This window comes from Abramis brama, assembly GCF_963993115.1.
Source record: "Abramis brama genome assembly, chromosome: 25".
Classification (NCBI taxonomy): Eukaryota; Metazoa; Chordata; class Actinopteri; order Cypriniformes; family Leuciscidae; genus Abramis; species Abramis brama.
In genome coordinates this window covers 27,098,921-27,171,009 of record NC_139987.1, presented here as the reverse complement: position 1 = coordinate 27,171,009, position 72,089 = coordinate 27,098,921, and the positions used below count along the sequence as shown (strand labels likewise).

General features: G+C 36.1%; 3 protein-coding genes across 6 annotated transcripts in view; 1 reads left to right on the top strand and 2 right to left on the bottom strand.

Annotated features, from left to right (window-relative positions):
- cplane1 (ciliogenesis and planar polarity effector 1) overlaps positions 1-16,619 on the bottom strand; it is a gene marked incomplete at its 3' end in the record, with an annotated part of 63,439 nt that extends 46,820 nt beyond the window's left edge. Inside the window, exons 1-15 of the mRNA XM_084105443.1 lie at positions 16,467-16,619; positions 15,651-15,789; positions 14,805-14,940; positions 14,605-14,724; positions 11,884-12,122; positions 9,945-10,051; positions 9,164-9,320; positions 8,974-9,077; positions 6,367-6,549; positions 5,400-5,649; positions 4,360-4,509; positions 2,698-3,368; positions 1,300-1,490; positions 1,145-1,225; positions 898-1,062 (exon numbers count right to left, since the gene is read on the bottom strand). Coding sequence (XP_083961569.1) covers positions 898-1,062; positions 1,145-1,225; positions 1,300-1,490; positions 2,698-3,368; positions 4,360-4,509; positions 5,400-5,649; positions 6,367-6,549; positions 8,974-9,077; positions 9,164-9,320; positions 9,945-10,051; positions 11,884-12,122; positions 14,605-14,724; positions 14,805-14,940; positions 15,651-15,731 — 2,635 coding nt within the window. The 5' untranslated portion in view covers positions 15,732-15,789; positions 16,467-16,619. The remainder of the gene's footprint in view (positions 1-897; positions 1,063-1,144; positions 1,226-1,299; positions 1,491-2,697; positions 3,369-4,359; positions 4,510-5,399; positions 5,650-6,366; positions 6,550-8,973; positions 9,078-9,163; positions 9,321-9,944; positions 10,052-11,883; positions 12,123-14,604; positions 14,725-14,804; positions 14,941-15,650; positions 15,790-16,466) is intronic.
- An 8,060-nt stretch (positions 16,620-24,679) lies between these two features.
- Positions 24,680-25,588, top strand: ora5 (olfactory receptor class A related 5; the record flags this gene model as incomplete). Its single annotated transcript, XM_084105442.1, has 1 exon — positions 24,680-25,588. The coding sequence occupies one exon, from the start codon at positions 24,680-24,682 to the stop codon at positions 25,586-25,588; it is 909 nt and encodes a 302-aa protein (XP_083961568.1).
- Positions 25,589-27,665: 2,077 nt separating this feature from the next.
- Positions 27,666-71,303, bottom strand: nup155 (nucleoporin 155). Of its 4 annotated transcripts, none has more exons than XM_084104033.1 (34): positions 71,163-71,303; positions 70,279-70,447; positions 67,907-68,044; positions 66,802-66,898; positions 66,658-66,728; positions 66,371-66,463; positions 64,397-64,663; positions 62,891-62,964; positions 62,719-62,810; positions 58,858-58,955; positions 58,063-58,331; positions 55,807-55,977; positions 55,616-55,726; positions 54,559-54,653; positions 52,936-53,021; positions 52,757-52,819; positions 50,704-50,854; positions 50,524-50,590; positions 49,436-49,551; positions 49,247-49,350; positions 44,279-44,412; positions 43,453-43,644; positions 42,551-42,689; positions 39,114-39,249; positions 38,065-38,218; positions 37,185-37,289; positions 36,944-37,098; positions 36,101-36,230; positions 34,093-34,206; positions 32,354-32,474; positions 31,568-31,678; positions 29,773-29,909; positions 28,484-28,590; positions 27,666-28,412 (listed from the first exon to the last, which is right to left on the bottom strand). In XM_084104033.1, the coding sequence occupies exons 2-34, from the start codon at positions 70,418-70,420 to the stop codon at positions 28,274-28,276; spliced, it is 4,179 nt and encodes a 1,392-aa protein (XP_083960159.1). In that variant the 5' UTR covers positions 70,421-70,447; positions 71,163-71,303; the 3' UTR covers positions 27,666-28,273. The 4 variants fall into 4 exon arrangements, with proteins under 4 accessions (XP_083960159.1, XP_083960160.1, XP_083960161.1 ...); XM_084104034.1 differs by having other exon boundaries at positions 64,397-64,660; positions 71,163-71,301; XM_084104035.1 differs by lacking the exon at positions 52,757-52,819.
- Between the last annotated feature and the right edge of the window lie 786 nt (positions 71,304-72,089).

The window sequence follows — 72,089 nt, the reverse complement described above, 5'->3', positions numbered from 1 at the left end:
TATTTTCCTTTTTGAAGTGATTCCAATCATATTTCAATCAATTCAAAACCATCATGTCAAACAGTGAAGTGAAGTGCATCTGAAGAGTCTCAGCTGAAGGAAATAATCAATTATTTATCGGCTTTAATATATCGGCCAAAATTTCTTATCGGGCCGATAACAATAACATTAAAAATGAACATACAGTATATTGGCTGATACCGATATGGTGGCCGATATATTGTGCATCCCTAATTATACTGATTTCTGAAGGATCATGTGACACTGAAGACTGGAGTAATGATGCTGAAAATTCAGCTTTGATCACAGGAATAAATTACACTTTACTGTATATTCACATAGAAAACAGCGGTTTAAAATTATAATATTTCACTATTTTTACATGATTTACAAAGATCTGTACCAAAAACAATATACATAATACATATACATATACATACAATATAATTAATAAAAAACAACAAGTAAAAAAACAGCAAGTAAGCAAATTGATAGGAAGAGAAGAGTAATGAATAAAAGTGTGTCTTGAGGCTAGATTGATCGGGATGTAATAAAAGCATAGATAATTTTCCAGATCATGGAAAGACAGAATTGATTTAAGTTTGGTGATAATTCTCAAGTGGTAGTAACTACTTTAAACAACTTCAAACTGATTTGGTTATCCAGATGGAGCTCAGAGTCAAGAATAACACCCAGAGTTAAGTGGGAGTTATTTTACATCTTGTGAAAAGGGCATTATACCACCCCTTTAAATCTAGTGAAAAGGGGCATAATAGGTCACCTTTAAGTGAAGATGTCAAGAACAAACTTTGTTTTGATGATGATGAACGGATAGCTTAGCTATTTGAAAAATATTTGAGCATTCTGAAATTGTGTCTGCAGAAGTAATAAGCTTACCAGCCCCTCCTGGCATGTCCTCTTCCTCTCGTCCTGCACGCGACTGTAGTTGATGTGCCAGACGGTCACAGAGACCTTGAGCCTCTCGCAGTTGATACTGAAACAGCTGCGCGTAGAGAAGAGCCAGACAGTAGCGTGTCTCCAGGTAACACGTCATTGGACCTGCTGTGGGATGCAGGACGGATGTAGTGAGTGACATGTGACATTTAACATGACCATGTGAGCTGAAATAAAAACAGTGACTGACCTTTCTCTCTCTCTGCCAACAATTCAGCCCTCCAAACCTGAACACTCTCCGCATATTCACCTAAAATAAAGTGCTGTTCACCTGAGAATGGAGAAACATTATTATGATATGATGGTGTAACATAAGTCGCTTCTGTTATGGTCACACATGCTCACCGGTGAAACTACGCAATGTGTGGCTCTCCTCAAGACGATCTCCGGCAGACTGTAAAGCTTGCTGGACTTGAGCTATAATAACTGACATCTTCTCCAACTCATTTTTTACGACCCCTTGACCTCTTTGGTGGCGTAACTCCTCCTGGTACCGCAAAGCCAATCTGTACAGCTCACGCCAAATAACCACCAATCTGAAACACACAACAGGGAACTCAGGCCAAACGACAATGCTGTCGACATTCTCTCACATCTGTCATAAAAAAATAAAAAAATTGTGAGTAGTGCTTGCTATGATACTAGTGTGGTGGTTGCTAGGGTGTTGCTATGTGTTTTTAAGACATGCTGAGTGTTTTTATATGTTGCTATGAAGTTACTATGGTGTTCTGGGTAGTTCCTAAGACTATATGAGTTTTTTTTTTTTTATATCTGAGTGTTTTTATTAGTTGCTATGAAGTTACTAGGTTGTTCTGGGTGGTTGCTAGGGTGTTGCTATGTGATTTCTTATATGTTCTGAGTGTTTTTTTATATGTTGCTATGAAGTTACTGGGGTGGTTGGTTGCTAAGACAGTGTTTTTTCCTCAAGTTCACAAAAAATAGTAAGTAGTGCCTGCCATGATGCTAGTGTGACGTGGTTGGTTGCTAGGGTATTGCTAAATGGTTTTAATATGTTGCTATGAAGTTACTAGATTGTTCGGGGTGGTTTCTTTGGTGTTGCAATGTGGTTGCTAATATGCTCTGATTGTTTTTATGTGTTGCTACAAAGTTACTAGGGTGTTCTGGATGGATGCTAAGACTTTCTGAGTGTTTTTATATGTTGCTATGAAGTTACTAGGTTGATCGGGGTGGTTGCTAGGGAATTGCTATGTGGGTGCTAATATGTTCTGAATGTTATTATATGTTGCTATGAAGATACTAGGTGATTCTGGTTGGTTGCTAAAGTTAAGACTATCTTAGTGTTTTTTTATATGTTGCTATGAAGTTTCTAAGGTGTTCTGGGTGGTTGCTAGGGTGTTGCTATGTGGCTGCTAATATGTTCTGAGTGTTTTTATATGTTCCTATGAAGCTACTAGGGTCTTCTGGGTGGTTGCTAGGGTGTTGCTATGTGGCTGCTAATATGTTCTGAGTGTTTTTATATGTTGGTATAAAGTTACTAGGGTATTCGCTAAGACTATCTGAGTGTTTTTATATATCTTGCTATGATGTTACAGTGTTGTTCTGAATGGTTGCTAGGGTGTTGCTATGTAGTTGCTAAGACGGTCTGAGTGTTTTTTATATGTTGCTATGAAGTTACTAGGGTGTTCTGGGTGGTAACTATGAACCTTAATAGATGATGACTGGAAAAAAAATAGCTATAGAAATTTAGGAAAAACCCTACTTCTCAAGAACACCAAAAAGTACCTATTTGAAGGTTGTTGTCGTGCAGTCTGTGTTACGGTCTCAGTGTCTTCTTGTAATATCGGAACGGAAAACATGTCAGAGGAATATGTTTGCTGGCCATCCTTCCCATGATGCAATGCTCTCGACGGGAGGCTGTAGGCCCGATCCACACTCCGAGACGCTTGCTGAAGGATGAAGAGCGCCGCGCTGAAGTTCTGTGAGGAAAGTGCTACACCCGATGATGAAAGTGGGGCGAAAATGTCTACGAAACATCTAGTGAGCTCCACTGTGACGCCCAGACAGCCCGTGCCTGAGGAGTGTGTGGCGTCCCACGGCAGAAACGATAGGAGAGTCCTGAGTGTGTGAAGGGCGTGTGTGAGCCATGTGCCCGTACTCTTCGAGTCGCTGACCCTGAGAAGCTTTACGAGTCGAACGATGCACAGGATTGTGTATTTGAGGAGACGCTCTCTCTGCTCCATGGACCCACCCAGAGAAACGGCCAGAGCCCAGGCTCTCAGAAGGTTCTTGTGAACCCGGTTCAGATCCTCCTGCAGATCTGAGGACGTGGACTCTGGATCTGTCTGTGCCTGAGCATGAAGAGTGTCAAACATCGACGCAAACTCAAGCTTGCCTCCATCTTCCATGCGTGAGCAGGCGTACGGGTCTTCATCAGAGTCATGATCTTCCTCATCCTAAAGAGATAATATTATTCATTATTTGGATGAGTAATTTATATATTTAATCACTATTAAATGTTTTAATAATTTTATTAAATGTGTTATTTTGTTTAATAGGTATTTCACAAATAATAGAAGTAAAACTTAAAATTAATTATACATTTTTTAATTCATACAATTATAAAAAATATTCTAATTTAAAAAAACTATTTGTGATAGTGTTATTGTAAAAAAAAAATTTTTTTAAAAATGGAATTGTTATTTATAAACAGGTAAAAGTATGAGTGCTATTTTGTCTGTCATAAAACAGTATTATATATTTTTTCTTGGTTTGCTTTTTTTTTTGCTATGCATGAGGAACCGTGAACTCTAAACAAGGACATCCGACAATCCATTAAAACATTATATAGATGAACGGATGTTAACTGTCGTAATGTTCTACAAATATAATTTACCTTTTATTTCTTATATATTTTAGAATTTTAGTAAAACATAATAAATATATAAAGCACACACACATATATATACTGTATATATATATGTGTGTGTGTGTGTGCTTTATATATTTATTATGTTTTACTAAAATTCTAAAATACATTTTAATAAAACTTTGAAAAAGTTTAAGTTTTTTTTATTAAATAAAAAATTATTTATAATATTGAGCTACTGTAAAACAAATTTTATTTTATTTTTTTCACATTTTGCTTTTTGCATCATTGTACCATAGAATGATGTATAACTATTCGTCAATGTCTTGCTCTGGAGGAATCATATGCAAATGTATTTGCCCGTGTGACGTCATAGGTCACCCAATATCAAAACGAGCTGTTTTTGGAGCTTGAATAAATAAATGCTTTGTTTATAATGAGGAGGACATTTGAAACTTTAATGGTTTTAATGGTATAAATACCTCTTATATGTCAAAAGATCAAGGAAAATTTGACTTCTCATGTCATGAACCCTTTAATGACCATTTATATGCAAAAAGCGTTTGAGATGAGCTTACCTGAGCTGTCTCAGTGCACTGTGTGAGGTCTCCTGTAGCTCGCAGGTAGAGAGGTAGTGTGGGCAGAGGGCTTTCTTTCTCTTTAAGAGCCAGAAGACTTCCAGTGAATGTCAGCGTGGACATGGACTCCAGCCTAGACCTGACCTGAGGCTGAAACACCCAGAACACCCAGTGAACAGTGTTGGGGAACGTTTCTTATAAAAGTAATGCATTACAATATTGCTTTACTTAACTAATTGCATTACTTAGTTGCTTTTTAAGAAAAGTAATGCGTTGTGTTACTTTTTCTCACCTGGGCTGGGCTTGTTTGGTTTTTTTTATATAACAAAAAAGTTATATTTTTGGGCAAATGTAAAGGCCCTTTCAGACCAAAATTTTAATAATAAGGCTGAAGGAAATGCAAATTCACACGTGTACAGTAGAGGGCGCCGCTCAACCAAACCTTTCAGCTGCTGTTCTGGATAACGGAAGAATAGGATGCAGGAGAAAAACGTTTAACACTTATTTACCAATAAAGACAAAAAAAATCTATAGTCATTTTTGCCATATGGTTTAACTGAATCATTGAAGATCAGCAGCAAGTACACTGGTCAATAAAGTGAGATTAAATGCATAAAAATATTTGTTTTATTTAACATATTTAATTATTAGAGGTTTGCGTATTATTCTGATTTTGCATTTTACTTATTTTATTCATTTTGAGGAATATTGAATCTTTTTTGTGCAAGTGAGACGTGTAAATGCACGCTCACATTTAGTCTAAAATGACAATAACCATCATGTTTACACACAGCACACACACACGCACACAACGTCTCTGCACTTAAAATTTTTCTCAACATGGGGACAAGAGAGTTGTCAGTCAATAAATGTGAAAAAGTAACTTGCGTTACTTATTTGAAAAAGTAACTCAGATATTTTGCTGTAAATGTAAAAGTAATGCATTACGTAACTCGAGTTACCCACAACACTGGTAGTGAACCATCAAAACAGCCATAAAACATGATGAACAAACATGATTTCCCATCCCCTGCGCTGACCTGAGATGAACCCAGGACCTCGCGTATGTTCTCCAGTCCTTGAGCAGAGTCCAGCAGGAGGGCGCTCATGATGCCGACAGCAGACGGGCGTTTGGTCATCCTGAGCACAGTTATCATGTACCCGTCGGACACGATGAGGAACGGCTGGCGAGGGTGACAGGTCACGGAGAACCGCTGTCTCATGGAGTCACGGAGCGACACGCTCGAGCTGGACAGGCCGCCATCTTGTGTCTGCAAAGGCACTGGAGGTCTACGGATGACATTGAAAACAGTGTTGCCAGATTGAAAATGTCCAAGTATCGTACCAGCAGCTCAAAATGATCGCATTTGGAATAAAATTATCATACAGGATAGGGCTGCACAATATATCGAAATTATCGAAATATCGTGATATGCATATCGCAACGGCTTGCAATAACTGGGTCATGAACAAAAGACAAAGAGAAAATCACTCACTGCTCTCGGCTGAATAACTTTTGTAGCTTTAATAAGAATCAGGATATATATTTAATTCATACAGTGAAAACTAAGCAGTTTTATTTTTGCATTTGATTATTCAGTTTCTGTTGTTAAATAACCCTAATGTAGGATAACCTGAACCCCGTGGTTTACACTGATGTTAAAATAACTCTTCTTATGCTACAGTAAAACACTGATGTTCACTCTCAGAAGGTGTAGAGATGTTTTATTGTCACAAAAAGAAACACGTATGTAGGTTATATCATTTTAAATCATTTGACCATTTTTACTTACTATTTAATGCACATCTCATTTGATATTTTTTACTTAATATTTATATTTAATGCACATCTCATTTTACCAACTATTTATTTATATTTAATGCACATCTTATATTTAATGCTTATCTCCTCCATTTGTGTTTCTAAAACCGCGTGAGAAAAACAACCAATATCTGATAAAGTACAATATCAACTTCAACGTCAACCAGAGGAACCAATCAGATCACCTGTAGGTGACGAGTGGGTGAAGAGGCAGGAAGTGGGCGGCACCGAACTCAACACTACATCCTGTGGTGGACAGAGACACGAGTCCCCCCAGACGAGCCAGCATGAGCAGAGAGCCTCTCTTGAGCACACAGGCCAGATAAAGCCCTTCTGGTGTCCAGCTGACACAACACACCCAGTACGACCTGCAGGAAAACACTGCGTTGATCATTCTCAAAATTATAAGTCTCTGTTATACTTTACTATACTTGTTTTGTTACTCCCTCGCAACTTACTCTGCATTTTTGTACCTCCTATTCTTGCACATTCTCTGTACATTGGACTACTCATTGCCTTATTGCTATTTTGTTTAATATTATTATTATTATTATTATTATTATTAGTACTACTACTACTCATTATTATTTCTTATTTATATATTATTAAACCATTTTAACTACTATTTATTTATATTTAATGCACTGGACATCATATTTTTTACTATCTGTTTATTTATATTTAATTCACATCTTAACTTATAAATTTTATCTATTTAATGCACATCTTATTGTACCATTTTTACGTACTATTTATTTATATTTAATGCACATCTTATTTTACCATTTTTTCTTACTATTTTTATTTAATGCACATCTTATTTTACCTACTATTTATTTTTATTTAATGCACATCTTATTTTACCTACTATTTATTTTTATTTAATGCACATCTTATTTTAATAATCTTCACCTATTTAAAGCACATTATGATTATATTACCATTTTAGCAACTATTTGTATTTAATGCACATCTTATTTTATATTTTTTACATACTATTTATATTTAACAAACATCTCATTTGACCAACTATTTATTTATATTTAATGCACATCTTATTTTAATAATCTTCACCTATTTAAAGGTGCCATTGCATGGATTATTTTATTATTTTAGAATGTTTCCTGGGGTGCCCTTATAATGTTAGTATGTTTTTTAGATCAAAATTTGTTATAATTTAGAAATAAAAGGCATTTTTCCTAGCCTGATTTTAGCCTCTGATTTGAACACTCTGTTTGAAGGGGCGTGTCTGTGTGAGACTTCAGTGTAAATGCCCACTGCTGTGATTGGCTGCTGTGAGACTTCAGTGTAAACGCCCACTGCTGTGACTGGCTGCTGTGAGACTTCAGTGTAAACGCCCACTGCTGTGATTGGCTGCTGTGAGACTTCAGTGTAAACGCCCACTGCTGTGATTGGCTGCTGTGAGACTTCAGTGTAAACGCCCACTGCTGTGATTGGCTGCTGTGAGACTTCAGTGTAAACGCTCACTGCTGTGATTGGCTGCTGTGAGACTTCAGTGTAAACGCCCACTGCTGTGATTGGCTGCTGTGACACTTCAGTGTAAACGCCCACTGCTGTGATTGGCTGCTGTGAGACTTCAGTGTAAGCCTGTTGATCACGTGAATGAAGATCTTATCATTGCAACGCAGTTTCTGCACTCTCACTAATGATTTCACCAATGCAAACATGATGTACGTACAGTAAGAGCTTCGTTGTGCAGTGTAACAGCGTCATTGATTTCATAACGAGTTTTGGCAAGTGTCCAGATAAACTCGCGCTGTGTGATTGACAGCTTGGGCGATTGGAAAGGGATTGTTCTTTGATCGCTATCTGTATATTAATCACAGTTTAAGTAAGATTATTTTCATCCTACTAAGAGAAACGACGTGAAGTTGATCGTTCAGTCACTGGCTTGATTTACTGATGCATAAACAGTATTGAACGACTTTGAGAGAAAGATTATCTGTCTGAACTTGAACAATTACACATCAGACATTCACATAACCCACTGGTTCTTCAGAGGCTCGGATGAAGGAACTAAAAAAATACCTTGTGTTCATTTGTACATCCAAACACTGAGCAACTGCTATGCTTCGCTCGTTTGCAAGCCATGATGTCTCTCGAAGAAAAATGATTCGGACGATGATTCGGCTGCGCAGTTCCGCCTGGCCTTGAACATGGGCTGGCATATGAAAATTTTTGGAAGCGTACATATTAATGATCCTGACTGTTGCGTGTGGAGATGTGGAGATTCGCCTGTTTTTCAGGGGTGTTTTTCAAAAACAATATTTAAATAAGGAGAAAACAATGGTGTTTGAGACTCACTGTATGTCATGTCCATGTACTGAACTCTTGTTATTTAACTATGCCAAGATAAATTCAATTTCAAATTCTAGGGCACCTTTAAAACACATTATGATTATATTACCATTTTACCAACTATTTATATTTAATGCACATCCTATTTTACCATTTTTACCAACTATTTATTCATATTTAATGCATATCTAATTTCACCATTTTTACCTACTATATTTAATGCACATCTTATTTTATAATTTTTACCTACCATTTATTTATGCATCTAAGCAGCTGACCAGGTTTATAGGTTTATTTAACTGTGCATGTGACAAATAAAACTGGTGAATCTTGAAGATGGGGAGGGAAACAACCTCACAAACTCCATCAATATCAGATATGTCATTGTAGCAGTCTGGCATACAAGCTAATATAAACCTGTTCATACAACCAGCCAATCAGAAACCATCCAACTGAGACTTTAAAACACTCACCTCACATATTTAGCTGGAATAATGAGCGTCTTCATGCCACATCCTCCTAACAGGCTGGAAACCGTCACAAAGTTCTGAGTGCTGATGAACAACACCTGCGTGGCCTTTCAGATCACAGAGAACAAGGCTTTTTAACACTGCACAAATGTCATCCCTGTGCCTGCAGGTCTGAATGTAGCGGTGAGCTTACCCTCGGGTCTCTCTGGTTCAGGACCACTGCTAATAGTTGAGCGTCTGGAGAGAACGATGGAACCAGAGCACCTCTGGACTTCACTGGTTTGCATGGAGGCAGGAGCTGGTTGAACGGGAAACACTTCGAGGACCAGTTAACACTGAAACCTACTGAACTGCCAAACAAAACAGAATAAAGTAATGAAGATCGAGAGGCAGGGAATGATTCCAGGAAATGCATGAACTGAACAAACACTATACGTATCTTGAATGCAATGCAAGTTGCTTTGGATAAAAGCAGCTTGTTATTATTATATATAAATGCATATATTATTACTGATTATTTCTGATATATAAATTACTGTCCTCTCTGCAGGCACTAACATGTATATATGTGTAGTTATTTTTCATAGATAGACATATGTATGCACATTCACACAATCATGTACATATGCATGCTTACATATTATTACAAATATATACATATACATGCTATTTGCCTATCTGTGGTTTTTAATATTAGTTGTTGTTATGATTATATTGACTGTTTTTATTAGTTTGATGTAGATGGAGACTTTAAATAATTTCTTCCTGCCCTGTATTTGAATTGTTTTTTCTTGCATATATTTAATAGCGTGCAAAATATCTATAATAAAAATAATAAAAACGGCCAATTTAAAATAAATAATTACATTTATTAATAATAATAATTACAAATCACTATAAACAATACTTCCAAGTGAAATGAACAAATTACGCCGGAATTCTAATAAATAAAAGCACATTTAACATCATCTGACCTGAGTTTGTTTTCCCATGTGGAGTCCCACTGGATTTTCAGCAAGGTGACGGTGAGCTTCCCATCAGCAGTGAACACAAACGCGCTCAGACACGCGTCACCCACTGCCTAAAAACACCACAGCGAAATATAACACATATGCAAAAACACTAAGCAACATGAAGGGTGCTTTGCTTCAGAACGAAGTGCGTTTTCTCCCTAGGTTCGGTTCGTTTAGGCATGTGTGAACACGGCAATCAGACCCAACAGACCAAATGGTATTAAAATTCATAACTGAAAATGTGCCATATAAATAGCAGTAGTGTCTGATTCTGTGAGTGAGCACATTAGTTATCACAGCTGAAAACCAAAAGAGCACCTCTTCATCTTATAATGTTATATACATATATATATGCACTCATTTGAATATGTCCAAACAGTAGAGCTCAAACAGTAGAGCGTTGGTGTTTGCAACGCCAAGGTAATGGGTTCGATTCCCAGGGAAAGCAAGAACTGATAAGAATGTAAATGTATACCTTGAAATGCAATGTAAGTCGCTTTGGATAAAAGCCTCTTCTAAATGTAAATACAGTACAGGTCAAAAGTTTGAAAATATAACTATTTTTAATGTTTTTGAAATAAGTTTCTTCTGCTCATCAAGCCTGCATTTATTTGATCAAAAATACAGAAAAAAAACAGTAATATTGTGAAATATTATTACAACTTAAAATAATAGTTTTCTATTTGAATATACTTTAAAAAATAATTTATTTCTGAGATGCAAAGCTGAATTTTCAGGATCATTACACCAGTCTTCAGTGTCACATGTGACATCCAGTCTATCACATGATCCTTTAGAAATCATTCTAATATTCTGATTTATTATGAGTGTTGGAAACAGTTCTGCTGCCTAATATATTTGATGAATAAAAGGTTAAAAAGAACTACATTTATTCAAAATAAAAAAATATTTTCTAATAATATAAATCTTCTTTACTATCACTTTTTATCAATTTAACACATCCTTGCTGAATAAAAGTATTGATTTATTTCAAAAAAAGAAAGAAAAAAAATTACTGACCCCAAATTACTGACCAGTAGTGTATATTGCTGTTACAAAAGATTTCTATTTTTAAAACATTTGCTTCTTTTTTTTTCTGTATTTTTGATCAAATAAATGCAGGCTTGATGAGCAGAAGAAACTTCTTTCAAAAACATTAAAAATAGTAATATTTCCAAACTTTTGAAAATTCCTGAAAAACTCCTGAAAATTCAGCTTTGCATCACAGAAATAAATGATAATTTAAAGTATAATAAATTGAAAACCAATTATTTTAAATTGTAATAATATTTCACAATATTATTATTTTTTTTCTGTATTTTTGATCAAATAAATGCAGGCTTGATGAGCAGTAAAAAACTTATTTCAAAAACATTAAAAACAGTAATCTTTCCAAACTTTTGACCTGTACTGTATGTAGCTTATTTGCGCTTCTCCGTGCGAGAACACTGTCCCGATGAAGCCTTGATTCCTGCTCCAGCTGCATTATAACATTCGCACAGTGTTTGCGTGGGTCTTGACACAGTAAACCTCTAGGCAGCGCTGGGAGATCCAGAGAGAGTGTGAATTTGCTGCAGTATTAATAATAATGTAGTTTATAATTTAACAGCGGCAATGACGGCTACATTCGTATAGTGTTTGCGTGTCTCGACAGTTACAAATAAAGCCACAATAAGCTCATGGAGCGAACCTGTCAATCATCTTGATGGATGACGCAGACTTAACTCTAACCAATAAGAGGAGAGTTACTCGCATGTGACTTGCATAAACACATTTGCCTTGTGAAAGCGACCCGAACCAAGGAGAAAAAGCAACATTGTAACAAATTAAGTCCGTTTCGGAACAAAACACACAATCTATAGGTGTGATAACGCCCTAAGACTCTTTTCACTGTTTTTACCTGGTTCTTCACAAACACACTATGAACGGAAGCCTCTTTGTCCTTTACGGAGGGCAGTTGAGTGTTTTCATGGCATGATATGTGACTCCAGCGTCCCGTGATGGTGGCGTCCCGTGGGCCGCTTAGATCCTGAGGTGTCGTACACTCCCAGAGGAATACCTGTCCTGTAAGAGCGGCCAGGAAAACTCTCTGCGCATTCTCCGAAACCAGCAGAGAAAGTCCTAGTGTAGTCGCAGAACCTGCGTAAGACAAGCCGTGTTAGTTTGAGGATGATTACTGGATGTGCATCAGGAGAAGTTGAACTCTTAAGGTCCTTGCACACCGAGTCCGAAATTTTCATATGCGTTTTTTAGTATTCTTCATTCGGTGGCTCTGAATTGTCAAAACACCTCTTGAAATGCTCGCTACGGATGTGTAAAACGCAGAAAATCCTGATCCGAATTTTTTTTATGACGGACCAAAGTTTCGGAGGCAGTGTGTAAACGTGATTAAAGGGGTGGTATAATGCCCTTTTCACAAAAATAATTCTCTGATGTCCCCAGAGTGTGTGTGTGAAATTTTAGCTCAAAATACCCCACAGATATTTTAATATAGCATGTTAAAATTGTCACTTTTTGAGGGTGAGCAAAAACACACTGTTCTGTGTCTGTCCCTTTAAATGCAAATGAGCTGCTGCTCCCGGCACAGGGGGCAGAGCTTCAACAGCTCGTGTCCTTTTACCTCACACACACATGCTCTGAAAATTTCAAAAACCTTTAGCCTTTTATGTTCAAACCGGAGTCAGACAATGATGGAGAGACTCAAGAAGAAGTGACAACATGTAGAAGCAACAGGACATTTCTGAATGGTTAGTTGATGAATTTATGCAGCTTATGTGTAGTTATCTTCTAGTCATTGATTAGCATATTCTGTCTTGATAATCTATAAATCTCGTTCTGGGGGCGGGGTTTATGTAAATTCTAGGGTTGGTGATGTCACTAACCCGGGAGGAATGTGGTGTAGTCTCTACCAGCCGTTTGTTGTAGTCCTTAAAAAGCGATTTCTTTAAAAGCAAATATCTCCCTTTGCTTTGAACTTTGAGCGTTGTAACTTTGCAAATGTTGTTTATGCTCAAACAGCAACATTACACACTAACTAAAGTTAGAAAAGTGAAATCATAATCAACCACCCCTTTAACAAAACATGAGGTCGTATTTATTTTTTTAACGACGCGAATTTCAGACTCAATGTGCAAGGACCTTTAGGCTGGACATAAACTGCGATTTTTTTTGTCCGATTTTGAGGATGTGCGACTCTTTTTTGAGCGAAGAATGAGAGGCGATTAACCTCTCCCGACCGGCAATCGGATGGTCAGGTGAATTTCTGGAATGTCAAAAAATGACTATATCACACAGTTGAAGCAGAGCTACGAGCCGATTGTTCCCTCACTGCGCCTGCGCGAAAACAGAAGTTAAACCATTTCATCTTTAATGCAGCAAGAAAGAAAATGAAAAGAGGGAGATGTTTAAGTTCTGTAGAAATCAAACTACTGCAAATTACTGTTGCTTACCTCCAGTTCGTGTTGCAATTACCCACGTCTTCCAAGCCACCTGCTGTTTTTAATTTTCATTAATGACTGATTATTGCAGTGTTCGGACATATTAATATAGACTGATAATAATTTTAATAATAGGCCTATAATTCAGTCGACCTGAATGTTTTTAGACAATTTTCATTGAGGAGGAGTAAGCGTCTATGCAATCTCTTATTATCCTCGCAGCGTGTCGGTGATGCGCTATGAAATGATTGCATGGTAAGTGAATTATAATAGCCCATTTAATAATAAAAGTAGGCCTTCCTTAATAATAATAAATTAATACTAATAATAATTTAATACATACATCGGAAATGCTGAATCCTCTTGATATAGATAGATAGATAGATAGATAGATAGATAGATAGATAGATAGATAGATAGATTATTTAATGCCATGTCAGCATCTAAGTCTATTTTTTGACAAAAATTTAATTACAAAAATACAAATATCATATAAATACAATAAAACAAAGCAAACAAACAAGTTATATTATACAACTTTTTTTTAAATGAACATATGATAAAAAATCCAAAACCTTTTCAGGCATAATCTTACTAAATAAGTCCTTCAGTGAAATAACTTCTCTTGATATTGATAGCTGATGCTTGTTTTGACAGTATCTCTGGATACACAATATCATGTTCTATTGGTTTATATTGCGTGTAGAAGCCATTTGTTGTATGGTAAAGTTGTTGTTGTCCACTGGGTGGCGCTGTGACTGTGTATAATTAGAGCACCTGAGCAACAAGTGTGTGTGTTGGTAATTGGGAAGCACACAGTTTTTGACCGAGTAGCTCGCAAGGTGGATTTTAGTCTCATGCGATCTACAAGGTATGGCTTTGTGTGTACGTGTGACCAAGCAAAGGCCTCAAGAAGTTTTGAGACCATGTTTAATGGAGCACAAGTAATAAAGAAAGACATTTGTTTGCATCTATATCCGTCTGCATGGACTCTGTTTGTTTGCGTTCTAAACTTGCTTACTCTTATTATCAACAGCAAAGGCTTTGGAAAGCCATTACATCGCGCATATTTCACACATATAGTGTGAACACATAAAAAGCAAGCTTTAGTTTTACATCGCATGTGATCTACTCGAACAGTGCAAGAAGGTAACCTTGCTGAAATCACATGGTGTTTGCCCGACCTTTGCTGGAAGAAACCAGCTGATGAACCGCAGGAACTGCTGAGACCGTTTTGAGCGAATCCTTGTCTTTGTTCCACAGGAAGAGTTCTCCGGAGACCAGCAGACCCACCAGCCACACGCCTGCGAATAACACGGATGAACACACGTGTGATCCCATCACAACACACACACACACACACTGATGAGTGACGATCGCTCACCGTTCTGAGACGCTGACATGGACACCACCCTCTGCAACAGCGGCTGAAGTTTGGGGATCTTCTTTTTGGTCCGTCCCGAAGGCAAATGTACTTCACTAATCCGACTGTCATCTAACAGAAAAACACCCTCTTTTTCCTGAAAGAAAACAGTGTTGACATGCACTTCTGTTCAAAACTTCTAGATCTGCTCACCAAGGCTGCATTTATTTGATCCAAAACACATTAAAAACAGAGAAATATTATTATAATGTAAAATAGCTGTGTTCTATGTGAATATCTAGTAAAGTGTAATTTATTCCTGTGATCAAAGCTGAATGTTCAGCATCATTACTCCAGTCTTCAGTGTCACATGATCCTTCAGAAATCATTCTAATATGATGATTTGATGCTCAAGAAACATTTATGATTATTATCAGTGTAGAAAACTATTAAATAATAATATATCACGGTTTTAATGCATTTTTGATCAAATAAATGCAGAATTGGTGAGCAGAAGAGACTTCAACAACAAACATTCAACAATCTTACAGCTAAAAAAAAAATGGTTGTGTCAAAAAAAGTCACTTTATTGTCTTATGTCAGTCATTTTATTTATTTTGCCACTGATCTTGTTGCTTAGCACTTATTTAGTCATTTCTGTATATTAAATGCATATTTTGTGTTTATATAGCAGTGAGGTTTATTGTGTTTTGTCTGTCTGTAGTCTGTGGAGTAGCGTTCAGGTATTTTATTGTACTTGGTAACATGACAATAAATGACTTTTGACTTTGATATTGGTGTTTGTTTGAACTTTACATTAGCTTCAAAGCATTAAAAAAGTAAAAATGTGTAAAAGTATGATCTCACCCGGCCAAGCCAGCAGAATCTGGGCCACGGCTTCCGGCGCTTGATGCTGGACGACAACAAAACCTCGAACTTCACATCCATTCTCGGCACTGACGGGGCGTTTCAGAGGACCAGAAGATCTGCTTCCTACAACATCCAGCTTCATGTGGATCATCAACAGAGCTTCGTGAGCATCAAAAACAGCATGAGTGAAATCTACTCATATTTACAGCCACATAACATGTTAAACAAGATATTAAAGTGGAGTATAATACAACTTTTGAACCATATGCAGTATTTAGCTGGGGGGGGGGGGGGGGGGGGGGGGGGTTAACCTGGTTTTACAGCTAAATTATCAGTTCAAGTACAAATAAACATACTTATTTTAATATGAGTAAAAGTGAATGCTTGTAGCATGACCACAATTTACTACAAAATTCAACCACAGCACTTAGTTAGCAAGATAAATCAAGTATAAGGTATTTAAGTAAATAAACTTGTATCTAAAATTAACCATATTATTATTATTTTGCATAATTTAACCGCAGCAAATCAAATCAGCAGCCAAAATACTGTATTACAACAGCTAAGTTACACTATTAGTATAAACACATCCTTTAAGTTTAATCCGTTTGAAATGGATGAAAGCAACATTTGCGAATGAAGAAACTAATACGATTGAGCTCTATTAATATTCAAGAAATAAATAACTGTCATTAGCATGCGCAGTAATACCGTTAGCTGCGGTTTGTAAACACAACATCAAACATGATCCACACACACACACTGTAGTTCTGTACAGTCCTAAACGGATATTAAAGTGTCTTTATACTCTACCATCATCCCATGACTTTAATAAACACATTCCGCGTCTAATTTATCCGCTGTTTCGAATCTCCCTCCACTTCCGGTTTTCCAAACTTCAAACATCCCATGCTTCCCACTGCGTTTCCATAGGAGCAGACGCATTCGAGCGCGAGCGCAGCCAGTGCGCATGCGCGATCAGAGGATGACGGAAGGCATCACGCGCATGCGCAGAACTCATGGCTAATCGGGTCCTCCCTCGAAATCGGGTCTCTATCAAGTACATACGAACAGTACTATTTAGGTTACTATATAGTGCATAATACAACAAATGTAACGTTTTTTTTAGTTGTTCAATTGTTAATTAATAAATAATAAGCATATTAAGTGAATAATTGAACATTAATTAGGCCTACATTATTTTTTAAATGAAATATTTGGACATTTAATACTTAATTTAACACGTAATTACATTAAAGATGATTGTGAATACAATATGCAAATGAGGCAATTTCTAATTAAATATGCACTCATTTGCATACATTTCCCGGAACAGAAATCTGAAGATTGGAGGTTCAAAATATTTTTTTTCACTTTGTTGACATTCTGAATATCTTCATGAATCAGAAAATGCTCCCAACAGACAAAATTGTTTGTTTGTTTTTAGGAATAAATAGATACATTAACGTGGTGTAAATAAAACTGTAAAGTTTGTAAGTGCTACTGAAGAGAAGAAAAAAATCTCACGACCATTTAAGAGATGTATTGAAATTGAAAACTACAGATGAAGTGCAATAAAACGAATACTTACATTTGTATTTTGGATGGTTTTTTTTTCACATTATTCTGAAGGAGGACAAGTTATGGAAGCAAAATAGCCAAACATTTCAAAATTGACCAGTGCTTTGCCTTTAAAAAAGAAAAAGAAAAAAAGAAATAATAATAAATAAATAAAAATCGGAGGTATTGTTAGGCCTGTAGAAATGCTTTAAACTTACAGATATGAAAGATTTGTTAGAATTAATTGCACCGACTGAAATATCTTGGGTGTAGCTTTGCACCAAAGGAAAGAAATTGAAAATGATTGTACTCTTGTGTTTTGATAATTGCGACCAGACGTCACTGCAATTATGTTTATATGCCACTTGACGAATTAAAAACCTGCCTATAAGCGCAATTATTGTTGTGGGTAATTTTTTACAGTCAAATAAGCACAGAAATCCTTGTGTCAGCCAAGATGTTGATGTACACACTGGACCTTTAAAACCAACCAGAGTAAAGTTTCTTCGGCGGGAGAATCCAGTTATTTCGTATGACGTCAGAACTCGGAAGACTAATTCAACGCTGGTTTCCTATGGGTTTATATAATGGGCTTTTTCAATTTATAAATGTATAAAACAAATGTAGATTATTAGATAAATAAAACTTAGCTATACTTTGTACAAAATGCTATTGTATACTATGATGTATTTTGAAAGTATACTTGTTACAATTATCATTTCCAGCACACAGTTAAAATATACCTAAATTATATTTTTTTATAAAGTGCAAATAAATGCACTTTTAAAAAATAAAATGAATTTTCACTTCATTTTTTTAAATATATTTTTAGAAAATAATTACAATTAAAGCTGCAAGCAGCGATGAAAAGGGCCCTTGCACCCCTGCCGCCGCCACCCGGCGCCTTTAGTAAAGGTCTTAAGATTACACTCACCAAATTTGAAGAGGATCAGATCAAAACTGTAGGAGGAGTTCGTTAAAGTATAACATCAGGAAATGGCAAAAACTGCACAAAATCTGAGAGGAAGTTCAAAATAGCTGACTTCCTGTTGTGTTTAGGGCTGTGCTCCAAGAGACTTTTTTGTAGGTATTGGGTCATTACATGTATGTACCAAATTTCATACCTGTACGTGAAACGTAGAGCCGGGGCAAAATGTAGGGGCAATAATTAAGCCATTTTGCCCCACCCAATTTTGAAAACCACATCACACGTAAATTTTCACCACTTCTGAAGCGTGTGCAAAGTTTCATGAGTTTTCGAGCATGTTTTGTATTTGCCACACTTCCTGCTACCAGCAGGTGGCGCTATTGCTATAACCAAATATGAGCATGGTCATGTGTTCAGGACAAGACTCTTATCAAACATGTGAAGTTTGGGGCAGATTGGACATTGTATGCCTAAGTTACTGCAGGCTGTCTGTGGTTGCCTAGCAACATCGGAACTGCAAGCAACATTAATATTGAACTTATCTGATCATGCATAAATCACCAAAAGGCCGAAATTGGGTGAACATTTGTCAGGCCGCCGAGGGCACACCCTTCGACGAAAACTCAAGATCTTCGCAATTTAACGTCGCAAAGGCCTTAAGATTACACTCACCAAATTTGAAGAGGATCAGATCAAAACTGTAGGAGTTAAACTACAACATCAGGAAATGCACAAAAATGCACAAAATTCAAAGTTCAAAATAGCTGACTTCCTGTTGTGTTTAGGGCTATGCTCCAAGAGACTTTTTTGTAGGTATTGGGTCATTACATGTATGTACCAAATTTCATACCTGTACGTGAAACCTAGAGCCGGGGCAAAATGTGGGGGCAATAATTTACCGAATTTGCCCCCCCCAATTTTGAAAACCATATCACACGTAAATTTTCACCACTTCTGAAGCGTGTGCAAAGTTTCATGAGTTTTCGAGCATGTTAAGGCCCTCTAAAAAGCGATTCACTTTGGAGAAGAAGAAGAAGAAGAAGAAGAAGAAGAAGAAGAAACGGAGCAAAAACAATAGGGTCCTCTCACCATCGGTGCTCTGGCCCTAATTTGTTTGTTTATTGGCGGTACAGAAAACGACACAGCAGCTCTTCGGCATGATTGTCCCGTGTATTTCAATTAGTGCCAAGGCAATGTTTTCCCCCACGGGCTAAATTCACATCACGTGACGGGGCGTTCCCGGGGGCGTTCACAGACCAACCGTCTGTATGTATCAAGCGTGCTGCACAAGCCCTGAAAAGTGAAGCCAAAACGTCTCGATCGCCCCCCGGTGACTAGTCCTAGTATAGGTCATAAGCCCCGCCTCCCCGTGTTATTCAACGGGACGTGAGACCTACTAAACAAATAAAATACACTTCAAATATCTTTTTTCCAAACGTGGTTTCTTTCATTTGCTGTCGTTTTTATCACGCTGATGTGAGTTCAAGTGTCTGTTTCAAAAATAAGTTGTTTTTTAGTTAGTTACGTGATGCGGTGGCGTAACGTCATGATTGACAGCTGTGATTGACAGGTTCTCTGAGCGAAGTAGTCACTGAAGCACCAATGGACATTTTTTCGGGATCTTCGGAGGACTGAGGAGATTGTATTTACTTTATTTTAACAAGCCTCTTGTCATACTGCAATCAATTTTTAAAAAAGTGTGCAGAATCCACTCTCCCTGAGCGCATTCTGCGAGAGTGAGGGCGGAGCGTTGATTTCGCGGCTTTACTTCCTGCTCACTACTGCGCAGGTCTGGTCCCGAGATCGCTACTCAAGTTCCAATATGTCAGCGCCATATCGGCACACTGGCGGCTTCAGTTCTCACCAATGGAAGAGAGCGAAGGGGCGTCGTCCATCTTTTTTTACAGTCTATGGTATGTATGTACAAGTAATATTATTTAACCTTAAAAAAAAACTCACTTTAAACCCCACATGCTTAATAATCTGTAAGGAAACCATATTGAATAGATGCAGATCTCTGCAGTTATACCTTCTTTTCTTTGTTTTCTAATTTCACAGAAAAAAATCTGTAAAATATTACTTAATAATTTCTGTAAAATTACACATAACTCTGTAAAAATACAGACAAGTTCCTTTTAAAAAACGTAAAATTGATGTAAAACCAAAATACAAGCAATTACCTGTAAATTTAATAGTGGACCTTTAAATTACAGCAAATATCTGTAAAATAACAGGCATTTCACTGTATAATGATAAAACGGTAAAATTATGTAAAAAAATACAGACTATTACCTGTAAAATTACACTTTTTTTTTTACAGTGTACGGAGCACCTAAAGGGACATGGTGAAGGGAAAAAACATATGAGATGGGAGAAAATTTTTGATAAAATTATTCAATGCTTTTGCGTTCTCTCGCAAAATAACTTTGCATTCCATTGAGAAACTTTACGTTCACTCACAAAATAACTTTTTGAGCTCTTTGCAAGCGAACGCAAAGTTTATCGGTGGAACGCAAAGGTTTTGCGAGAGAACGCAAAAGCATTAAATTATTATTTTTCCTCCCATCTCATAATTTAGACACATGCATTTTCTGTAAAGCTGCTTTGAAATTATATATATATTGTGAAAATCGCTATACAAATAAATGTGAATTTAATTGAATCTTTTTTTCCCCACCACCATGTCCCTGTAGGGGCTCCGTAACCATGGACCTTATTTTACTCATGAGTTGAAAAACCCCATTATAAAACCCCATAGGGGCGAATTACTCTTCATCTTTAGAATTGTTTTTTAACTTGTGTTTTTATATTTCTATGGCATCGCTGTCAAAGAGTAATTAAGTAAAAGTAGTAAATCATATGAACTTTTGAACAGGATGAAAATGTAAAAAAAAAAACGTATTTTGTCTATATATCTTATATATATATATATATATATATTTTTTTTTTTTTTTTTTTTTTTTTTTTTTTTTCATTAAGCAACAGGATATACTTAGCCTGGAAATCCAGACCTAAATCTAAAAGATTAATGGTCTGGCGTCAACTAATGAAAATTGGCCAGCTCGAGGGGCGGCACCGGCACCGTATCCGGTCGGCAAAACAGCAAAAACGTCCTTAATGCAAAGGAATGATTCGAGCGGCGTCTTCTGTTCCTCTTTTAGATAAAAAGCCAAGTCTAACTCGCTCATTGTAGCGGCCAAAGCCGTTTCAAACAACTGGTGTTCATCCATAGCCATCTTGCAATGTTTACTAATGACTTCGACCTCACAGCGCTGTCGTCATCTCGCCTCTGGCCCGCCTATATCAGATAACCCGATGTGATTGGTGCAGCTCAGATCGAGGGGCATATTTAATGAGCTCCATTGCTCGACACCAGAGTAACTCGCTGAGCAAATTCAACTTGTGCTCCAGGAGAACTCTGGATTACCAGGGTAATATACTTGCATGTTTCCCGGAAGATAATTAAGTAGAATTTACCTTGATCTTCAAATGCTCTTAATGCAGTGTTTCCTTGGAGCGTCAGTGAATGTTTGAACCAGTGGCGGACTGGGACAATAATTCAGGCCGGGAATTTGACTCCACTGCCAGGCCACCTCTGCTGCTGCAGTCACCACCACCCTATTCATGTAATCTACTGGACTGATAAACTTGTAGGCTAACCCTATTAATGTAACAGGTAGACTACCAGATGCAATATAAATGAATAAAAAAATAACCCTTAAAAACTCACTAGGAATACACCATTTATACTACCAAACCAATGACAAATAGAAAATTAGCTTTTTAAAAGAGATAATAAGAGACACATTCACATGTTGAAATATTTACATTTTATGTATTTTCAGTGCTCAAAAGGGGTGGGCGATATGGCAAAAATATAATATCACAATTTTTTTCAGAAAAATCACGATTCACGATTTTATCACGATTCTTTTTTTAATGTTGGTTTTACTATTTTGTGACTGAGCATTACAGCCAAACTAATGTCCATATTTTAAAAACAAAGCCTTAGGTAACAAAATATAAAATAAAAAAGAATAGCAGACAGGGGCGAAGATATTTTTTTGTCATTTTCTTTGTTATTAAATATTAAGATCAAAGATACACATTACTCATACACAACTTAATATACAAATTAAATAAACATTTGCTTTATGTTTTCAGCTACAGTAGGTGTATTTAACAGTAGCATTGAAGAAAGTAATTAAAATAACAAAAATAACAAATATGAAAATAAAACAAAACATAGACTTCACTGTATAAATTATACATTGATACTTATTAAAGCTACTATTAAAAATTATCAGTCAGGAGCAGTGAGTGATTTTCTCTTTGCATTTTGTTGTTTTTTAACATTAAAGGGATAGTTCTCCTAAAAATGCTATTTGTCATAAGTTACTCTCTCAAGTTGTTTTAAACTCGAATAAGTTTCTTTCTTTTGTTGAAAATAAAAGTTATTTGGAAGAATGTGGGTAACCAAACAGTTGATGTACCCCAGTGACTTCCATAGTATATTTTTCTCCTATGGAAGTCAATGGGGACCAGCTACTGTTTGGATAGCCACATTCTTCAAAATATTAATATTAGAAAAATATTAGAAAATATTAAAAGGAAATTAATACAGGTTTGGAATAACATTAGAGTGCGTAAATAATGAGAGAATTTTTATTTTGGGGTGAACTATCCCTTTAAGGAGAAGCGGCATCGTGTTTACTATTGCTACTGTCTCTTTAAGAGTTGCGCGCGACGCGTCTATTATACACGCATTTGACAAGCAGATTTTCTCTAAATTTTCTCAAGTTTGCGTTCACTTTAGACATAACCGACTTTGTTTATGTAAACCTTGTGTGTATTTGACAGTATTAGCACAATAAGACTCAAAGGATAACTTTGTCCAGTATCCAGGCGCTGGTAGACAGGCTTTTAGTGCATGTGAACTTCACATGTACGCGCTGAGAAACGCACACGTTAGAACAGCGCATCAGCACGCGAATTAAATGTTTAACCGACAAGGCATTAAAGCACATGCAAATTATGAACTTTTGTAAACTGCAGTGTCCCGTTCCGCAGCGTGTACGTCGCGTTGTTCAGGATGTTGGGACAGAGGCGCCAGAACAGCAACTGATAGAATGCACCACGATTCTACGATATTTCTTCAAAAGCAGATCATGGAGACATTTTAATCGTCCACGATCAAAAATCGTCATATCGCACACCCCAATGCCAAATTATTATAAATATAATGTAAATGTAATCTTGACCGACCTGTTCCCTTACTGGCGAACATGGCTGGGATTTTGCAGCAGCTTGCTGCGTCTGCATTCGTAGTTGCACACCAGCCTATCACATGCCAGGCTGATGGTCTGCACAGCGGCAGCCGGCAGGCCAGAACGACCGTCAGGCCACCGGGAAATGTCCCGGTGCTCCCGATGGCCAGTCCGCCCCTGGTTTGAACATTTTTTAATAGTTGTGTTTGAGTCGCTCAGTTGTCCTCAGTGTGAAAAGATGGATCTGAAAATCATAGTCACTGCTGGAAAGGGTTAAAATATGCAAAAGATGCTGGAAAACTGAAGAAATTTCAGGACCTGGAGGATTTTTCTGAAGAACGTTGGTCAGTTTAAAACAAGGGACTCGAGAACAACCAATCAGAAAAACAGTCGTGGATCATCTAGGGAATGACACACGGTATTAAGAATCAAGGGTTCATAAACTTTTGAACGGGGTCATTTTTAAAAATTTCAGCTGTTTTTTTTGTTTTTGTTTTTGTCATGTAAACATATTTTATGTAAAATATCATATTCAGGACAGCACTAAATAAAAAATAGCAATGCATTTTGTCTCCCTGTAGTCGATTTTATCCCTCAACTCATCTTTGATCACCAAAATGACATATTTAAATGTTTTTTCCTTGAAAAAAAATGTCTTCATGCCTTAAAATATCTTGAATGTAACTCGACACCCTTGCCTCATTTAGTATGCGCGGTTCTATGAATATGCAAATGAGCCCCGCCTCCACTCACTCACTCAGCTCAGAGATCCACTCATTGACGATCACACGTTGATCTGATTGGTTACAAGGTAGTTTGTGACGTCAGAAACACCAGCGATTTCAAAGCGTGTTTTTGAGACTCTTTGGTTCACTGCAGTTTTAAGGAGAAAATACTCAGCAATGGTGTCGACTTATGAACTTACACATGGTTTGTCTTAAAGCATATTAAAACACCACATAGACATATAAACTACATTAAAAGCTGGATTTCCACCACAGGGGGACTTTAACATTTTCTCAGATTCTGCAAGGGGTGTGTAAACTTTTGAGCACGACTGTAAGCTGAGCATCTTCCAGTTCACATGATCGTTTATATCTCATTAAAATAGTTATTTCGCCTGGTCTAATTTGTTAATCCCAGCACTCACACATCTCTCCTCCTCTCACATCTCAGCATTATGGGAGGAGATTTCAGTGATGTGATCTACCTTATAAAGTCAGATCTGTAAATGCAAAGCAAAAGCCAGACTTCAGGAGGAAAACTCTGAGATGGAGGTTCAAGACTGGGTCGAATCGTCTATACGAGCGTTTTTCTGCTTGACTGGAATCACAGGGAACTTCTGGCTGGGTTTGCGTTCCCTTCCCAAATCTCAACTGCGTCCCAACGATCTTCTCTTCATTAACCTGGCCGTGTCCAATCTCATCACGAACTGCCTGGTGGATCTGCCCGACACTTTGGCGCAGTTTGTGAACAACTGGTTCATGGGTAGAAACTACTGTGGCGTGCTTCAGTTTTCCTCCGATCTCTCCGAGACCAGCAGCATCTTCTCCACCATGTTCATTAGCTTGTACTGGCATCAGAAACTAGTGGGATCCACCAAACGTGGAGGAGGTCCGGTTCAGATGGACAATCTGAGACTCGTAACCGTTTTCCTCGCTGGGAGCTGGAGCGTGGCGTTGATGTTCAGCGTTCCCCACTTTTTCATCGCAGAACATGATGGGAATGAGAGTTTAGAAGTTTGTGAGGAACGTTTCCCAACGCTCGCGGAGAAACATGCGTATGACGCGCTGTATCTTCTTTTGGCGAACGTCGTTCCTCTTGTTGGGATCACGTACGCCAGTGTGCAGATCGTCCTTGTGTTGCTGCAGAGCCAGAAACGAGTTATGGATCTCTCTAAAGGAACAAATCCTCCAAATAATAACTCGGGAACACAAGCAATGGCCACTAAGGCTAAAGCAGTGAATAATAGCCAGGCGCGCGCGGCTAAAAGCGTGGTGGCGGTGGCCACGATCTTCATCATCTGCTGGCTCTCTCACCTCGTGCTGCGCATCTACAGCAGCTTCAGAATCTCAATCCTGGCTGTGAAGCTGACCAATTTTATAGGAGCATCTTACACTTGTTTCGTCCCGTACGTGTATCTGTACGGGGTGAAGAAACTCGACTGCTCCTGCTGGTAAGGACTGTTATGATGTTCTGTGCAACATAATAAAGGCAAATTGTCTGAAATGTTGTTGTATTCTGTCTTTTTCGTTTTTTTTTCTTTGCCTGTGTTAATGCTATACTGCATAAAATTGTGTGTATGTGTGTATTTTTATTGGAATTTTACTATTTCACGCCCATTTCCTTTAAAGGGGTGGTATAACGCCTTTTTCACAAGATGTAAAATAAGTCTGATGTCCCCAGAGTGTGTGTGTGAAGTTTTAGCTCAAAATACCCCACAGATATTTTTATATCGCATGTTAAAGTTGTCAGTTCTTGAGGGTGAGCAAAAACGACCTCGTTCTGTGTCTGTCCCTTTAAATGCAAATGAGCTGCTGCTCCCGGCACTGGGGGCGGAGCTTCAACAGCTTGCACTCACACAGACAACTTTAAAAAAAAAAAAATTTACAATCTTTTTACTTCAGCAATAATCATTAATAATATGTAATAAATTAATAATTAATAATTGGTCTCCTTTAAAATGAGACCAAACTTAAGTCTGTGCTCCCAAGCTTAATTTTTTTATGACAGTTTTTTGACACATTTTTGTCCACTATGGACCTTTATAACTTTTTGTAATTGATGCACACGTGTTAAATATCAAGGTTTGTACAGACACAGTAAAATGAAATTCCAGGATTTTCAAGGACTTTTCAAGCACTACTTTTTTGGTTTTCAAGGACAACAATCAGAGATCTCACTTATCAAACAATATCTTTATTATCTTTTATATGATAAAAAAGGTCAATAGATAAATAAATAAAAATAATACAGCAAAATGGTACAAAAAAAGTGCAGCACATGAAATGACTGCGGTAACTTTAACCATTAAAAGGATACTATGACAAAGAAATCCATTTCCTTATACAAACTGATTTTGAATATATATATATATTTATTGATCTGAAGATTGAAAGCTATATCATATACTTTAATTATGAGCAATTTCACACTCATAGCTATGCTAAATGCTCTATATCAATATCAGATGGTATAAAAAGATTGTTTTATCAATAAAATTAAACACCATTTTCTAATATAGCCTATTGTCTTCCAATAATTCAAGCACCTTTTCATAAATATGACTTTTTCCAAGGGTTTTCCAAGAGTTAAATTTCAAAAAGTCAAATTCAAGCACTTCAAGCACTTTGAAATATGCAAAATGTTTTATGAATAAAATGTTGATGATATATGAACCTCAGTAAAAACCTTCAGAATATAGATATAACTGTAAAGTTTGATGCGTGTAAAGCTGCTGAAGTGGAGGATATATTTTTTGCATATGAAATTTACAGATGCAAATAAATAAAAGTGCAATAAAATGTTTTCTTTCCACTAGTATGAATAAACACGTTATGAAAAGCATTTAAAATTGACCAGTGCATTGAAATAAAAATCGTTGCCTGTAGCTTAACGGCAAAAACATGTAGATAAAGTTTGAGTAATTAGTCGTGCATGTAAATACATCTGTTATTTCACATTTTTGTATGAAATGCATGTGTGAATTATAACTGCTGTATCATTTTTCCACCACCAAAGCAAAACACTGAAATGATTGTCCCTCCTGTGCTTTGCTAATTGCTGCCAGCAATCACTGCAATTATGTTCGCTATGCCACTTAAATTATAAATCTGCATATGAATGCAATTCTTGTCATGTTATTTTTGCTGTGACATCAGCATAAAAATCTGTTAAAGACAAAGGATAATACAAGACATCAAATTATAGTAAATATATTTACATTATACAAGTATATAAAATTAGCAAATTACAAATAACCGTTAATATATTGTTTATATGTATATAAATCGTTCATAATTTGCCATTTCAATTGTGTGTGTGTATATATATCATTTATATTATATTGATATATACATATCACACACAATCATTTGTATTTTAAATTATTTTTTAATTTATAACAATATCTCTATAAATATATATAATGTAAATTATTTATATATAGATTATGTAAATTACAAAGAATATAGTAAAATCTTTTAAATGCTCTCAGAAAAACAAACAATTTCTCAGAAAATGATAAATTTTACACAATTGTGATTTAAAACAAAACTTTTATTATTTCAAATCATTTGCAATAGATATTACACAAAACTAAATGGTGGTTGAAAACGATTCAGACTTTCATAAAAATTAGTAATTTTCATAAAACAGTCAAAAAACGCCCGAGAGCATGACGTTTCCATTCAGAGAAGACACTTAAAAGAAAACAGCATTGATGGGAAATCTGCCACAGATATGGTGAATATTATTATGGGCTTGCTTCATCCTCAGCGTTTATCCAGTCTGCACACGCAAGAAAAAAAGTGTTTCCGCACTCTCAGAAAGTGTTTAGCAATAGAAAACATCTAGAATAAGTGCCTCACGGGACAGTTTATAAACAAATACTGTACAGATACCAATGATTAACGATAAACACGAGAAGATTTACCCTCATATCTGGAATTCTCAGTACAAAAACTTCTGCAAACCAAAGAACACACACATCTGAAGTGTTTATTTTGGCCGTCCGCTGGGCATTTCCACGGCTGGATGAGTGAACATTATTCAGTGTCTGGCACAAAGGCAGCAGAAGAGCTGGTGTGATGAGACGTCCTCAAACTCTTACAAGCCCACTGTAAACACCGTGACCTTCCCCGTCCTCAATGGAGCTTCTCCAGCTTGGCCTGAAGGGATTTAAAGTTGCGTATGATGTCCTGCAGGGCCGCGTTTGGACTCAAGGACTGCAGCTCCACCAGATAACCACAGATGTTATCCAGACAGGCGTTAGTGAACCTCCGTCTGAGAGAGAGAGAGGGAGTGAGTGAAGGACGGGACGATGTGAAATGTAGAGAAGATCTGGAGATGTTTACCTGTCATAGGTGGGCACACGGCTGGGATCATCCACATATCCCGACAGGAGCACATGGATGCACTGCACCAGATGAAGAGGTTTCTTCAGGCGCTGCCAACACGGGTCCTGCAGAGACACACACAAATCATTGGCAATCACATAAATAAATAAATAAATAAATAAATAAATAAGACTATTTGAGTAAGATCCAAAAAAATCGGAAATATATTAAAACAAAACACATGAATAAATATACTTTGTAACTATAATATATAACTACTATATTTAAATAAATATATAACTACCATTAAGCAATCCTTAAAAGTATTATGGATTAATTACTAAATTATAAAAAATAAATATTTTTTAAAGTAAATAAATATACATCAAGCAATTTTTAAAAGGATTATGGAGTAATAAACAAATAAAAAAATCCAAAAAAATAAACAAATGAATAAGAAAGTAAATAAATATATAAATACCAATAAGCAATCGTTAAAAGTATAATGGATTAATTACTAAATAATAAAAAACAAAAATATATTTTTAAGTAAATAAATAAACAACTTCCGTTAAGCAATCCTTAATAGGATTATGGATTTATAAATAATAATAATAAAAAATACTGAAATAATAAATAAATAAATACATATTTTTTAAAAGTAAATAAATATACGTTAAGCAATTATGGAGTAATAAACAAATAAAAAAATCCTAAAATGAATAAATAAAAAAGTAAATAAATATATAACTACCATTAAGCAATCCTTAAAAGTATTATGGATTAATTACTAAATTATAAAAAATAAATATTTTTTAAAGTAAATAAATATATAACTACCAGTAAGCAATCGTTTAAAGTATAATGGATTAATTACTAAACAATAAAAAACCAAAATATATTTGAAAGTAAATAAATAAACAACTTCCGTTAAGCAATCCTTAATAGGATTATGGATTTATAAATAATAATAAAAAATACTGAAATAATAAATAAATATTTTTTAAAAGTAAATAAATATACGTTAAGCAATTATGGAGTAATAAACAAATAAAAAAATCCTAAAATGAATAAATAATAAAAAAGTAAATAAAAATATAACTACCATTAAGCAATCCTTAAAAGTATTATGGATTAATGAATAAATAATAATAAAAAATATTTATATTAATAAACAAATAAAAAACTAAAATGAAAATACTACCGGGTTTCTACTGATACAAAGCTTAATGCTAATCGGTGAAGTGTCCCTTTAATAGGATTATGGGAAAACAAAATGAGCTTGAGATGCTCAGTGGTTCTCGTACCCGTGTCTTGAAGAGCTGGTCGTAGACCTCCAGCAGTCGTGGAAGCTGGACGCCGATCTCCTGCATGGTGAAGGTGACGAAGCCCACGTCCCAGTTCAGCCGGCACACCTCCTGCTCCAGGAACTTCACCAGGAAATCTGAAGAGCACATCACACAGCGTTAGAAAGGTCACTGGAGCTTCACACACACACAGGTGATTAGGACTGGGGATCGTTCAACAGTTCTCCACACCGATACATGACTTCAATACCGCTTCCTGAACGATACTTTTATCCATACCAATTTTATGAACAGAAAATGTTATATCAGAGGCGGTAACATCACTGTGAAGAGGGAAAAACAAGAGAGCTAAACTGCTAATGCAGCCGACCTGAAGGATAAGCACACTTTACAAGATGCCTAGTGTAATCTGAGTCAATTCAGTTTGTCCCGTTTAAATTTTTCAGGATTCAATATTTGTTTTTCCCCGTTTAAATTTTTCTGCATTCCGTTTTTCCTGTTTTATTTTTTCAGGATTTAAAATTTGTTTTTCTCCGTTTAAATTTTTCTGCATTCCGTTTTTCCTGTTTTATTTTTTCAGGATTTAAAATTTGTTTTTCTCCGTTTAAATTTTTCAGGATTCAATATTTGTTTTTCCCTGTTTAAATTATTCTGGATTCCGTTTTTCCCGGGGTTTTTTTTTCAGGATTTAAAATGTTTTTTTCCCCCATTTTAATTTTTCAGGATTCCGTTTTTCCCGTTTTAATTTTTCAGGATTCCGTTTTTCCTCTTTTAATTTTTCAGGATTCAATATTTGTTTTTCCCTGTTTAAATTATTCTGGATTCTGTTTTTCCCGTTTTATTTTTTCAGGATTTAAAATTTGTTTTTTTCCCCCCCGTTTTAATTTTTCAGGATTCCGTTTTGCCCGTTTGAATTTTTCAGGATTCAATATTTGTTTTTCCCCGTTTAAATTTTTCAGGATTCAATATTTGTTTTTCCCCGTTTAAATTTTTCAGGATTTAAAATTTGTTTTTGTTTTTTCCCCGTTTAAATTTTTCTGCATTCCATTTTTCCTGTTTTATTTTTTCAGGATTCAATATTTGTTTTTCCGCGTTTTAATTTTTCTGGGTGGTTAAATTAAATTTTATTAATCAAAAACCATGTGTAATTAATTGAAATCATGAAACTTGTTCAATTTAACAGCAATTTATTAACAGTTATTAACAAAAATTCCATTCTTAATGTTTTTTTTTCCTTCCAAATTCCATTTTATTTTTACCAACCTTTTTATTTAGTCTATATTCCATTTTAATGGTTTAATCAAAAACATATCTAATTAATTGAATTCATAAAAACAATGTAACTTATTAATTTGTACACAATAATAGGGCCCTATGAAACTTTTTTTAATTTTTTTTTTCTGCGTTGTGTATTTTATTTTTTCTGGTAATCAAATGAAGGCATAAACATTAATGTATCTTTTATTCAAATGAAAATTAATTTTTTGGCAAACAAGTGATACACAACAATTTTACTGTTAAAATTATATCACAGAAGAATTTTTTTTTAATAATAACTGTATTATTATTATTAGTAGTAGTAGTATTACATTAAAATATACATTATAATGTACAAGAGTAATATATTTCTATCACAATTTGTTTTAAGTTAAACTTTTATTTTGACGGGTTGCTGTGTAGAGCTTCTTCTGTGATGATAGTTTCTCTCAAATTTAATGTTGTCAAAGTGAGAATCAGTCTTGACCTCGATACCCAGGCCTGAAGTCGACCTCAGAACTGATCGGGGAAACGGTACCTAATGGAAAGTATCGTGGCGTTCCAGCGTACGACTTTCCCAGTGACACGAGCTTCAGGCTCAGCGCTCTCATCCGGTCCGCTGGGCTCATGGCCACACTGTCACTCAGCTCTGAAACACACAAGCAGCCGTCACACACACACACACATCCACGACACTTAAACACGACCGAACTGGAGAGGTTTTACCAAAGCCACTAGATGACCAGCATGCAATCTTCAGCCAAAAAAAGTGTAAGGCCGTGTGTCCACCAAAGCGTTTTTTCATGCGGCTGGTTTTGCGCTGCGGGTTTTCTTCACGCTGAAACGCTCAGCGTTTTTTACAGGTCGCCGAGAGTTGAAGAATGTTCAACTTTGGGTAAAACGCAACACTGTCACTTTTTACCCAACTGTCCAATCACAGTGGAGGAGGGGGCGGGACTAATTCCACACCGACCAACCGCCACATTCTGCCTGTACAACATCAACAAGCAGAATAATGGAACAAAATCATTTAAACAAGAGCCAGAGAAAATACGTTACATTGTATCGACATTTTATATAGAATCAACACAGAAACAAAATATGTGTGAAATGAGATACTAGTAACACTTTCACGGTTATTCCGTATCATAACAAGCAAAGCGTCTCAACTGGAAAAAAAATACTGCGCTAAAAATAAACGCTCTCAAGCGCCCACAGCTAGGCGTTTAGCAGAGTGCCTAGCGTTTGGCTAAACGCTTCAGCGGACACACGGCCTAAGAGATCGATGGATATCTCCCTAAAATAAGACAGTCTGTGGTTTTACCCTTCTCAATGATCTCCTGCCACAGCGAGTGCACCAGGATCGGATCCGAATGTCCTGCACAGTGAATTATAGCCAGCTTACACTCCGACAACCGGAAATGATCCGCAAACTCGCCGTACAGCTTCAGAGAGGGAAACAACAGAGGAAATGTTAGCGGTGCAATGGATCACAAAATACACAGTTCGAATCATTCACGGGTTTTGAGCCACAGATCGATTTGCTTTTCATTTATTACTTAAAGCTCACCTGAAGTTCTTCATTACCACATCAAAAACTACTAGCCTAACTGATAACATTATTCTGTACAAACATTATTAAATACAAGTGAACAGTCAGTAATAAAATAAGAACAAACACACAAATTACAAGCAGAGATGAATACTAAATAACAAAGTTAGTCTAGCAGTAATATTCAGGTGCAGAAATGAATAATTAAGCCTAAATGTAAAATAACACTGTTCACTGTAGAAATTAAATATAGGTTCATCTTTGCTAAAGCTGTATTTTGTTGTTTTATTAACATTAATGACAGACGACAGCGGGAATATTAGGCTACTGTCACTTTAAGAGCGAATGAACTGACACACATCCGGTTTCTTCCTCCACTGTTCACTCATGACAGAACCGAGAGAATACTCCCTGAGATATTGAGGGTATTTAGACATCATTGTGTGTGTGTGTGTGTGTGTGTGTGTCTGTTCAAGAGCAAGGAAACGCGAATGAGGAATCAATTCTGTGTTTGAGCTCAATCTGAAACACACACACTCTCTCTCTCGCTCTCTGTGTGTGTGTACGGTTGTGCGCACAGATAACGTGCAAGTCCCGAGTTTCGCCTCTTCTTCTGCGTTTAAAATTGTTTGAATGTGTAAACTGGCAAGACAAAACACGTCCAAATGATACATTTTCCCTCTATAGCCCTCTTCGGACGGGATTAGTTTAAAAAGGGTAGATGGAGTGATGTAACTTAACCACAGGACGTCTGTAATAATAATGGCCAATTCGCACGGGATAAGAAATCTAGCATAAGTGGAGGGATCACTCGATTTAAGCACCGGCGTCACCTCCCTGTCATCATGTGCGTATTACGTTGCTTCCTGATATCACGTGAACAAACACTTTTAATTTTATTAATTAAATTGAGATTGGATTGTGTTGGTAATAGGCTCTCATCTAACGCTAAAAGATGTTTCGTGCCTCTAACAAATGCTTTTTTTTATCTGAATGGTGTGTGTGAAACACTTGAGTTTTGCCACAGACTCGTCCCAGCGTCTAGAACACAACTGATGCTTCTTCAAGCGTCTCCATACTTGAAAAACCCGCAGAAAACTACTTTTAAACAGATTATGGAACATTTACGTACATATTTACAGCGGGTCTATTCGCACGGGATTAGTATTACCTAAGAGATTTTTCCGGACCTTTTTACTGAAGGTAAAAGTCGCCGTAATCTTTACTGACATTGTCCATAATGATCACTGAGATGCACATTCGGACGGGACTAAAATCTAGCTCTGGTAAAAATTACTTTATCCCTCCTCTCCATGTTAAACTAGTCCCATCCAAATAGGGCTTATGATGGTTAAATTTAGCAGTTAATCCGCGAATCCCATGCGTGCCGAACTGTGGGACCCGATCCGTACGGATCACGGATCAATTGCGATCCGTTGCACGCCTAGGAAATGTTCATACAACACAACAGAAGCTCACACTGGCTGAACTGAACTGTCTTCCATGCTTACCTTGGTAATGTCCATGAGCTCAGAGTCGAGCTGTGTCATGGCTCCCTGCACTGAGGGATGCTGGGAATACTGTCTGCGCAGGGACTCCTGGATCTGCACCTGAATCCGCACCACCTGAGGAACAAAGCAGCATTACGGCTCTCTGCAGGATTCATGACGGAGCATTAAAGAGTTTTAAGGCCTTTAAAAGACACTCGACACCATTGCTGAGTATTTTCCCCTTAAAACTGCAGTGAACCAAAGACAGTCTCAAAAACACGCTTTGAAATCGCTGGTGTTTCTGACGTCACAAACTACCTTGTAACCAATCAGATCAACGTGTGATCGTCAACCAGTGGATCTCTGAGCTGAGCGAGTGAGTGGAGGCGGGGCTCATTTGCATATTCATAGAATCACGCATACTAAATGAGGCGAGGGTGTCGAGTTACATTCAAGATATTATAAGACATGACTATTTTTTTTTCAAGGAAAAAACTTTTAAATATGTCATTTTGGTGATCAAAGATGAGTTTTAAGGGATAAAATGATTGACTAAAGGGGACTTTAATTCCTATGGAAGCAGTAGGTGTGTACTTTTTGGCTTTATTTTTGTTAAATAAATAATGACAGTATAATATGTCATGTGGTGTTGTTCATTTGAGGTTGTATATACCTAATTTTAAGACCTGCTAACGACCAGATGATTTTTTATTATGTCCTGATAAATAAAACCAAAGAATTCAATAGTGTCCATTATTTTTCACATGACTGTATACTGTATATATATATATATATATCAATCATTGTAAATAGTGTGTGCTAGGATTGGACAAACAAAGTTATGCATGTAGAAGGATGACATTTATGACAAATGAGTCATCCATCATTCCTCTTCAACTTTAAACAAACAAAGCTACAGGAAGTGCTGGACACACCCTTAGTGCAATGCAAAGTTGTGTTTGTGCTTTTTAAATAGTGACGTGGACAGATCTAGAACAGGTCTGGCTCCATAGCTCAGTGGTTAGAGCACTGGTCTTGTAAACCAGGGGTCGCGAGTTCGATCCTCGCTGGGGCCTGGGAATCAATTTTGCACAAGTATCAAAAACAAATTTATACAACTTTTAACTAATAGAAATATTTAATAGAAATATTTTATTTGATTCAGTATAGAATTGATTACACATACATGTTTTGGACTATGTGGTTGAGAAAATGACTGAATTTTAATTTTTGGATGAGCTATACCTTTAATGTGTTTTTTTTAATAATATGTAAATTAGATCCCCCCCCCCCCCCCAATGAAATTATACACTAAATAAGAAACTAAAACTGCCAGTAGCTGGCGGTAAATGTCTAAACCCTCTGGTACAAAACTTTTTTTAACAAATTGTTTACTTTATTGGAATGGTACGAAACTTGGTAAAGGTTTTGGCACTTGCTGTGTGGACAAATTCTGTCATTTTTGACTGCCAGTTGGGCAAAAAATTGGGTAAAACAGACAATATTCTGTCTTAAATAAGACTATATTAACATTTTATTGGTTAAACATTTATATAAAATCAATATCACATTTGCACTCGTATGATATTACGCTAATTACTCGTGTGATATTGCTTAACTATATCATATGATGCAAATATGAGACAAACTCGTACGGGGTATTTTTGCCTCAATATCTTGAATTTTAGGGTCATTCTTACTGTATTCTATAGGCTTCATCACAGTGAGTTGTTGCTCTGCTTCATGTTCGTCACCAATCAACTGTATGAAATGTCAGATGATCTACGTAGATCTGTGGCAAGTGCTTAAAATGCATTTAACGTGTTATTTTTTACCGGGATTAATTAATCTAATTAACGTGTTAAATCAACAGCCCTTATTAATTAATCATATTGATATTGTGCAGCCCTTCAAAAACCCTGGAGCTTTAAAAAAAAATAATCTCATTTTAAATTTAACCATAAATGTCGCAATTAAGATTCCACAAATGGCTCATTCAGGTCCTCAGCAGCTGCTTGTGTGTCATTACCTCCATCTTCTCCTCCAGCTCATGCAGAAACTCTCCATCGGCTCCCAGTGAAGACGCGCAGGACGAGCTCTTGGCCGAGAGAATGGCCCTCGAGATGTACTCCAAACGCTGCTTCAGGGAGATCTCAGTGCTGCACGCACACAAAACCAACATTAACCACTCAAGCTCATTTGACACCACCAGATTGAGGCAAATTGAACCTTTATGGGTTCATATAAATGTAAAAAAACAAGAATACCAAAAAAAGAAACATTAAGTTATGCTTGAAAAGGCAAAATTATCGTTAACTTCAAAAGTAACAAAAGAATTGTTCATGGAATTGTTAAGAAACCAAAGTGGAATTAAGGTTCACAGATAATTTAATTTTAATTTAAATAAAACCACTGATTTAAATCAATAAAAATCGAACTATTTCACTAAATAAATGTAAATAATCAACTAAAATAAAATGAAAAACTGGAATGAATCAAATAAACAAAGAAATAAAAGAAAACAATATTTAAGTAAAAACAACTAAAAACAAATAAAAATAACAAAAATAAAATGCATACATAGATAAACATAGAAAAACCTAAAATAACTAAAGTAAATAAAACTAAAAACTAATTAAAAAAGTCGATAAACAAACAAATTTTATAAATATAAAAGAATGCACGATAAACAAAAATAAAATAAAATTGCAAATAAGCTAAATAATAAATATGTGCACTAAAAACTAAAGAAAAATACCAAAATGAATAAATTAACTAAATAAAACTGTGTGTGATTCCTTTCCCACAAATGTTTAATAAATGTAAATGAAGAGTGATATGAACCAATAAGATTTCAGTGGGCGGGGCTAACCTGTGCATGTCTGCCAGTCGCGCCAGCACGTGCGCCGCTTTGCCAAAGCTTCGGTTCTTCTCGTAGTATCGCCACAGAAGGTCCATGTTACGCACTTTACTCTGGTCCTGTTTGATCATGTGCATCAGATGATCCTCGAGGTACGGCGAATTCACCTGGACCGGAGCAGAACGGGTCCTTAACACTCAGAGCAAAGACACCTTAATCTATGTTGCAAAACTCGGCATCATTTTTGTCATACCTCCAGAAGTTTGTCGGTAAGATCGGCCTGAATGAGCCAGTTATAGAGAGCGATGTGGAAGAGCTCGTCTTGAGATCTCTGAGCGAGACCCAGCATCTGCTCAAACTGTGTGAGGAATCAGTGCCGTTACTGTTCATTCATCTAACCATTACAAATCCTGTTTTCACTGAAATGAGGCTGGAAATAAAATAAAACAAATACTAGGGGAAAAACGTAAACGAAAATTAAAAATGTTGCCGTGGCAAAAAAGTGAAATAAAATCAAAGTTGAAAATCAAAGTCAAATGATTATTTAGTTTAATTTGTTTTACTAAGTCTGTTTGTTAGTTTTAGTACACATTTACTTTGTTTGTTTTTTTATTTATTTTTTTACATTTCATTTAAATAAAAAATAAATAGATATACATTACAAATAAAATCACTAACGCAACTAAAGTAAATAAAATAAGTAAAAAACTAAAATAAATAAACTGAATTAAAAATAAATAAATGAAAAGCAAAAACTAAAATTTGAAATTAAATGAAAGACAAAAATATATAAACCGAAGACCTAAAAAAAAGATTATTTTTTTTTATTTCGTTTCAGTTTAAGTTAACTATAATAACCTTGGTACTAAATTGCTAAAACAAAAATTAGAAATATAAAATAAAAACTGCAATAAAAAATATTCTAGTTTCTAAAAACGAAATTAAGGCTAAATAGAAAAAAAACAAACAAAAAAAAACATTTGCACATGTCAAAATTACTAAAACTTTTTTTTTTTAAAAAGAGCGCAAAAATATAAAAATAAAAGCTAATTCAAAAAATTAACAAGTACTTCCATTGGAAAATTAAAATAACTGCATCAAACTGAAGTTCTAGCAGGTGGCATGTAACTCACATGGGCGGCAGCGTCCTCATTGCTCAGCATGTTGGGGTCAGAGGTCATGACGGGCGGCCCAGGTTGTTTAGGCACGCTGGGAGACTGAGGGGCCGCTTTACTCTGGTTCACCAACTCCTGCATGGTGTCCGTGATGCATTTATAACAGGACAGTCTGGACAAAAATTTAATAAATGGTTTTAATTATTTATTTATGAGCGGATTCAAACCTGCAACTCCCACCTGAGCACCTTAGGATCCTATATGATGAGTAGGGCTGTATATTCGAATGCAAAAAACGTGCATTTGAGTTTTTGGTGTCAAGAGGCGCACGAGACATGATGATGACGTAACTGACGCGGTTTATGTTTGTTAGCTTATCCAACATACAGCGCTGCGGCTGCGTTGCTAATTAAAAAAAATAGCGGGAAAAGGCCTGCTGATGAAAACCCTCTCAGATCGTGGGAAAAATCATGCAACGACACGCTTGACCAAACCTGCACATCGGTCAGAGCTGAGCGTGTGTTTTCATCAGCTGGAAACACTGTCAACAGAAAGCGCTCATCACTCAGATCAAGATGAGCGTCTGGGGTTTTTGATGAACTATATGTAGATGTAGTGAGTAGAAGTGAGTGTTTCTGAATGCCAGTTTGCTATTTAGTGTTCATGTAGTTCATTACGCTTCATTACGTTTTCTCAGGTTACTGATGCACTTACACAGTTTATGCACTATTGTAACCTAATTTTCCTTGCATGCACTTTAAGGAAATTATATTTTATTTAAGAACAATTGTTTCAAAAGTTAATTCACTTTAAAAAGTGAATGTCATTTCAGTTAAAAAAAAAGATGCGATGCTTGATTTGGTTTATATTTGCTTATTGCGCTCGCTTGCGCCCTCTTGTGGGCATAGGAGACAATACAGTACTTTTTTCCTTTACCATAATATTGCATTTAAAATTAGAATATAATTTGTAATTTGGTAATATTTAATAAAGAAATTAGAATTTAGCTTTTCAGCCATTTTGACAGCCCTAATGATGAGTATGTGTGTGTGTGTGTGTGTACTGACCTCTCCTGGAAGGCCTGCTGGCCGGTGGAGTCCTCCTCTGGTTCTCCGTTCCTGTAGAAGTGCGGCCCCAGTTTCTGAGGGTCTTTTTTATCAGCGGCCGTGAGACACAGCTCCACCACTCCCTCATAGAAACGCACTGAACGGGAGCAGAAGGGGGTCAGTTTGCAATATAAAGATCGTTCAGTTCCTCTGCATTGAAAGGGATAGTTCACCCAAAAATGAAAATTAGTCCATGATTTACTCACCCTGAAGTCATCCTAGGTGTGTATGACATTCTTCTTTCAGACGAATATAATAGGAGTTATATTAAAAAATGTCCTGGCTCTTCCAAGCTTTATAATAATGGTTCTTCCTGAACCATTGAATGCATACGAGCATTGATGAGTACGCCATATCAGTGTCAGCTTACATTAGCAAATGTACAGAGGATGTCAGCATCATGAAGACCATCATTTCCCGAGCCAATCAGAAACCCTGGCTGACTGCAGAAGTACGCAAGATGCTAAAAGCACGGAACATTGCCTTCAAGTCTGGCGACGTGGAGGCTCTGAGAACAGCAAGAGCCAATCTGAACCGTGCCATTAGGTTAGCAAAGCGTACTCACAGTAAAAAAATCCAGGACTTGTTCCATGACTCCACCAACATCAGCAACATGTGGAAAGGCATACGGGCTATCACCAACCACAAGGTAACTCCTCCATTTGGAGGTGAAGCTGACACTGACCTCCTCAATGAACTAAATATTTTTTTTGCGAGGTTTGAGGCACTAAACAGCACTCGTGCAGAGAAAGCAGTTCCCCATCAGCAAGAAAAGACACTTTGCCTGGACATAGCTGATGTGCGGAAGTCTCTGAGGAGGGTAAACACCCGGAAGGCCCCAGGCCCTGATAACATACAGGGGCGAGTGCTCAAGGACTGTGCAGACCAGCTGGCTTGTGTTCTGACGGATATTTTTAACACCTCGCTAGACCAAGCCACAGTGCCATCGTGCCTAAAGACCGCCACCATTATCCCAGTGCCTAAAAAATCTCGGATCACCTCTCTAAATGACTACCGGCCCATCGCACTGACTTCCATCATAATGAAGTGCTTTGAAAGGCTGGTCAAAGACTACATCATCTCCAGACTCCCTCCCACGCTTGACCCCTTTCAGTTTGCCTACCGGCCAAATCGCTCCACTGAGGATGCCATCTCCTCCGCTCTACACTTGAGCCTCGCACATCTGGAGGAGAAGAACACGCATGTTAGGCTGTTGTTCCTGGACTTCAGTTCAGCTTTTAATTCCATCATCCCTCAACACCTGGTAGACAAACTGGAACCTCTGGGCTTCAGCACCCCCTTGCGGAACTGGCTGCTTGATTTCCTCACTGATAGACCTCAGTCAGTGCGGGTTGGACAGAATACCTCCAGCGTCATCACCCTCAGTACAGGCTCCCCACAGGGCTGTGTCCTGAGTCCTCTGTTGTTCACTCTAATGACACATGATTGCGTCCCTAGGCACGCCACTAATCACATTGTGAAATTTGCGGATGACACAACAGTGGTAGGCCTCATCAGGGATGACAAGGACCTGGCCTACAGAGAGGAGGTGGAGCAGTTGGTGGGCTGGTGCAGAGACAACAGCCTGATCCTGAATGTCGACAAGACCAAAGAACTCATTGTCGACTTCAGGAAGAACCAGCCCAGCCATGCTCCACTACTCATCAACAACATAACCGTGGAGGTGGTCAGCAGTACAAAGTTTCTGGGGGTGCTTATCACACACGATTTTACCTGGTCTGTAAACACTGCATCACTGGTGAAGAGGGCACAGCAGCGGATGTACTTCCTACGGAGGATGAGAAGAGCTCATCTGCCCCCACCTATCCTCACCACATTTTACAGAAGCACCATAGAGAGCATCTTGACCAGCTGTATCTCAGTGTGGTGTGGAGGCTGTAGTGCCTCTGACTGGAAGGATGTGAGAAGAGTGGTGAGGACAGCAGAGAGAATCATCGGCACTTCTCTCCCCTCCATTCAGGACATTGCAGAGAACCGCTGTGCATCTCGGGCCAGAAAAATCTGCAGCGACTCCTCTCACCCCCATTATGGTCTGTTTACTCTGCTGGCCTCCGGAAAGAGGTTCCGCAGCATGCGGTGTAGGACCACCAGGTTCTATAACAGCTTTTTTCCCCAAGCCATCAGACTGTTGAACACTTAAAAAATAATACTTAGTGCTGCTGGTCTTACACTAGACTGCTGTCATACATCTATTTAGATATTTGTATATTTAATATTTAATCCATTCTGCTATTTGTATATTTATTTATATTTTGCTTACAGAATTTTTTTTTTTTTTTTTTTTTTTTTTTTTTTTTTTTTGCATAAACATTTGCATTGTACTGAAACTGTAAAAACTGTGGCCTATGCAAACGAAATTTCGTTCTGTACACACTTGTTGTATACTGAATGACAATAAAGTCTGTCAAGTCAAGTCAAGTCATAATGGGAGTGAATGGGTGTATTTTTTTGGAAATCCATCAGGCATCTATCCATTAGAAGTCTAAAATGATCATTTTTAAAGAGAAATGTGGGAGGAGCTTGAGTTTGTCGCCCAGCCCTGTTTGTTTGAAACGCAAGAGGCTTCAAAACTTACGCTACTCCTACATCTACGTCACGGGTTACTCTTGTGGCGTAAGTCGACTTGCGTAGGCCGTCTGCCGGAAGCTAGTTATTTTAGTCCATAAAGTTTTTAATGGATATTTTTCTTACAATAACGCATCGCTTCACTTCAGAAGGCCTTTATTAACCCGCCAGAGCATGTGGAGCACTTTTATGATGGATAGATGCACTTTTATGATGGATAGATGCACTTTTATGATGGATAGATGCACTTTTATCATGGATAGATGCACTTTTATCATGGATAGATGCACTTTTATCATGGATAGATGCACTTTTATCATGGATAGATGCACTTTAATGATGGATAGATGCACTTTTATGATGGATAGATGCACTTTAATGATGGATAGATGCACTTTTATGATGGACAGATGCACTTTTATGATGGATAGATGCACTTTTATCATGGATAGATGCACTTATGATGGATAGATGCACTTTTATGATGGATAGATGCACTTTTATGATGGATAGATGCACTTTTATGATGGATAGATGCACACTTATGATGGATAGATGCACTTTTATCATGGATAGATGCACTTTTATCATGGATAGATGCACTTTGATGGACTTCCAAAAAAAAAAAACCCATTAACTGCCATTATAAAGCTTGGAAGAGCCAGGACATTTTTTAATATAACACTAATTGTATTCGTCTGAAAAAAGAAAGTCATATACACCTAGGATGACTTCAGGGTGAGTAAATCATGGGCTAATTTTCATTTTTGGGTGAACTATCCCTTTAAAGCAGACGCGGCTCAGACGCTCACCTTGCCGGTACTGTGAGCACACGAGTGGCAGGTCTGTGTGGTGGCTGATCTGCTGATAGAGACGGAGGGATTCCTTCAGCGTTCGCTCCTTCTCCTGCTTGTTCTGGATCTGTCTGGAGCTCTGGAGAAGCTCGTTGGCCTTGAATTGTTAAGGCGGCATGGCAAGGAACCAAAGTCGAATTAAGATCATATTGAGAATATTGAATTTTATTGAAATAATTGAATGCAGAATTGAAATTGAAATTAAATAAAAATCTAACTATTTCACTAAATCAATGTAAATACAAATTAACTAAAATAAAATGAAAAACTGGAATGAATTAAATAAACTAATAACTAAAAGAAAAAATAATCAAGTTAAAGCAACTAAAAACAATAAATAAAAATAAAATAAATAAATAAAATTATATAATAAAATATATACAAAGATAAACAAAAAACTAACTAAACAAAAAATCAATAAAACAAACGTTTTTTTTAAAATAAAATAAATAAAACAAACTAATAAATAAGTCAATAAATAACAAATACATAAAAATAAGCTAAATAATAAATGTGCACTAAAAACTAAAGAAAAATTAAAAAATTTAATAAATAAAAAAATCTAATAAATAAAAAAACAAAAATACAGACAGACAAACATAAAATAAAAAAAAATAAAAAAAATAATTAACTCAAAATTAATAACAAAAATAAGTAAACTAAATAAAAAACTTTTTTTTTTTAATTAAAAAACGAAAAAATAAACTCAAATAAAAAACGAAATAAATAAAATTAAATATTAAATGCATAAACACACAAAAAAACTAAATAAAACTGCGTGATTCCTTTCCCACAGTGACCAAATTATTTTTCCATCTTCGTACTGTGTGTGGTTTGTGTGTGTTGTGTGAGAATGGTACCTTGGAGCAGGTGCTGTCGTCACTGCTGTACAGCAGAGGGCAGATGTCCCTCAGGTGAACGCTGACCGTGTCGACACACGCGCTGTCTTTGATGTACACGTTAATGAGCGCGGTGATGAGAGCGCCGCTCAGCTCGCGTCCAGAAACAACCACGTCCTTAAAACTCACGGCCTTAATCTGATCCTGAAACTCCTGGTAGTGGAAGAAAACCAGCGAGGGAAATGATAGGAACGTTTGTGCATCAAGTCTCAATATAGGGCTGCATGATATATATATTGTTTAAAAATCGAAATAGTCGCAATATGTCTGCGATTTAATGAAATAAACATGTGCGCTACCAGTTAAATGAACACAGTGCCGTGCTTCATTCTGAAACGAGGAGTGCATGTTTTTAGTTGACGGCAACCCGTCAAAAATAAAAGCTCAATAGTTTAAAGCATGTAAAGAATGTTTAGACTCTTTAAAATACGTCCAAGAGTTTTACAAGACAGTCTGTTATTGTAGGAACATTGACGTTACATTTTCAATGTACGCTGAACTGTGATTGGCTGCTTTACATTTATGTTAGTTGGCTTCTGGGCGGTCCTTGGCCAATGAAAGACATTTAATAATAAATCACAATAAAATCATTATTTTATAGTCATATTGAATTGGTCAAAAACACTGTGAACGTGGCCTATGAAAACTTTCCAAATAGAGCTCTTCAAGTCCTCTTTTCATATCGCAGAAAAACAAGTTTTTTACATGATCTCGCAGCCCTATTTCATTATGAATTTGACACTCAGGCTGTTTATATTCAGGAAAGCACGAGAGCGATGGGTCGTACCTTGGGCATCTCAGAGATGATGAGGCTGAACTGATGATCGCACAGAAGCTTCCAGAGCGCCAGCGTCTGACAGGAGCGATGAATCAACTGCTGCATGGCCTGAAGAGACGCTTTCTCGTGCGCTTGAGCCTCCGCTGAGGAACAAACGTGTCAAGTCACCGTCATTTATATAGTGCTTTTAACAATATAAATTGTTTCAAAACAGCTTTACATTATCTGCGTTTCCATTACCCTACAAATTACGCAAATTGAAATTGCGAATTGAAAATACGCCCAATGGAAACACGTCAATTTCACAAAAACTTCCATTTATCACAAAAAGTTTTTACGCTCGCATGAGGAGGTTTATCAGGCCATTCAAAAATTAAATATTTCTGCAATGGAAACAGTTTTTGCGCATTTACAGGTCAGCTGACGTAGATGACGCGGTGTTTGGACAGAATACGAGACAGAGCTCTTTATTAAATTCATAAAAAACAAAAGAGTTATAAGAATAATGGATTCTAAACCTCAAAGAAATGCCACAATCAAGACCTCGAAGCAGATCTGAGGGAGAAACACCCAGAAACTCCTCATATGAGCCGCTCAAGTATAATAAGGGTCGTTCCTTACAATTAATGCTTTGACAACACACATACGTCTCCTTCCATTAATAATAATGGCTAGTGTGGTGACTGACATATACATAAACCCATCAACATCCGTCGCCATGATTTTTGGAATGATTATCGCGAGAGAAAAAAATTATGTTTTAGTCGCATAACATCGGATAATGGAAACGCCGCCATTTCGCAATAGTTTTTTTGTCGACATTTAGAAAAAAATCTGCGCAAATCTGTAATGGAAACGCGCCTAGTGATGATAGAAAATTAAAGTAACAGAGATTGTTTTGGCTTTACAGCAGCTCTAGAATAAAGTCCAGATAAAGTTAGTTTTGATTGATTCACTTCCGTTGCAAAGATCATTAGTTATTAACTTAGGGGCCGCTAACAGGACACCGTTCTAACAGAAAACCCTTAAAGGTGCCGTAGAATGGATTATTTTATTATTTTATAATGTTTCCTGGGGTGCCCTTATAATGTTAGTATGTTTTTTAGATCAAAATTTGTTATAATTTAGAAATAAAAGGCATATTTCCTAGCCTGATTTCATCACCTGGTTTGAACACTCTGTTTGAAGGGGCGTGTCTGCTGTGAGACTTCAGTGTTGTTGCCCACTGCTGTGATTGGCTGACATGCTTGCATATGAAATATCTGGCATTACATGTGGAACTATCTGGAAAACTTTTACTATTACAGCTATTATACGTTTTTACTATTACAGCTATCGGGATTAACGAATCATGAGAAGTTTTTTAAGTATTTAGATCTATTCCAGCATTGAGCAGATGACAGCCTGTTGATCGCGTGAATGAAGATCTTATCACTGCAATGCGATTTACTGATGCATAAACAGTGTTGAACGACTTTGAGAGAAAGATTATCTGTCTGAACTTGAACAATTACACATCAGAAATTCACATAACCCACTGGTTCTTCAGAGGCTCGGATGAAGGAGCTAAAAAAATATTTTTGTGTTCATTTGTAGTTACATCCAAACTGAGCAACTGCCATGCTTCGTTCGCTCGTTTGCAAGCCACGATGTCTCTCGAGGAAAAAAAAAAATATCGCGCTGGATCTAGATAACACAGTGTAAATTATCGTTAATAAAATCACTTCTTACCGCTTGCGGGAATATAACGTTAGTTGAAATTGCCCCCTTCGTCCGTTTGAGACGCCGAGAGAAGCCTGGCTGCTTGATATTGTTCCAGGTTAGAAAAACAGTCCGTGGTGAAATGGGCAGAGCAACTTTCTTCGAATTAAACTGTAGCGGTATCCGATTATAGATAGATTATAGATAGATCTGCCATTTTCCCTATGATCCTCGCTTGTTTCTTCACCTGCAGAACTTCTGATGATTCGGCTGCGCAGTTCCGCCTGGCACTGAGCATGGGCTGGCATATGCAAATTTTTAGAGGCGTACATATTAATGATCCCAACTGTTGCGTCACAGTTGGTGTTATGTGGAGATTCGCCCGTTTTTCAGGGGTGTTTTTCAAAAACGAGATTTAAATAAGAAAGAGAAAACTATGGTGTTTGAGACTCACTGTATGTCATGTCCATGTACTGAACTCTTGTTATTTGACTATGCCAAGATAAATTCAATTTCACATTCTAGGGCACCTTTAACGTGTTCTGGCCCGCTCATTCGCACAACAACAGTGAAGCTCGACAGCTCAACAGCTCGAGAACGCAAACCCTGAAATAGGCTCCAAGGTGCAAGCCTTGAACATTTTTGAAAAACATTATCATCTCCACGTAAACTTCAAAAACGCTGTGAAAACACTGACGGCGTACATGCGTATTATGTGTTTAGTCCATAGGTATGTATATATATATACGTATATATACGTACGCATGTAGTCTTTCTTTACTAATTGACCTTGCCTGGCCTTAAAAATTCATAATACAGAATTTTCTGTCGCTTCCGCGTATGCATGTGAACTGGAATCATTTTGACAACGTTTTATCTGTACAGAGGTGAAGGGAAAACATGAGAAGATGGTGAATATATCAACATGCACAGACACACAATCTAGGGCTGAGCACGAATATTCAATCTGTAATTATTATTGGAAAAATAAAATACTATTCGAATTTTACTACGCTGCTTTGCTGGCCGTATATGCAATGAATCTATAATCCCAAGCACTAAAACTCGCAGTTAAAATTAAATGCACTGGGTGGCGCTGTGGAGCGTGTTTAACAAGTTTATTGTATTTGATCACGTAACGTTGTCGTCTGCCTCCTGAAGTTTGGAATTACTTGATGAAAATGATCTTACAAATTAATTAATGAAACTGAGTTATCATAATATCACCACCACAATAGGCCATTACAGATTTGCGCAAAACTTTTGCGATATTTTCTAAATGTCGATAAAAAACTATTGCGAAATGACGGCGTTTCCATTAACCGATGTTATGTGACCAAAAAGCATTTCTTTGAGGTTTAGAAATAAAAATAAAGAACTCAGTCTCGTCTTCCGTCCAAACATACTGCGTCAGGTGACCTGTAAATGCGCAAAAGCCGTTTCCATTGCAGTTTTGTGAAATATTCCTTTTTCGAACTGCCTGAAAAACCACCTCATGTGAGCGTAAAAAATAATTCGCGATAATTGGGAGTTTTTGCGAAATTGACGCGTTTCCATTGGGCGTTTTTTCAATTCAATTCAATGACTCTGATCTTTCTTTTAGCACTCATGTACATAATATAACTAATAAGCTCAACTGCTCACTTAGAATTTTATACCAATCAATTAACTGTTTTAATTTTCCTGTCAGAAAAAAAATTGTTTCTCAACTTTTATTGCCAATCTTGGATTATGCCGACATCGTATACCAAAATACTACAGCCTCCTGCCTTCAGTCTCTTAACACGGCCTACAATAGCCTGTGTAGATTTATCCTCCGCTGCCCCTACAGAACACACCACTGTGAAATGTACCATCAACTGTCCTGGCTGACCCTACCAGACAGAAGGCGTTTTCATTGGTTACAATTTATTTTTAAATGTATTTATATGGACTATCCTTCCAATTTAAAACAATATCTAACTCCATTTAGCTCATTTTATAACTTGCGACACAATAATCAAATCTATTTTCTCATTCCTCAAATCAATAAAGAAATGGGAAGATATGCATTTCAGCATAAAGCACCGTATGAGTGGAATAACCTTCGCTCTTTGACTTCCTTTCCAATGTTTAAAAATGTCCTAGCTCAACATCTTCAGAATACATGCAATTGTTTTTACTTTTTTTTTGTTGATATCTCTGTGCTGGTTTGAGGGCACAGGTCAGGACAGATGCTGGAGCATTATTGGTGGTCACTACTGCTCTACAGTGGTTACCACTGATAGAGTTGATATCCTTAAACGGGATTAAATGAAACCTATTTTAAGCATGGTGCATTAATCCTTTACATTTATGTGTGCATACGTGTTTACTGGTGTCTAGATGTGTGTTTCGGTACATATTACATGCGTTTACTCTGTTGAGGGATGAGTGAGCAACCTTTGGAGAGTCTTGTATTAGTGAATGTCTTGTTTGTATGAGTTATGCATTATATATTTCTGCACTTACTATTATTGTAAAGTAAGTTGTTGTTTTTTGTGGTTGTTGTTTGTTTGTTTTTCTTTTGTTGTGTATGTGTTTTCTGTTTTATTTGTGTATGTGTTTTCTGTTTTATTTGACTGCCGCTGTAAGGTCAATGCCAATTTCTGTACCTGGACTCGAGGACCCCCTCGAAAACGAGATGGTTCATCTCAAGGGGTTATTCCTCTTCAATAAATAAATGTCAAACAATTCGCAATTTTAATTTGCACAATTTGAAGGGTAACGGAATGAGAAATCACATGAAATCCAAACACAGTCGAACCTTATCTGATAGCAAAAATTATTTTTAGACATACGCTTCCTTTAAGTTTCGTCGAGGGAGACAGGTTTAAGAACAGGAAACGCTCAGCAGTTATCTGTGTCTCTGCATCATCAGTCAGCGCAGCGCGTTCTCACTCGAGCATGTGGATATTATTGTTTTTCTCGACATGAACGTGGAACAATATAAACGTGCAGACTTGAGTGTGTATGTACGTTCTGTACGATAATTGGCAGTCTGATTTATTCGAGTTTTTTCGCTCGCATTGCTTTGGCTTAAATGCTTTACACATATTGTTTAATGTTTTCAACTAAAAGAAAACCTTAAGATATAACATAAGCTTGTTGTGTATATTGACTAATCGTAAGCTTGTTCAGAAATGGTGAAAAAAAACAACAACGTCTTTCTCGTTAAACGTCATTTAAATATTCGAATACAATATTTTTGAAAAATCCCAAACACAAACATACACACACACACACACTGAAACTCACTGTGGTACTTCCGCTGAAGCTCCTGCTGTACTTGTTGGGAGCTGGAACCATCCGGACGCATGAATCCCAGAAGTCTTTGCTGTAGGTTTGCTGGCGAGCTGAAACTGAGGAGGTCGAGTCACTTAGAAAACCAAATTGCTACAAGAAACATGCATTACTTCAACATGAGAGGAGGTGATGGGGACCTACTTGGCCACACCCAGAGAAGTCGGACTGAACTGGGAGTTTTTGTCCAGGAATTCCTTCAAACCCTGAAGCTCCATGAGGACGAGCTCCAGATCGGATGAACTGGCTGTGCTCTCCATCTAAAGGTCAAACGACATTATCAATGAACCACACAAAGAGGAGCTGAGATTTTACACCAAAGACACGTCAACCTGAGCCTAGTCTCAGATTTGGCTGAACGTCTGATAAATATGGCACACAAAATCATTTCGGAAAATTTGAAGTTGAATATCGCGTTTACATCTGTGACAATAAGCGCTTACCGGGATCAACTAAACGCTGGGTTTTCAAAAGTATGCGAAGAATGTTTAGACTCTTTAAAATACGTCCAAGAGTTTTACAAGACAGTCTGGTATTGTAGGAACATTGACGTTACATTTTCACATTTTACAATTATCCAATATCTTCATGGCTCACAATAATAAAAAATAAATAAATAAATGAATTAATAAAACAAAATAAAGAATTTGTATAAAAAAAGCTCTAAAATCTGTCATTAATCACAAACAAAATCAATAAAAACTAAATACATAAATAAAAGCAATAAAAGCAATAAAGCATTAATTTCTCTAAAATCTGTCATTAACCACAATAAACAATTAATAAATAAAAACAAAGTATTTTTGTAAAATTGGTCCAAAATCTGTCATTACTTACAATAAAAAAAAAATTAATAGAAACATTTATAAAATGCACAAACATATTTTGCAAAAATGAAAAAATGCATATAAATTATCCAATATCTGTCATTGCTCACAAAAAAAAAAATCAAAAATCAAAATTAAAATAAATTTATAAAACAAAATAAAGCATTCTTTGTAAAAATGTTCCAAAATCTGTCAAAATCAATAAAAAACTAAATGCATAAATAAAAGCAAAAAAGCATTGAAATTTCTCTAAAATCTGTAATTACCCACAATAAACAAACAAAAAGCACTACTCCAAAATCTGTCATTAGTAACAATAAAAAAAAAATATTGAAAAATTTATAAAACACAAATGACACATTTTACAAAAAATGTAAAAATACTCTAAAATGTCTCATTACTCACAAAAGTCACAGTCTGACTCCCTTTGTTAATGATGGTCTCCATCGAAAGACTCCCGTCCCAGATGTTCCTGTTTCAAAGCATCAATACAAGCAAATCTTTATTAAAGAATCAGTCAAAACACACTGTTATGAGCTTTCGGAATGTCAAGGCTAGCATGTATTAAGCGTAACGCACACTGACCCCAGTATACGTGTGAAGTAAATACAGATGCCGTTGTGTTTTCCAGAGAAGATGACCTCAGGTCCAGAGGACACAGCTGTGAGACCGGCACCGCTGGGGATCATGGGAGTAACCGGGATGTAAGGGGTCGACATGGTTGGCGGGAACATGCCTGATGAGTCAAACACATGTTTTAAAGGTGCAGTGTGTAATTTTTAGCAGCATCTAGTGGTGAGATTGCAAACTGCAGAAGTTACGGTGGCCGACAGGAAGTGATGTCGTCGTCTGAGACAGCAGAGAGGAGCCAGTTAAGCAATGAGGTTTCTTTACAAAGATAAATTAAGAAATTAGGTTTACTTAATTATTCAGTAAAACGATATGTTATTGCGAATATTATTGTTACTTGTTCATCATTGTGTCAGTGTTTTATTCGCTGACTTTAGCTGTAGCTTCTTTACACGAAGAACAACAGTGACGAAACGCGTTTATCCGTTTAGGGCCACCGTAGAAACATGTCGATGTAAGCGGACCTGCGGTGTGTGTAGAGAGAAATGCTCATCTAAGCTAATAAAAACATAATGGTTCATTAAAGGGATAGTTCACTTTGAAATTAAATTTTGGTATGTTTTAGCTTACCTCAAGGGCATCCAAGATGTAGGTGTCTTTGTTTCCGCAGTAGTTTCAATTTTGATATTTTTAGGTCAAACCGTTCTTGTCTGTCAGTCATAATGCAGATCTATGGTCACGGTCTCAAAGAGCATGCACAGAGAAGTCCAAATTAAACAATTCCCCATCGTAAGTACACATTGATGGCCTAAGACACGAAACGAGGCACGAGACACGATCTGAGGGCGCGTCACACGTCACACACTAGGAAGCGCGCGCGCCCTCAGATCACTTGGACGTGGTTGTGTACAAGAGGTAAAAACGATATAAATACTGTTCGTTTTCTCACACAAACCGCTCGTTTCGTGTCTTAGGCCATCAATGTGTACTTACGATGGGGAATTGTTTAATTTGGACTTCTCTGTGCATGCTCTTTGAGACAGTGACCATAGACCTGCATTAAATGACTGACAGACAAGAACGGTTTGACCTAAAAATATCAAAATTGAAACTACTGCGGAAACAAAGACACCTACATCTTGGATGCCCTTGAGGTAAGCTAAAACATACCAAAATGTAATTTCAAAGTGAACTATCCCTTTAAATTAGGTCTTTATACACCACTGAAATACATAAATGTGTATATGATATTGCATTTCTGTCAACAGATCCTCCTAAATATTACACACTGCACCTTTAAAAACAATATTCAGCAGGAAGTAACAAGACGGGACGCATCCATCAGGATAATTCGACTGTGATATTATTGCATTAAATTATTTAGAATAACATGCAAAACAATAAGACAAAGACAACAACAAGATGCATTATGGGCCTGGAATAGAGACAGACACACACACAACTGATTTCTTTACTTGTGTAGAATGATTGCATTAAAGAGGACCTATTATGCTTTATTTCATGTTCATCTCTCTTTAGTGTGTAATGTTGCTGTTTGATCATGAAGAAGCTCCAGTTCTTCTCTATATCAGTGTGTGTTTCTGAACTCCTGAAACGCCTCCATTGTAGTCTTGAGTTTCTTCCGGGAACGAACACGTCACAATATTCCTAGTTTAAATAATTAATGCGCAGAATAAAGGGGCGGGGCCTGGTTGAGTTGGTTAGTAGTGTGTTAAACTGGTGGTTATGGTAAGGGGCGGGACATTTCCCAAACACACTCGAAGCACTCAACCAATCACAACGCACTGCTGCAGCCGACCAATCAGAGCACAGTGTGCTTTTCAGAAGGAGGGGCTTCATAGAGACAGGAACTAAACAGAGCGTTACTGACAGACTGGGAAGAGAGGAGCCGCAACAATGGAGAATATGAGGAGAATAATCAACATTCAAGCATGAAAACCTGTTCTAGTAGAGCACAAAAACTAAATAATAGGTCCTCTTTAACATCAGATATACCAGTACACACAGATTAGTGAAGTGCCCACTGGTCTGAGGGGTAGTTTTATACCTGGGGCAGGTGTGGCAAGAAAACTGGGGTTTGGTAGGGGGCTGCCGACAGGCATTGGGGATCCTACAATCACAGCAGACTACAGATTAGACATTAGTCAACACTGACAGCTTCTAGTGTGATTTGACAGGGTTAATGGTTACAACTAGATCTGTGTGGCAGGTTGAAATGTTTCTCACCTGGTACGGGGGAGCTGAAGAGCGGGCCGACGTTACTGGGAGCAGAAATGGCAGATGGGAAACGCATCTGAGCCTCTCCACCGTACCTGCATCAAGTCAAATCACCAAATCAAGTATTTCCATGATGATTTTGTTGGCCGTAGAGTTGTCAAAAAGTACATACTTCGGTAACAAGTCGGTACTGACATTTAAAAAATGTGACGCTTGAGCGCTTGAGCGCTGTTGAGCAGAATCGTAAACTCCTCTGATTGGCCATTGTGTTCAAGAGCTCATCGGATATGTCTGTGATTGGCTACAATGATCAGCGCTTCAAAAACATGTTGTAAATATACATCAGTGACGCTCTTCAGACAGGAGTGTTTGAAAGCAGGACACTTTCAAATGCTCCCGTGCGTTGATCCTTGTGGCCAATCACAGACATATCTGATGAGCACATGAACACAATGACCAATCAGAGGTGTTTACGATTCCGCTTAAGTGTTCAAAGCGTCACAATTTTAAAATTTAAGTACCGACTTGGTACTGAAGTATGTACTTTTTGACAACTCTAGTTGGCCGTATATTCACAATTCGTGAATTTGCAATGGTTTTAAAGTAAAATTGTTTTAGCCATTGAATGAACTGGTCAAATGAACCATATTTTCCAGAAAATAAGTTGGACACTGTCAAAATTACACTGAGAAATTAAACACAGATAAGTCGCATCTGTGTATAAGTCACATTTTTTAGACTAAACAAATTTTTTGAAAAGCGAAACTGAAACTAGTGCAGTGTGGGAAATGCGTTATACAAATAAACTTGGCTTCACGTATCTCTCATTCGCATGAATCTGCATGTTTTGCATGCTTGATGTTAATTTAATTATACAAGTTGCTTTGGAATAAGTCTCAGCACATTTTAGATTAAATATATTCTGGAAAATACGGTAAACACTGATTGAGTCGCTGTGGATAAAAGCATCAGCCAAAATGCATAAATTGAAATGTAATGTAAATTTCCTAACGAGTGTGTCAGAGCATTTCAGTCAATCATGAGAAATGATGCTGAAAATTCAGCTTTGATCACAGGAATAAATGGCACTTTACTATATATATATATATATATATATATATATATATATATATATATATGGGGATATTTTGTGGAGTGTTTGAAAGCAGGATATTTTGGGGATATTTAATTTTATTCAATCAATCAATAAATTCCACTAGAAACAAACTTTGTTGTATTATTTTATTTTAATACTGTGAAGCTGCTTTGATACAATCTGTATTGTGAAAAGCGCTATACAAATATACTTGATTTGATATATATATTCACATAGAAAACAGCTGTTTTACATTGTAATAATATTTCACTGTTTTTACAGTATTTTTGATCAAATAAATGCAGCCTTGGTAAGCAGAAGAGACATTAGTGTGTGTGTGTGTGTGTGTGTGTGTGTGTAGTAATTTTAGTGCTGTTTATTGTTATACTGGAGTAAATAAAATGAATAAAATAAAAAATAAAATTCATGTTCACTTGAATTCTTTTATTATTTTAACACTTTTTTATATTTGTCTACTATGACTGTTAAAATAAAATGGTTGGTCGGACTTAAAAAACAGATAAATCATATCTGACCTGAAGAACGCTCGAGTGGCCCACACAGACACTTCTCTATCAGACGCTGCAGTGGAACAGGCCAAGATCAGCGCCGTGGCACACGCCTGCTCCTCCTGTGACCCGAGATCAATGTTTATTAGGGTGTAACGATACACTCATGTCACGATTCAATACATATCACAATACTGAACTCACGATACGATATTATTGCGATACTCCAAGACATATGATTCAAGTTTAACAAAAAAATTACCGTTGATTAAAATGCTGAATTTGATATTACATTGTGTGTGTAAATGAATAGGATGGACTTGGTGCTGAAACCCAATGCACAGGACAATAGAGACACCAGAATAACAATATTCATGATTCTGAAGCTGAAAACAGAATTATTTTAGACAAATATGCTTGACTAGATATATTTAAAATAATTTAGGCCACATTTTACTGGTAACATCAGGCATTTGGCATCATCAGGACACACAAATATTCCCCATTGCATTATCATACATTATATTCAACATTATATAGTAGTTTAATGTAGTACTGACACTAAAACTTTCTCACACAGTAATTTTTATTTTTTATAACTATACACAATAAATTTGTGACCCTGGACCACAAAACCAGTTACATGGGTCTTTTTTTTTAAATTGAGATTTATACATCACATGACAATATTTGGCCGAGATACGACTATTGAAAATCTGGAATCTGAGGGAGCAAAAAATCGAAACATTGAGAAAATCCCCTTTAAAGTTGTGCATTTATGTTCGCGATTGTGCAGCATTCACTCACAAAAATAAATGTTTGATATATTTACGGTAGGACATTTACAAAATATCTTCATTCAATAATTCTGACCCATACAATGTATTGTTGGCTATTGCCACAAATATACCCGTGCGACTTGAGACTGGTTTTGTTCCAGGGTCACATTTTGTCACTATCCACAATACATATTGTTGCATTTTTGTATTGCGATATATTGTGACACGATATATTGTCACACCCCTAATATTAATTGACAAATGCATTGTTACAATATTAAACGAATAAGCCTGACGACACGTACCCTGTGCAGCTTAAAGAACCTCTCGATCTCCTCGCTCTCGCCTCCAGCGCTGCTCACCAGTAGGTGGCGCAACTGATCCACCGGCCTCAGCTTGTGGAAGATGTGACTCCCCTGCAGACGGCGAAGATAACAGTAAGAGAAGGAGAGCGTGAAGAATATCACAGTGTCATCAACGGGAAGATAAAGCACACCTGAGCGGACAAGAGAACAAATTTCTGCGGCGGGATGTTGTGTTGCTGAACGACTAAAGGAGAATCAGTGACCGGAATGAAATCTTTATTCAGAGGAGTGAGGATTCTGGGAGATTTCGTTTCCTCGATTGAACACAGAGCCCATGAGTGACCGTCCACATTCACGATCATCTGAAGAAAAAGATAAAAAACACGAGTGCCATCTTAAAAAACAGACAAACAATGAAGACACCACCAGACGGTTGCGTATAGATATACATATAAGACATTTGATTCATAATGTTATAACTATGTATTTCTATTTACATCGTTTTTGTTTGTTTGTTTGTTTGTGTTGCTGTTTTTATTTTAAACTATACAACGCCACAATTCTCAATGCTGTAGAGATTGTTAAACAGGGTTTAACCTGCACAAATAAAATTAATACCGTACGCAGCAAGATCTGTGGAAACATTTAAACCACAAAATGACAATCTAAACATCTTTGCAGTTCAAATCATACAGATTTTGACAAGAACAAAAAGTTTTATAAAATGATACAACTAACATTTCAGTTTTCAAACCATTTTTTAAGAAAAAGGATGTCATGGGGATTAGTGAAGGATTATATTTATATTATAATATGGTTTAATATTCACATTAAGCCATTTCATGACGCTGTTTTTCTGTCTCCAAATTTAAGACCTCTTGAAATGATATTTAAGAATTTTCTCATACCAGTTAGGGTATTTAAGATAGGGATGCACGATATATATCGGCCACAATATTGGTATCGGGCGATATACAGTGCGAGGCAAAAGTTTGGAAACATTACTATTTTTAATGTTTTTGAAAGAAGTCTCTTATGCTCATCAAGCCTGCAGTTAAAAAAAAAAAACAAAAAAAAAAACAGTAATATTATGAAATATTATTACAATTTAAAATAATGGTTCTCTTTTTTAATATATTTTAAAATGTAATTTATTTTTGTGATGCAAAGCTGAATTTTCATCAGCAAGTACTCCAGTCTTTGGTGTCTTATGATCCTTCAGAAATCATTCTAATATGATAATTTGATACTCAGTTATTATCAATGATGGAAACAGTTGTGCTGTTTAATATATTTTTTTGGAATACTTTTTTCAGGATTCATTGATGAGTAAAACGTTAACAGCATTTATTCATAAAAACAGCATTTATTCAAAATAAAAACATTTCTAACAATATAAATCGTTACCATCACCTTTTATCAATTTAACGCATCCTTGTTGAATTAAAGTACTAATTTCTTTAAAAAAAAAATAGTTATTGTTCCCAAACTTTTGAACGGTAGAGTATATTGTTACAAAAGATTTCTATTCTAAATAAATACAGTTCTTTTTAACTTTTTATTCATCAAATAATCCTGAAAAAAGTATCTCAGGTTATAAAAAAAATATTAAGCAGCACAACTGTTTCCAACATTGATCATAAATCAGCATATTAGAATGATTTCTGAAGGATCATAAGACACCAAAGACTGGAGTACTTGCTGATGAAAATTCAGCTTTGCATTACAAAAATAAATTACATTTTAAAGTATATTAAAAAAGAGAACCATTATTTTAAATTGTAATAATATTTCATAATATTACTGTTTTTTTGTTTTTGTTTTTTTAACTGCAGGCTTGATGAGCATAAGAGACTTCTTTCAAAAACATTAAAAATAGTGATGTTTCCAAACTTTTGACTGGTACTGTATGTTCATTTTTAATGTTAAAAATATGTTAAAATGTTAATGTTAAAAAAAAATGATCGTTATCAGTCCGATAAGAAAATGTGGTCGATATATTAAAGCTGATAAATAATGGATTATTTCCTTCAGCTGAGACTCATGATGATTTTGATTTGCTTGAAATATGATTGAAATCACTTCAAAAAGGAAAATACAGTTCAGTGCAACAGTCTGTCATATCGGCTACCTAAAATTATAATGAGAACATTATATTTGTGTGATTGGGACATGGCTTTTAATGGTGAGACTTTTGTTTTTGTGATCAGGTTCTCAAAAATTAGTAATAAATTTAGATTTATCGGCCAATATATCGGATATCGGCTTTCAAATATAAAGAATTATCGGTATCGGCCAAAATTTTCATATCGATGCATCCCTAACTTAAGACTTTTTATGGCCTTAAATTTGCAACAACTTAATTTAAGACTTTAAGGACCCGCAGGGACTTGTGCTTAAAATAAAGAAAAAGAAACCGATAGGCAGCAAGTGGCTTCATCTCTGACCTGAGCTTCCATGAGGGGCTTTTTAAAGGGAAACGAATCGTGGTTGATGCACCACAGAACATCGCTGTCTTCTGTCTCAGACGAGGCCATCAGCAAAACACCTTTACTGTACAGGGCCTTGTGTACTTTAGCTGGTTTCTGGAGTGTGGAGGACGCGGAGAATCCGGGCGGCAGACGCACATGAACCAGTGAAAGGATGCTGGGTCGGGCCTGGACGTGTTTGGCGTTTGGTGGAGCAAAAGGGATGCTGCTAAAGTAAAGACGCACACCTGCACAACACACACAAATACAGATACTGTCAAACCAAACTTTATTCGGACGCCTTCAACATTTCTCACATTATCACAGTTTATTCGCTATAGTTTAGAAAATGGTAATGAAACATGACAAGAACTCAGTTGATATTTGACTGGTTTTGTCCGTCCTTCTGTTAGACTGTCTCACACATGAATTATGTTGAATATCTGTCAGCTGTTAAATTTAACTACACAATTAGATAATACCAGTTTAGCTCAACCAATCACCAAGCAATGCTTCATTTTGTTCAGTCTGTGTGTAAAAAGAACATTAGCAATTAAAGACAAAACACTTCAGCAAAACATGATCAGCTCAAAGTGGCCGAATAATTTTTGCTCCCGAATGTTTATAAATTTTACTGGTAGTCGCTGTATGAAGAATATTTGGGTATAATATGTCACAGTTTACTTTAAAAAAGTATAAAAAATTAAATCTGGTGTCTGAATAATTGTAGGTTTGACTGTATAAATATCATATTTATAAATGAAGTGTTCATACCAGCATGAGTGACGGCCAACAGCTGACAGTCTGACGACTCGGAGCGATCGATCACTGCGATCTGAACGATGGGTTTGAACACGGAGCGATCAATCGTCCTGCAAAAAAGATGTAGACACACATTATCAATTTAATTCATTTAAAATGTATTAAACAATAATTATCCATTTATTAATAATACAATTATATTTAATTTTAATATAAAATAATGTTATTAACAATTACTCGCTGACCAATATTAGTATTTTGTAATACATTTTAATTCTGATTAAAGATAATGATACAGCTATTGATAAGATTTAGGTAACACTTCACAATAACGGTTTCATTAGTTAACATTACTTAACTACATTAGTTAACATGATGAACTAAGAATGAACAATACTTCTACAGCATTTATTCATCTCAGTTAATGTTAATTTCAACATTTACTAGTACATATTTAAATATTAATGAAAATAAATAATGTAACAAATGTATTGCTCATTGTTAGTTCATGTTAATTAATACATTAACTAATGTTAATAAATAAGACCTTATTGTAAACTGTTACCAAGATTTATTAAAAAAATTAAATAATGTTATTATTAATAATTGTTATGCAATTATCATCATCATTATTGAAAGCTTTATATTTTTAAAATTAATTTTAAACGTATTAAAGAGAATTATAAATTTATTATTAATATTAAAACAATGTTATTAAAAATTATTATTCATATAATTTAATGTAATTCGGAAAAACTAGGAGTGCATATAATACACATATTATAATACTATTAATAATCTAAATAATTATTATTAAAAAAAATTCAACATTTGACAAAAACTTAATATATTAATATATTGATTTATTGTTAATATATTGTTAATATATTGATCCTTATTTATATATATATATATATATATATATATATATATATATATATATATTTCATATTAATTTAATAATTTACTAAAATGTAATATTAATTAAATTATGAATAATTTTATATATATATATATATATATATATATATATATATATATATATATATATATATATATATATATATATATATATATATATATATATATATATATATATACATATACATACACACACACACACATATATATACATATATATATACATATATATATATATATATATATATATATATTAGGGCTGTCAAAAGATTAATCGCGTAATCACATCCAAAATAAGTTTGTTTAAAGGGATAGTTCACCCAAAAATGATATTTAAGCCATGATTTACTCACCCTCAAGCCGTTCGAGATGCATATGTCAATCTTTTTTCAGACGAACACATTTTCAGTTATTTTAGAAAATGTCTTAGATCTTTCAGTGGTTATAATGTGAAGCAATGGGGTCCAGCTGATTCAAGTCGCAAAATGTGCATGCATCCTTCACAAAAATAATCCATCCGGCTCCAGGGGGATAAACGAAGGCCTTCTGAGGGTAATCCGTGCAGTTTTGTCGTAAATATATACATATTTAAAACTTTATAAACGAAAATAACTGGCTTCCGGTGGCGGTCGGTGCGCGTTCATGGAGATGGTTGCTGGCATATGACGTAGGACGTAACGCAGGAAGCGTCGTGACGTAGAACGAGCGTGACAGCGCAGCCAGAGAGCAGAGCAAAGCAAAACTCTACGTTCGCTCTACGTCACAACGTCATTCATCTCCATGAACGCGCGCCGACCGCCACCGGAAGCCAGTTATTTTCGTTTATAAAGTTTTAAATATGTATATATTTACGACAAAACTGCACGGATTACCCTCAGAAGGCCTTCGTTTATCCCCCTGGAGCCGGATGGATTATTTTTGTGAAGGATGCATGCACATTTTGCGACTTGAATCAGCTGGACCCCATTGCTTCACATTATAACCACTGAAAGATCTAAGACATTTTCTAAAATAACTGAAAATGTGTTCGTCTGAAAAAAGATTGAAATATGCATCTCGAACGGCTTGAGGGTGAGTAAATCATGGCTTAAATATCATTTTTGGGTGAACTATCCCTTTAAATAATATATGTGTGTGTACTGTGTATCATTATTTTGTATATATAAATACACACACATGCATGTATATATTTAAGAAATATTTGCATACATATACTGTATATATTTATATATAATTTATATTATATATAAATATATTTTTTATATATATATATAAATAACACATTTTTCTTAAATATATACATGCATGTGTGTGTATTTATATATACAAATTTAATTATACACAGTACACACACATATATTATTTAAACACAAACTTTTATTTTGGATGCGATTAATCGCAATTAATCTTTTGACAGCCCTAATATATACATATACACACACACCCCCACACACACACACACACACACACACACACACACACACACACACGTACATATACAGTATTCTCCTCCTCACCTAAAACTCACTAAAACCTATGCAATGTTAAATGTGTACAATAAGTAATTAGTTTAGTTTGGGGGTTTATTCACAAATACCACTACCAGCAAATTCTATAATACAGCGGGGGTACAGAATCAGAATTTGGTATAGTGAATTATTCATGTTTGGTATCGTTTGAAATGTCTCACTGCGACTGGTACAAAGGTCTCATGCTCAAAGAAGTAAAACAAAAGGTAATAAAGTTTTTAAGAGTTTAGAGATAACTTGCACACAGAGGAGGGCGTGTTTTCCAGGCAAATGGCCTCCTGCTCACAAAAAGGTGTAAACTCTGAATGCAAATTCCCAGTGTTAGCAAATGTTTCCATGTGAAAGAAGTTTCTGTCTTGGTCTGAATTGCAGAAAGAGGCTCGGGGCGATTTGTAACCTAAATTAGCCCTTGATGCCGAGTGTATGCAAAACACTTCACACCATGTATTTTAATGTCAGGTCCGCATCTTCTCTCTTTATTCCAGAGCATTTTATGTTTTGTATTTATTATCTTTGAACTGATTATGAAATTGGCATGATAAATTTACCTGACATAAACAAATTGTTACATTTGATTTTATTCCGACTGACTCTGAAATTGTTTTCCCAAGTAGATTAAACGGATTCGTATGTTACTGCAAGTTTTGCGTCAGATTAGCGACGACTAATATTTGGCAGAAACAAGAAGTGAATTTCCGTTTAGGGCAGCAAAAGTGCTGTTTGACCAACCTAAATCTGTGTGTGTCTTACCTTAAGTTTTAATTTAATGTTACTTTAAATAAGTGTTCGTGGGAAACCACGGCATGGCCAATACAAAGCTATTATAAGAGTAAAGTAAAGTTGGTCCACTTATATCTGTAATAGTGGCCATACCTCTACTGAAGTAAACGTTACTTTAATTTCAAGTGTATGCAATAATGGGGGCTATACCAAAGTATCTTTGATTGTATAATCGTGAATGCGACCGATCTCAGGTATATAGCCAATATAGCTGGCGAGATTGTGATCGTGAGACCCAAGGCGTTAAACAAGGCGTGAGGACCTGAGTGACATCGCTTCCTAATATGAACTTGTAAAATATAAGTAAAGGGTTAAATAAAACAATCAAATGTATTGCTAAACTATTCTATAATTGACCAATAACCAATTGGCAATCTAACTGAAATTCGAGGTCGTGATAAAATGGAGTCAGGTATAAAATGGAGTCAGACACAAGCTTAAATGGAATTTAAGCCACACGGAAAGACAGTAACACGCAGAGACCTTCACCCGTTCTGGCGGAAACCCCTATTTGGACCGAGAAACGGGCTTATAATATATATAATAATCATTCAAATTTTAAACTCATATTGGTTTTCGGTTATCTATTCATCAGCCGAAATGTTTAAGAGCATCCATACAGAAAACACAGGTGAATCTCTACCTGGCGATGTTTCCAGCCGCTGAGACGATAGAGCTCTGAGACATGGCAGCGACTCGACTCATTCCCTGCCCATCAACACCGAGATCATACACCTGACAGACACCAGAACACATCAGAACGACACTCATAACCATGAACACCACACAACACGATTCATTATCGAAGCACACACCTGCAGAACGCCCTTCTCTGAGCGTGTGTATAAAATGTTACGGGAATTGTCAACAGCAATTTGGACGACAGGATCTGCAACAAACAACAAGATTCAAATGAGAAACATGAGATCAAAGCACAAACCATTAGGGCTGTCAAAACGGCTGAAAAGCTCAATTCGAATTTCCTTCTTAAATATTAGCAAAATTCGAATTATTTTCGAATTCTAAAGGCAATACTTAATGTTAGAGGAAAAAGGGACTGCATTGTCTCCTATGCCTAGTGTTTTATTCTCCGCAAGCGAGCGCAATAAGTGAATATAAACCAAAACAAGCATCGCATCTTTTATTGAAATGAAATTCACTTTTTAATGTGCATTAACTTTTGAAACAATTGTTCTTAAATAAAATATAATTTCCTGCATATAAGTGCATGCAATATAAGTGCATGCAAGGAAAATTAGGTTACAATAGTGCATAAAACTGTGTAAGTGCATCAGTAACCTGAGAAAACACTCTTCAACAGAAGCGTAATGAACTACATGAACACTAAATAGCAAACTGGCATTCAGAAACACTCACTTCTACTCACTACATCTACATATAGTTCATCAAAAACCCCAGACGCTCATCTTGATCTGAGCGAGTGCTGAGCGCTTTCTGTTGACAGTGTTTCCAGCTGATGAAAACACACACTCAGCTCTGACCGATGCGCGACTTTTGCCAGATTTTGGAGGGTTTTCATCAGCAAGAAGCCTTTTCCCGACATTTTCCAAATTAGCAACGCAGCCGCAGCACTGTATACTGGATAAGCTAACAAAAACACACCGCGTCAGTTGCGTCATCATCATGTCTCGCGCGCCTCTTGACACACCAAAAATTCAAAGTTTTCAAAAACAAAGTTTTTGTTCTAGCCTAGAAATCTAGACGCACCCTAGCGGCAGCTAATTTTATTTTGCAGCCAGTGTGGTCTAGCAACTCTCTGTTGGCTTGCGAGCTGGAAAAACCAAACTCTAGTCGGGCCAATCACATCGTGTATAGAGTCGGTGGGCGGGCTTAACAATGACGGCAGAGTTGCGATGGTTCCGCGTGAATTCCCTGCTACTTGAAAACAAAGAAGAGCTGCTGGTGCTGGCGAACAGCGGTCTTTCCAATCGGCTTTGGCCACGACTCTGGAAGTTAAGCTTTTCTTTGAGAAAAGAACGGCACTGAAGTCATTCTTAAAAAAGGAAGATGTGTTCGGAGTTTTGCCGACCGGATACAGCGAAAGTTTAATCTATCAACTAGCTCCGCTGGTGGGAAAACGCTCTAGTTGGTTGTAGCGCTATCCTATTGAAAGACAACCGTTTATCCCACCCCTCGGATTGAGCCCTGCCAATGGTGTGTTCCCAGACCCAACATCTTGATGTGGGTCTGGCTTGTCAGGCTACAGTTTTTCTGTAAATTCAATGAATATTCTAAATTCGAATTTTTATTTGACAGCCCTACAAGCCATCCAGTTTTGATCTTCTGAATGGCGTTCTCACCGTCCTCAGAGAAGGAGAACTGCAGGAGCGAGGGAATGAGGAAGGACAGGCTGCTCTTGGAGTGGTTGATCTTCCTGCAGCGCTGACTGAACCAGCCCGCCTCGGCCTGATACGCGATCTCGTACAGGCAGCCGTCTTTACCCGCCATGAAGATGCGGCCCACGTCCGTGGAGGTGATGGCCAGCAGATACGTGTTATCCGTGGGGATGGAATACAGAGGGTCCGGCAAAAGCTGCATCGCTCCTGACATGCTGTCATTCAAACCTGCTGGAATATAAACACAGATGGGGCCGAGAGTAAATTTGAAAGTTTTATATTGCAGTATGTAAATACAGTCAAACCAAAAATTATTCAGACATCAGATTTCATTTTTGGTATTTGTTTGTTATGTGTTCATTTATATAAGTGAGGAGAGCACAATAAAGTAAACTATGACATATTATACACAAACATTCTTCATACAGCGACTACCAGTGAAAATTTGGGAGCAAAAATGATTCAGACACTTTGAGCTGATCATGTTTTGCTGAAGTGTTTTTTCTTTAATTGCTAATGCTCTTTTTACACACAGACTGAACACAATGAAGCATTGCTTGGTGATTGGTTGAGCTAAACTGGTATTATCTAATTGTGTAGTTAAATTTAACAGCTGACAGATATTCAACATAATTCATGTGTGAGACAGTCTAACAGAAGGACGGACAAAACCAGTCAAATATCAACTGAGTTCTGCTCATATTTTATTACCATTTTCTAAACTATAGCGAATAAACTGTGATAATGTGAGAAATGTTGAAGGAGTCTGAATACATTTTGGTTTGACTGTATATCCGCCTAGCACAGTACTAAAGTTATTGACACATTAGTGATAAAGTGATATCGCGGAATCCAGTCATAAAAACGAAATTTACGGCATTACGCGGAATTTCACAGAATTTGTAAAATTGATGAATAAGTAAAAAGCAGGTCATTATACTTAAATCAGGAAGTGTCTGTGACTATTAAAAAACAAAAAGACTTTTTAAATACAAATCCTGCATGTTCGGCATTTCTCTGTGTGAATGAATGCACACACACACAGACACACACACTGAAGCATGCAGTGTTTTCAGCCTCTGCCACCTCACTATATGAGGACGTGAACATATAAACTTCATTTCCAGAGTCACTTTATGAGCATTTTACCGTTTAATTTGAGAAACACACAGAAACTTAAAGGTCTTCACAGCAATCCGTTAAAACTTGAAATTTTGACAAATATATTACTGTTGCACAGTAGAATTTAGCTACGTCTCAATATAATAATAACACTAACACTAATAATAATAAGAAGAATAAGAATAAATTATTAACTATTAATATTAACAATTTTAGTTTGTTTAATTTCATATGATTAAAAGATTAAGAATTAAATTCATGTTTTATGCCTACATTTGATTGCCAGAATGAAATTAAAAAATGTAAATGAATAAATTGTTGTTTTTATGAATTCAATTGATTAGACATGATTTTGATCATTAAAATGTAATAAAAACATTCAAATGGAATCCAGAAAACTTAAAACAGAGAAAACAGAATTTGGTTAAAAAAAACAAAAACAAAAATGCTTTTTGATTACTAAAATTTAATTTAACCATTAAAATGGAGTCATTAATATTAATCAAACAACAAAAGACAAAGAGAAAATCACTTGTGCTTTTAACTCAATAACTTAGCAGCTTTTAATAAGAAACAATTTATATTTAATTCATACAGTGAAGACTATGCTGCGTTTTATTTTTACATTTGATCATTCAAGTTCTGTAGTATTTCTTAATAAATGTTAAATAAAACTGAAAAATGTATTTGTCCTATTGTTTGTAATTTACTTTCTTTGTTCAATATATATCGAGATCTATATCGTTAAATTAAGATTTTGGTCATAATCCTAGTAAAAACATGCAAATGTTGAACAAATCCAAACACGACACTCACCTGTCTGGACTTTTGGGAAGCTCAAGCCCAGGATCACAACATCCACCGGTGTGGCCAACACTAACAGGAAGTGGATGTGAGGCTGAAAAATACCTGTAACAACAATATTTATAATATAAACATAAATCAGTGGTAAATAAAAAAAAAATTCCATAATCTCCAGAAGGGAATCTTTTGATGCATTACAGGTATGTTTTCTGGAAAAACGTTCTAATAATCATCCACAATATTCGCAAGTACTTCTGAAGGTGAGCACTAAATAGTGCGCAACAGACAAACCAACTAACCTGGCTTTGGTTTGACCAGTCCAACTGACAGTATAGTTTCACTGAGGCCGTCAAAATACGCCACATCACTCCTGAACAAGACAAATCCCAATGAACATCAGGCATCTGAAATATCTAACTGATATCCGACCTGTCGATACTCACCCATCCTCATAATTCCACATAAAAATGTCATTATCAATAGTGAGCCATGCCCTGGATATTTCAGGGAAAACTCCCATCATGCAGTTGCACTGCATATCTGTTCAGTGTCAATTAAGGCATCGCAAACAACTTAAAAGTCGGCATGAAACAAAAGATGCGCTAGTGTTTTCTTCCCTAATGTGACGTATATCCGAGTGAAACTCTTCTGGAACAAGAACAAATGTGGGCGGGGCTTGATTTTGTCCGTGGGGAATTGAATGGATGGTTGTGGTTTGCTATTGGCTGATCTCATGTGAGTGACAGGTTGCCCCGCCCACATCATCAGAGTAGAGATGCAGCAAGAGGAAGTTATTCTGATTCATGATTACCAGGAACATGATTTTAAAGTGCCCCATTATGTTTTTTCCAAATATTCACTTTCATGCAGTGTGTAATATAGCTTTCTGTGAATGTAAACATTCTGCAAAGATGTTAAGTCAAAAGTGCATGATAAAGTTATAGTCTCCCAAAAGAAAGAATCAACTCTGAACCGCCTTTACGAGTGTTTTTTGTTTCGAATCCCACTGCGTTAAGGTTCTACGTCATTAGAAAAGACGTTTCCATATAAAGCCCGTCTATGTTGTCCGCCTGCGAACTTTTACTGGTAAAATCAATGTCATCGTTACGGTCTTTACTCTGTGTACAATCGCTTAGCTTTAGGAAGCCTCCGGAGCTGAAGTTCAATTATGGTAATGGGCGTTTGGCTTCCGACGGCCGGTGTAAGCGGTAGACCAATCACAACAGACTGAGTTGTCTGGCCAATCAGAGCAGAGTAGCTCACGGAAATGAGGGATTTAGAGAGATTGATTCATCCGAGGAGTCGTTTGAGAATCATTGAACAATGTCATTGTGTTCAATGTATATTATGAGAAAATGAAAGTGTTTTTTTTACTTTTGCTGCATGTAAACCTGTTGTAGGAGACTCCAAAACAGCACAATAGGGCCACTTTAAAACAATAATGATGTGCGCGGATAAATAATTTATGATAAATACTTTGAGTAATTGTACAAGACACTTTCTTTGCAGAGATTATCATCATAAATAAGCGTTTGGATGGTAGGATACGACCGAACTGCTCCACGAGCTCCGGGGGCAAAGGAACCCTGCGGATGGTGCTGAGCTCGGGAAGACTCGGCACGCTGATCAGGCCCGGTCCCTGCAGAGGGTAATCCATGTCCGACACCCCCGAGAGAGAAGGCATATCTGCCAAACAACAGACACAAGCATGAGTAGTAGTAGAGTTTATTTGTCCCCATAGGGAAAGTAGTTTGCAGCGAGCTCACACAGACATTTAAAGAATCACAGTTGGCATAAACAAACTATAAATTAAAGGTGCAGTGTGTAATATTTAGGAGGATCTGTTGACAGAAATGCAATATCATACAAGTCAAGTCAAGTCATCTTCATTTATATAGCGCTTTTAACAATGTAGATTGTTTCAAAGCAGCTTCACAGAGATAAGCGTATAATTTAAGGTAACAGAGATTGGTTTGGCTTTATAGCGGTTCTTTAATTAAGTTATTTTCCAGCAAGTTAGTTTTGATTGATTTGCTTCCATCGCAACGATCATTTGTTATTAAATTAGGGGCCACTAAGACGACACCATTCTCTCTACACAGACTTTAAACGCGAACCTGTGAGAAACGCTGATGGCGTTCACATGCGCATTTAGAATTGGTTCTATAGTTATGTGCGTTTGAATATACGTGCGCAGGTTTGGAATTCCCTACAAGCCAAGCCTAAACAAACACTGTAAAAAATGATTTTTTTGGTGAAGTAAATACTACTAAAAAAACAAAACAATGTAATTTACATGAAAAAGTTAGTTCAGGCAAGAATTAAAAAAACTAAGTAAATTCCATATCAGTACTTAATTCAAGCGAGTAGAAATGAAAGCGTAAATATCAACTCAATAAAATTAAGTAAAAATTACTCAACTTTTCTGATACTGGGGTTCCCATCATGCACTGGACCTTGAATAATTAATGAGGTTCATTTTTCACTGGTTTCCAGGTGTATTTACACTGTTTTATCATTGCTTTTGTTGTCAGGATTAGTAACTTGCCATTTTGTGACATTTCGAGTAAATTTTCTGCTCAAAATGACACATTCAAACACAAAAATGATCCATCAAATGTTACCGTCATTGTGTATTGTCTACCAAGTATTGAGGTCTTTGCATTCACATGATGCTTAACATCTGACATGCTATAGTATAAATTACTTAGATAATCTAAGTAAAGCACATACTATAAATGACTGGCATAATTCAATGTTATTGTTTGAGTCAAATGTAATGCAAAGGAAATTTCAACTAAATCGATATTAATCAACCTTTAACTAGCCAAGATAAAATTACTTATTTTCTTTGTTACTTTCACTTAACTAGGTTAAGTAAAGTTTACTTAATTCCATATTCCAAGTAAATTTAACGTAAAGATTTCTAATTAAAGCTACTGATAAATATGTTTAGGTTTTTACTTGGCAAATCTTTGTAAATTTACTAGCATTTTCTGAGTGGAAAAAGTTGCCTAGCTTTTTTCAAGTAAATCCTACTCCAAATTTTTTTTCTTTCCTTATAAATTTTGATAAAGAATTTTATTTTATTTTGTCGCTTTGGGGTAGGAACGCGAAACGAATTTTCCCGACAACGCCTTGTCTGTAGAGTGGTAAAGGGATCCTCCATAGGGAGACATCTATGTTTTCAGTGGTGTATAAAGACCTTGATGAACCGTTATGTTTTTATTAGCTTAGAATGAAGCATTTCTATCTACACACACCGCGGGTCTCCTTACATTGACATGTTTCTACGGTGGCCCTAAAAGGACAAACGCGTTTCTTCATTATGTTGTTCTCTGTTTAAAGAAGCTATAGCTAAAGTCAGCGAATAAAACACTGACACAATGATGAACAGGTAACAATAATATTCGCAATTACATATCGTTTTATTGAATAATTAAGTAATTTATTAATTTATCTTTGTAAAGAAACCTCATTGTTTAACCTACTACTCTCTGCCGTCTCAGACGACGACATCACTTCCTGTCGGCCACCGTAACTTCTGTTGGGTGCAATTCGCAACCTCACCACTAGATGCTGCTAAAAATTACACACTGCACCTTTAAAACAAATAAATCTAATTTAAGATAACCAGACCAGCTGACCATCATTCAACACTAGAAGAAGAATTTAAAAAATCTAATTGCTTGCGGGATAAAAGATAGTTTGGACCTATTTTTCATGCATCTGGGAACACAGTCCCGTCAGTCAGATAGCAGCAATTCAAAAGCATAAGATGAAGGATGCCTCGTATCATTCACAATGATGTTAGCTTTATTCTGCACTCTCTCTTTATATATACTCTCTCTATTTGTTCAAGTCTCAACATGCAGTGCATTAACTAGAGGCAGTTTAACAGGAGGAACAGTGACTCTTACTGTGTGACGGGACATTGAGGAGCTCTGACAGGTCTGGGAAACAGCGATCCTCCTGCAGATGCCTGTCAATCAAGCGGCCCGAGTTTTCCAGAGCCTCCTGAAGAACTGCAGCGGGACCGCTGGAGCCCAGACTGGACGGCATGATCACTGGAGAGACTACACACACCACCTGGAGACACAAGAACATCACATCAGTGTTATTATACATGCATGTACATACACATCACCATATATTTATAAAAATATATAAATATTCAGTAAAAACATTTATTTATTTATTTTTTATTTAAATAGATTTTTATTTATTTTAATCAATTTATTTAGGTAGTATAATTTTATTTATTTTTACACTGCTTTTCTTATTTTTATTTATCTAAATCAAGTTTTAATTTACTTATTTTAATCTTTTTTTTTTTTTATCAAAACGTGTTATTTAAATAGAATTGTATTTATTTATTTTAATCAATTTGTTTAGTTAGTTAGTTAGTAAGACATATATAGATAAAAACAAGGAGGTAGATGTCTGTATTCATTCATTCCAAAAAGATTTAACCCAAAATGAAGAATATGTGAAGCTGCTTATGTTATATAGTGTGGAAAGTAACGTAACTTAAATAATAACCAAAGTAAGTCGTGTCATCATCATATCATTTCTTTATATAGCCCGCTAAATCACCCGTGACTGTAATAACAGCCATATCCAAACATAATACACAAACAATGTGATTTTATTCACCAGATCTGAAAGTAAACACGTTTGATTATTTTCAAATGAACAACATGAGTAGCTTTAGCCGTACAGCTAATTCAAAAAAGACTGACGACATTCTCTGAACAGCTTTACTAGAGCTCTGATTAAACATACAAAAACACAGTAATCTTACCTCTTACTGAAAACTATATTCATAAAATATCAGCTGAAAGTGAAAGAAGTGAGTTTGTGAACTTCAATGACTCCCGCCAAGCGCGTGCGGCTGCAGTAGCAGTGAGTGTGAAGCGCGCTGAAACCACACACTCACACACACAACACTGCTGCGTTTCAAAATAAAAGTCACCAGTTTCTCCTGCCTCTGGTGATGATCGGGATGTATAATTTTACACTATTAAATATTTTTGAAGATAAAAAACTTTCAACAAAAGAAGGTGATTACATTAAAATTATAATAAAGTATGTCACAATTTTACAGTGACACATAGTTTATTGTAATAATATAATATATACAATATTATATAATATTTATTGTATAATATAATAAATAAAAATATAGCATATAAAATAAAACCATAATTAATAAATAAATGATAATATAAAATAATATAATAAAACCTTGAGATATCATACAAAAGAAAACCATAAATAATTAATAAATGATAATATAATATAATATAATATAATATAAAAAAATAAAACCTTGAGATACCATACACAATGAAACCATAATTAATTAAATGATAATATAATATAATATAAAAAAATCTTAAGATACCATACAAAATTAAACCATAATTAATAAATAAATGATAATCTAATCTAATCTAATATATAAAAGCTTGAGATACCATACAAAATGAAACCATAATTAATTGATAATTAATATATGATAATATAATGTAGCATATAAAAAATGTGAGATTAATAAAAACCATACTTACTTAATAAATTATAATATAATAAATATTATGTAATATAATATATAATAATTATATTAATTTTAAAATGAAACATTGAGTCATTATATAAATAAAACTGTAATTAATGAATAATTATAATACAATGCAATAATACTAGGCTATATAATCTAAAAATAAAA

What these genes read in the sequence shown, in the direction of transcription:
- nup155 (XM_084104033.1), bottom strand. Translation starts at nt 70,420, where the DNA reads ATGCCGTCCAGTCTGGGCTCCAGCGGTCCCGCTGCAGTTCTTCAGGAG. An exon ending in TACTTCACACGTATACTGGG is followed by an intron (nt 50,591 to 50,703) that starts GTCAGTGTGCGT and finishes GCTTTGAAACAG; the next exon opens with GAACATCTGGGACGGGAGTC. An exon ending in TCATCTCTGAGATGCCCAAG is followed by an intron (nt 43,645 to 44,278) that starts GTACGACCCATC and finishes TTCCACTACCAG; the next exon opens with GAGTTTCAGGATCAGATTAA.